This window comes from Oncorhynchus tshawytscha, linkage group LG09 (assembly GCF_018296145.1).
Source record: "Oncorhynchus tshawytscha isolate Ot180627B linkage group LG09, Otsh_v2.0, whole genome shotgun sequence".
Classification (NCBI taxonomy): domain Eukaryota; kingdom Metazoa; phylum Chordata; class Actinopteri; order Salmoniformes; family Salmonidae; genus Oncorhynchus; species Oncorhynchus tshawytscha.
Window position 1 is genome coordinate 75,120,732 of NC_056437.1, and position 71,511 is coordinate 75,192,242.

The following is a 71,511-nucleotide window of genomic DNA, read 5'->3' on the forward strand; positions in this document are numbered from 1 at the left end:
TCCATGATTGCACAATGTTTGTTCTTCTGGTGACAAAATCAGTATGAGAGAAACCCTATACCACATACTTCCCATAATTTATATTTCAGAATTATCTTTTTTTTTTTAGGTAATCTGACCCTAAAGTTACTGCCTCACTGGTTAATAGAAGAAACAGCGCCATCTGTCTTTACCAATGTCCTGTCCTTCCAACATTTATTTTGAGTTATGGATTTATTACAGGCTGCATAATGTTGAAGGCTCTGAGGCCAACTATAAGCTTGCTTATTCCACCTTCTTACTAACCACTTACGCTACTGCCCCAATACCATTCTCATGCAAGACAATATATAGTCTGAGAAGTGTGACAGACATTCTCTTAGGTGAAATGCTTTAGAAAAAAAACATCTCCAAAAATAAACTAGTAGTATCCCCCCAACTAAGGACTCCCACAACGTGCTTCTCAGTTGTTCTTGTTGTAAGTTTACAAGAACAAGTCCGGTCATACGCTGCATTAATGTTTTTAAACAGACAAATCAAATATTCTTCTAAAAATGATTTACAAATTTGAATACTGCATGTTTCAAATGTGTATGTATGTGATATACATTAACAGCCTAACTCTAGGGCTCATCTCATTGAACATCCTCAAACTGAGCACAGAGTTGATAAGCAGTGCTGACATGCCTTAAGGCTGTGGTCTAATTGGCTTCAACAGTATTCACTTGCGTAAGGTTACCACATATATTTAGATACACCAACAGACGTATTGAAACAATAAACACGCATTGCCTGCATTTACACAGGCATTCCAATTCTGGTCTTTTGCCCAATTATGGGCAAAAGATCCAATCTGATTAGTCAAAAGACCAGTTAGTGGCAAAAGATCAAAATTGGGCTGGCTGTGTAAATGCAACCATAGACTGCGCTGCAGAGGCTTGAGAATGGAAAAGGTCCAATTTAAATGGAAGTGGATATTCATATAATAATCAACTTGCTCCTTACAATATGCATACAATATGCATTCATACATTGGTTCAAATCAGGATGTCTTTAGTGAGGACCTGTCCATTACACTGTAAACAATAAGAAAAAAGATTCCCACTAATTTCCTAGCAAAGGAACTGACTAACTCCCATAGAGCTCACCCACTGTGGCTGGGCCTAAAGCCAGGAGGTTGGTGTATGGTTGTATTTCTGTGGAAGACCATTGCCAGGGGTGATTCAACACATGAGTGTTTTCCTCAGGAGAGGCATATGGACTAAATTGTACATTGATGTGCTGGGATCTCTCATGCAGAGTACAATAAAGTTGAAAGCAAATGCAGCTTTTGAGATGAGTAATTACTCAAGTTTGTGTTATGGGTGGTTCTCATTCTAAAGCAATGCCCAAACCTGCTTTATTAGAGCACATCTTGTCAACAGAATTAACATCAGGTTATGTTCACAATAGTTTATATGCCTCTGTAATCCCCCGCTGAGCATTCTTGTAATTAAAAATGTAATTGAATGTGCACTGTGGCATGGGATTGTTTGGCTTGGTGTATAGTTGGGCTGTCTGCAATTCATTATTTTATTGATCATGTGGCGATTTATTAGAAAAATGTGTCCCCCAGATGTTCCACTCCAGCAGTGTCGAAGCCTTTACCTGAGGCAGGACTTGTCTGTTCATGTCTTTGTTTTGACTAAATCAATATTACACAGTAGTGTACTGGGAAATGAAACAATAAAGATCAGAGGAGGTGTTAGCTTTTATGCCCACGATATCCCACCGATGATGTATGATGCCGAGCTCGGATAAAATGATCTAGAACGAAGAGCCCCCCGACTGTTTACAGAAGGTTGGAAAATGAACCTCCAGTACCCCAACAGACTGTTGATGATTAACATATAAATGATGACTTCACTAACTTCTTAAGTCTAGTTATTAGCAGGGTTTGGGAGTAACTGTTTACTTGTAAACTGATTACAAAAAAATAACTCATCAGTTAGGATACCAGCTATTTTTGGGGGGGAAAAACTAGCTGATTACTTCTAATTTCCGAAAGCACGTTTTCTCAATGACGTTCAATTCCTTTTTGTCATCTTCTAATGCCTCTTAAGGAGAAACTAATCCAAACATAACTGAAAGTCATCAGATTTGGTGACTGAGTTTGGGTAATACAAAAGTTAAGTTACTGATTACAATGTTGGACAGATAACTTTAAATTAAGTCCATGGAGAACAAGAGCACCTCCTCCCAGCTGCCCACTGCACTGAGGCTAGGTAACACGGTCACCACCGATAAATCCATAATAATCGAAAACTTCAACAAGCATTTCTCTTCTGAAAGAGCTGCAAAACCTGGACCCGTACAAATCAGCTGGGCTTGACAATCTGGACCCTCTATTTCTGAAACTATCCGCTGCCATTGTCGCAACCCCTATTGCCAACCTGTTCAACCTCTCTTTCATATCGTCTGAGATCCCCAAGGACTGGAATGCTGCCGCGGTCATCCCCCTCTTCAAAGGGGGAGACACCCTGGACCCAAACTGTTACAGACCTATATCCATCCTGCCCTGGCTATCTAAGGTCTTCGAAAGCCAAGTCAACAAACAGATCACTGACCATCTCGAATCCCACCGTACCTTCTCCACTGTGCAATCTGGTTTCCGAGCCGGTCACGGGTGCACCTCAGCCACGCTAAAGGTACTAAACGATATCATAACCGCCATCGATAAAAGACAGTACTGTGCAGCCTTCTTCATCGACCTGGCCAAGGCTTTCGACTCTGTCAATCACCATATTCTTATCGGCAGATTCAGTAGCCTCGGTTTTTCTAATGACTGCCTTGCCTGGTTCTCCAACTACTTTGCAGACAGAGTTCAGTGTGTCAAATCGGAGGGCATGTTGTCCGGTCCTCTGGCAGTCTCTATGGGGGTGCCACAGGGTTCAATTTTCGGCCGACTCTTTTCTCTGTATATATCAATGATGTTGCTCTTGCTGTGGGTGATTCCCTGATCCACCTCTACGCGGACGACACCATTCTGTATACTTCTGGCCCTTCCTTGGACACTGTGCTATCTAACCTCCAAACGATCTTCAATGCCATACAACACTCCTTCCGTGGCCTCCAACTGCTCTTAAATGCTAGTAAAACCAAATGCATGCTTTTCAACCGTTCGCTGCCTGCACCCGCACGCCCGACTAGCATCACCACCCTGGATGGTTCCGACCTAGAATGTGTGGAAATCTATAAGTACCTAGGTGTCTGGCTAGACTGTAAACTCTCTTTCCAGACTCATATCAAATATCTCCAATCCAAAATCAAATCTAGAATCGGCTTTCTATTTCGCAAACAAAGCCTCCTTCACTCACGTCGCCAAACTTACCCTAGTAAAACTGACTATCCTACCGATCCTCGACTTCGGCGTTGTCATCTACAAAATGGCTTCTAATACTCTACTCAGCAAACTGGATGCAGTTTATCACAGTGCCATCCGCTTTGTTACTAAAGCACCTTATACCACCCACTACTGCGACCTGTATGCTCTAGTCGGCTGGCCCTCGCTACATATTCGTCGCCAGACCCACTGGCTCCAGGTCATCTACAAGTCCGTGCTAGGTAAAGCTCCGCCTTATCTCAGTTCACTGGTCACGATGGCAACACCCACCCGTAGCACGCGCTCCAGCAGGTGTATCTCACTGATCATCCCGAAAGCCAACAACTCATTCGGCCGCCTTTCCTTCCAGTTCTCTGCTGCCTGTGACTGGAACGAGTTGGAGACTTTTATCTCCCTCACCAACTTTAAACATCTGCTATCTGAGCAGCTAACCGATCGCTGCAGCTGTACATAGTCCATCGGTAAATAGCCCACCCAATTGACCTACCTTATCCCCATACTGTTTTTATTTATTTACTTTTCTGCTCTTTTGCACACCAGTATCTCTATCTGCACATGACCATCTGATCATTTATCTCTCCAGTGTTAATCTGCTAAATTGTAATTATTCACCTACCTCCTCATGCCTTTTGCACACAATGTATATAGACTCTTTTTTAAATTATTTTTAAAAAATCTACTGTGTTATTGACTTGTTTATTGTTTACTCCATGTGTCACTCTGTGTTGCTGTCTGTTCACACTGCTATGCTTTATCTTGGCCAGGTCGCAGTTGTAAATGAGAACTTGTTCTCAACTAGCCTACCTGGTTAAATAAAGGTGAAATAAAAATTAAAAAAATAAATAAAACAAAGATATTACATTATACATATTACAAAGAAAGTAGCCTACTCAACCCTGGGTACTGAGTAAAATAAATGAAAAGGTTTGCAATTGTCATAGCAATATGACTACAACATTGACTTTAGATTCCTGAGGTGCAAACAAAATGGGAGGTGGATTTCTCCTTAAAAACATTGACTCATAGTCACCCATGAGTTGTTTCTGAAGAAACAGACTACTCACAAACTGTTTTTTCAGGTTTGTGGACTTCCCATGTGACACAGGATTTATATTTGGAACATGACTAAGCATTCCACTGATTTGTCCAAAATATGTGTAATATTAAAAACACTTTATGTAACACACTGTCAGGTTACAGGGCTATGGAAACATGTGGTGAAGCAGTTTCAGTTTGTGTTAGTAGTCTGCTATGAAAGACTGGTATTCAGCAATATAGTCTCTGAATAAGATGTAGGCTAATTTGTTGCTATTAGAGAAAGTGTCAAACATGTCTGATGTAATAGCATGGAGAATACTGTAACAGTGTGTAGGATAAAAGGCTCATCTTTTGGTTTGGGAATAGTAAGGCTTTGTTATGCACTATAATGGTGTCATCAGATAAATGGAATGTGTAACATGAAAGGAGAGCACAATTGCCATGCCGTTTTTCATAAGTAGTAACTTTAACCAGATACAAGAACTAAAGCATTTTCACTAACAAGGCTAGATTACAAGCACATGTTTTTTTTCTCCAATATGTGCTTTACAGTGTGTGCCTTTCTGGGTGACAGGTCTGTTTTCTTTGTCTGACACAAGCAGTAATGTATGTTTCCATGCCTGACATCATTGTGAGGATTCTTGGAAACCTTATTCCTTTTCCAAAGCTTTTAGGCAAAATAGTGCCACCCATAACAACACCCACTGCCAGACATTATTACACTTGGCCTAGGACTACTTGTGAAACTGGGGAAATTACATTATAGGATAAATACAATTACAATGGGAACATTAGTCATACATAATTTTAATGAAAAATATCTAAATACCTTTTGATTAATAACACAATGCAGATGTTTCTATCCTTATTAGCCTATAGCCTAATCTTCATTTAGTTTGTGATCTACACAGTACCAGCACATTTTTCAACCTCGGGAGGCTGAAGAAATTCGGCTTGTCACCAAAAGCACTCACAAACTTCTACAGATGCACAATCGAGAGCATCCTGTCAGGCTGTATCACCGCCTGGTACGGTAACTGCTCCGCCCACAACCGTAAGGCTCTCCAGAGGGTAGTGAGGTCTGCACAACGCATCACCGGGGGAAAACTACCTGCCCTCCAGGACACCTACACCACCCGATGTCACAGGAAGGCCATAAAGATCATCAAGGACAACAACCACCCGAGCCACTGCCTGTTCACCCCGCTATCATCCAGAAGGCGAGGTCAGTACAGGTGCATCAAAGCTGGGACCGAGAGACTGAAAAACAGCTTCTATCTCAAGGCCATCAGACTGTTAAACAGCCACCACTAACATTGAGTGGCTGCTGCCAACACACTGACTCAACTCCAGCCACTTTAATAATGGGAATGGATGGGAATTGATGTAAAATATATCACTAGCCACTTTAAACAATGCTACTTAATATAATGTTTACATACCCTACATTATTTATCTCATATGCATACGTATATACTGTATTCTATATCATCTACTGCATCTTTATGTAATACATGTATCACTAGCCACTTTAAACTATGCCACTTTGTTTACATACTCATCTCATATGTATATACTGTACTCGATACCATCTACTGCATCTTGCCTATGCCGCTCTGTACCATCACTCATTCATATATCTTTATGTACATATTCTTTATCCCTTTACACTTGTGTGTATAAGGTAGTAGTTTTGGAATTGTTAGCGAGATTACTCGTTGGTTATTACTGCATTGTCGGAACTAGAAGCACAAGCATTTCGCTACACTCGCATTAACATCTGCTAACCATGTGTATGTGACAAATAAAATTGGATTTGATTTGATGTTCTTCAACGCTTACCATTGCACGGGCGGGACTTCCGTTCGAGACGCGGGAACTTCCGTTCGGGAATACAACATGGAAGTGAGAACGGGTCTATTTCTTTTTGATATTCAATAGTTTGCAATTCCAACAGTCAGTCATAATTACCCATGCATATTGAAAACGAACTAACACGTAGTTGTTTATCCAACCAGCTTTTTCCGATGTAATTGCTTGTAGCTAGTTACTAGCTAACTCACATACCGGTAACCTTAGGTAGCCGCTGTCTATAATGCTTCACAATAACAGTAACGTTAGTTAGCGAGCTAATAGCTGCTGCTTAGCCCTTTCAGTTTGACAAATGCCAAAGGTTTTAGGCACTTGTTGGGGATAAATCCGCTATCGTGATGTAAAAATGCTTTACAAATCGGCAGCCTCGATGTTGAGATGAGATAATTATTTACCGACCAGTTTCCAGGTAGCTATGCTAACTAGCTATCTGTGTGTCTCACGTTGAAATCTCTGCACCCACACAGTACATGATTTGGCAGTGAGTGTACATGATGAATCGTCCCAAGCCTACAACGATCAGGCGGCCTAGTGCTGCAAAGCCCTCAGGTATGTACAGTATCTAGCTATGTGCACCCACTTTATCATACTTTTGTCAAACATACAATAATAATACAAGTGTTTCTCTTCAAAATGTTGCCAATAGGTCACCCTCCTCCTGGAGATTTCATAGCATTGGGGTCAAAGAGTGGCGGAGAGTCCAAAGCACCTGCAGTTCTCCTTAAGCCAGCATCCACCTTACCCACTGACCGTAAACGAGAGACTTCCTCGTCACTTCCATCCTCCTCTGGCCTATCCGGCCTCGTGAAGCGCCCCAAGATCTCCTCTACCCCTCCTGTCAGCGCCCTAGGACGACTGGCTGATGTGGCAGCAGTGGACAAAAGGGCTATATCGCCTTCGATCAAGGAGCCCTCAGTGGTGCCCATAGAAGGTAGGAAACAGTTTCAATTCAAATATGTTTTTCAGTGGAATAGGGTGTGGTGAATCCTGTGTCTGTGATGTGCTGTGACTGTCATATTATTAACACAATGGTTCTCTTACAGTCCCCCCAGCAGTGCTCCTGGATGAGATTGAGAATGCAGAGCAGGATGGAAATGATGATCGCATTGAAGGGGTGCTCTGTGGAGCTGTCAAACAGCTGAAGATGAACCGGGCCAAACCTGATATAACACTATACCTCAGCCTCATGTTCCTGGCCAAGATTAAGCCCAATCTCTTTGCCACTGAAGGCATTATTGAGGTGAGATTTGAAACCCAACATTTTACAATCAGTTCCATACTGTTGTTATACAGATTGGTTCATGACTTTCTCTATCTGTCCGCGGACAGGCCTTGTGCAGTCTCCTTCGCCGGGATGCCTCCATCAACTTCAAAGCAAAGGGCAACAGTCTGGTGTCTGTGCTAGCTTGCAACCTGCTGATGGCAGCCTATGAGGAGGATGAGAACTGGCCAGAGATCTTTGTCAAAGTGAGAATCACTCATCATTCCTATTGGATTTCTGTTTGTATTCTAGCTGCATTGTTACCACTGTTGTGCGCTCTTTAACATGTTCTTGTTCTTTTCAGGTGTACATTGAGGACTCTTTGGGGGAGCGAATTTGGGTAGACAGTTCCCATTGTAAGAATTTTGTGGACAATATCCAGACTGCCTTCAGTACCAAAATGCCCCCAAAGAGTATGCTGCTGCAGTTGCAGACTGACACTGGCCGCTCCGGTGGAGATATCAGTGCAGGTATAGTACTGTATGTACAGTTTAAGGCGGAAGTTTACATACATACACTTAAGTTGGAGTCATTAAAACTTGTTTTTCAACCACTCTACAAATTTCTTGTTCACAAACTATAGTTTTGGCAATTCAGCTAGGACATCTACTTTGTGTACAGCAAAGGACCATGTTGGAAAATGCTGGAAAAAACGGGTACAAAAATATCTATATCTACAGTAAAACAAGTCATATATCAACATAACTTGAAAGGCCGCTCAACAAAGAAGAAGCCACTGCTCCAAAACCGCCATAAAAAAGCCAGACTGCGGTGTGCAACAGCAAATGGGGACAAAGCTTGTACTTTTTGGAGAAATGTTCTCTGGTCTGATGAAACAAAAATAGAACTGTTTGGCCTTAATGACCATCGTTATATAGAACTGTTTGGCCTTAATGACCATCGTTATATTTGGAGGAAAAGGGGGAGGCTTGCAAGCCGAAGAACACATCCCAACCGTGAAGCACGGGGGTGGCAGCATCATGTTGTGGGTTTGCTTTGCTGCAGGAGGGACTGGTGCACTTCACAAAATAGATGACTCATGAGGGAGGAAAATTATGTGGATATATTGAAGCAACATGTCAAGACATCAGTTAAAGCTTGGTTGCAAATGGGTCTTCCAAATGGACAATGACCCCAAGTATACTTCCAAAGTTGTGGCAAAATGGCTTAAGGACAACAAAGTCAAGGTATAGGAGTGGCTATCACAAAGCCCTGACTTCAATCCTATATAAAATGTGTGGGCAGAACTGAAAAAGCATGTGCGAGCAAGGAGGCCTACAACCCTGTCTCAGTTACACCAGCTATGTCAGGAGGAATGGGCCAAAATTCACCCAACTTATTGTGGGAAGCTTGGCTACCTGAAACGCTTGACCCAGGTTAAACAATTTAAAGGCAGTGCTACCAAACACTAATTGAGTGTATGTAAACTTCTGACCCACTGAGAATGTGATGAAAGAAATAAAAGCTGGAATAAATCCTTCTCTCCACTATTATTCTGACATTTCACATTCTTAAAATAAAGTGGTGATTCTAACAGACCTAAAACAGGGACTTTTTACTAGGATTAAATGTCAGGAATTGTTAAACTGAGTTTAAATGTATTTGGCTAAGGTGTATGTAAACTTCCGACTTCAGGTGTGAATCCTGTGACATTGGATTTGACTCTTAATCATTACTACGTCATTTAACATTGGGCGGTAGCCTAGCGGTTAAGAGCGTTGGGACAGTAACCAAAATGTTGCTGGTTCGAATCCCCAAGCCGACTAGGTGAAAAGTCTGTCTTTGCCCTTGAGCAAGGCACTTAACCTTAATTGCTCTTCTGAGTCGCTCTGGATATGAGCGTCTGCTAAATGACTAGAATGTCAACCCTCCAGGGAGCAGTCCTCACCCCTCCACCCCAGATGAGGATGACAGCCAGACCGAATTGCTGATTGCTGAGGAGAAACTTAGTCCTGAAGATGATGGACAAGTTATGCCAAGGTATTTGGGCAAAGGCTACTACATATACAGTAGCAGTAACATATTGATTGCCTGTCTGTATTGTCTTTCTACTTAGACTGATCCGTTTATTGGACAGTTTGTGTTCATTTACTCTTCATCTCATTGTAGGTACGAGGAGCTGTCTGAGAGTGTGGAAGACTATGTTCTAGATGTCCTGAAGGACCAGTTGAACCGCAGGCAGCCCATGGACAATGTGTCCCGTAACCTGCTGCGTCTGCTCACTGCCACCTGTGGCTACAAGGAGGTGCGGCTTATGGCTGTGCAGAGGCTAGAGATGTGGCTGCAGAATCCAAAGGTGAGAGGAGGAGTAACACTCGGCTACCCACATCACCATCGCTAGTTAACAGGACATTAGAGCCATCTCCTTCCAAACTCAAATCTAACATGTAAATGCATCTGTTTGCATGAAATTAAATCTGACAGTGAACTAGTGTTCTGTTATGTATAATGAGGCCTTTTGTCTGCAGCTGACCCGTCCAGCTCAGGATCTTCTCATGTCTCTCTGTATGAACTGCAACTCCCATGGAGCGGACGACATGGAGGTGATCTCCAACCTCATCAAGATCCGCCTGAAACCTAAAGTCATCCTCAATCACTACATGCTCTGTGTCAGGTCTGCAGGTCTTCTCTTATGGCCATATGATTTAGTTTGGATAGTCCCCTACACATGGTTTATAAATGTTCAACCAAGTACGCAGGGGCCTCAACCACAAACCCTTACCCTAACCCTAGCTTCATGCCCTCATCCTGGTTCAATCCAAACCTCAACCCTAACAAGTTGTTGCATATCAACATACTTGAATGTGTTCAATGTTGTTAGTTTGAACATCCTATAGGGGACCACATATATTTCAAAAGCCTTCGTGCAGAACGCTTTATTCATACACTTAACTGTGCTGTCTGGCCTTTGATTACCAGGGAGCTACTGAATGCACACAAAGACAACCTGGGAACTATGGTGAAGCTGGTGATCTTCAACGAGCTGTCCAATGCCAGGAACCCCAACAACATGCAAGTCCTTCACACACTGCTCCAGCACAGCCCAGAGCAGGCCCCTAAGGTGAGGGAGTATTCCATGCTGACAAGACAGCTAGGGAAAATAAAAAAATGTGTTACTGTGGGGAAAGTACATTTATGTGGTTCACAGTGCTCGAAATTAAGGCTTGTCTGGGGCAAATTAAAAGAAAATGTATAAAAAATGAATGTTGGTCAACCAGAATATAGATTTTAGTTGTCCGAATGGACAAGTAAAAAAAATCACAATATCAAACAATTGACATTCTGAGTAAATTGCCTATATTCCTATTTGCTAAAGCCTATTTCAATCAATATGTTTTATTTACACAAAGCAAGAGAACAGTGTAGACAGAGCTAATGCCTCGATCACACCAACAGTGTCGTTGCGCAAAATGGTACATCATCTGGATATGTGTGCAACAAAAGTTCAACATTCACCTTCTGCTACCATTTCTGTCAAGCCATTGACACATACAATGTTTTGCATACGTTTGATCCAATGTATGCACCACACAGAACGCACTGCAACTGCCTCTACAATGCAATGCTGCAAGGCAAACGCAGTGGTCCAGGAATGTACTTCTGTTGTACTAAAACGCAATGATACTGTTGGTGTGATCGAGGTGTAAGAGTCTGACCAAAGCAGCACAAAATATCCAGTCAGAATATATATATTCTTCTCTCTCTCGAATGTCAGATGATCTGGGCCAATAGCCAAAGTCTATTTATATAGAGGACACTCCAGTGTCTTATTGTTATAGAAGCCCACATTTTCATTTGATATTAATAACTCCAAAACAAGGGAGGCCTAAGGTAATAATGAGAGATGTCACGAACTGGCTCAAAGCCTGTGACAAAAGGGAGACAACGTGGAGATAAGGAGTAACAAAACATATATTTATTAAGTAAACTAAGTACAATATGTAATGGTGTGTGTAATCAGTAGTGGAAGTGAGTGTTTTGCTTGCATGAATGTGATAATGCAGGGTGTTGAAAGGTGCCAAATCAAACAACCAAAAACCACCAAGATACACAACAAAAGCTTTAAAGGTGTCTGCATGGAGAGCGTCTCTTCCATGAATGGGGAAGTGGTGTATTCATCCTTGGACACACCGGGCCTAGGTGTTTCCCATGTAGCTGACGACCTCTCAACTAAGAACAAAGAGAGAATACGGCAGACAGAGTGGGAGGGTCGTCACAGAGAGATAAAAAATAATAGCAAGATATAAAGATCAAATTAGTATTTTGAACAAACCTTACAGTTGAGCAAAGAATTAAAAGACAGAAATGATCCATGCATGTGAGGTTGGCGGAAAAAAGTTGCGAACCAACTAATTAAAGTATCATAAAGCATTAAGTCCAATTAAAGTTATGAAGACTGTTTTCCAAACGATTCTAATAAAGTATTTAAATGTCCTAAAGTTGCGGCTTTTAAATGGGAATAATTCTGAAAGTTGGGAGTCTATGTATTCTCAATCACAGATTTATTTTAGGCCACAGAGTGAAATTGAGCGAACAATACCGAGATCGAAAAGTCCAAAAAACGTATGCTACAGTGGAGGAAAGCTTATGAAAGAAATGATGCGGTGTGTGCAACCTACCTACAACGTATAAAGTATCCACGGCCTAATAAGAGAGGAAGATGAGGGAATATATGCGAATCAGTTTGTAATTATTCAGTTCTGAGGAAAGCAGAGTTGCTCTGGAGCCCATGATGAGTTACATCCCATCACATGATGCAACAAGAGCACAGCCAGCATGGCTCATTGACTGTCACTCGCTCCATCTGCCCGCTCACAGACACACAGATGGCCAGAAAGGCCTAGGCTACTACACATTTATTTTGTGCCACAGCTCCACCTGAGTGGAATAGGCTATTCGACAAAGATTTGTCTCCCTAAATATCTTTTGTCTATGTCACGATTTTGCTCGTCCCTCCTGTAGCATGCGATCCAAATGCTTAGCAGTCTTCAAACCAGTATTAACCGGGCTACACACGGCTGTACCTTTCCTCTAATACAGGACTAGAGCAGGCAAAGTACACTACATTACGATTTTTCAGGGGGTGCTGCAGCATCCTCAGCACCCCTACTTCCCGTTGTTATGCCCTTTTGGCCGATGGTGTTAGACTTTTGTTGGGGGGGGGCATGTTGACATGTGACTTCAGCTTTCAGACAATTAAAAGATTTAATGTCAAGCCCGGGTTAAGAAATGGACCTGTATAAGCTTTATTGGCTTTGGATTGAAGTGCACTTTTTTTTTTCTCGGATTGATCACACTTTTACTTTATTTTTAATAACTGAAACACAAGAGGGAGATGTTGTTTGGAAACCGCTTAAAGCTGTCCTCTCCCCTCTGAACCTCTTCTTAGTTCCTGGCCATGGTGTTCCAGGACCTGCTGACCAATAAGGATGATTACCTGCGTGCCTCTCGAGCGTTGCTGAGAGAGATCATCAAACAGACCAAGCACGAGATCAACTTCCAGTCCTTCTGCCTGGGTCTGATGCAGGAAAGGAAGGAGGCCACCTACGTCGACATGGAGTTCAAAGTGAGCTCATGATCTTTATATTACTCCCACCTTGTCTCGGTCTCCTGTACCATTAAATAACTCACCCCCTACCTAGTTACATGTTCTTCTGTGCCTCTTCACCAATGAATAACTTCTGTGTTCTCTTTGGATCTGAGGTCATGCTCTCTGTCTGTTTTCCACAGGAACGCTTTGTGATCCAGGTGACAGACCTGCTCACGTGCTCCATGATGCTGGGCATCACAGCTCAGGTCAAGGAGGCTGGCGTTGCGTGGGACAAAGGAGAGAAGAAGAGTAAGTGTTTGTAGTTCTCTGGTTGTCGTCGATGTGGGCATTTTGAACATCCCTTTTGTCTGTTTCAGATCTGGATGGTCTGAGATCCTTTCAGAATAATATCGCTGCCATTCAGAGGGATGCTGTGTGGTGGCTTCACACTGTTGTTCCCACTATTGCCAAAGTGCCATCCAAGGACTATATACACTGGTATGTGTTTGGAAGTTTTCGTGCCACTTTGATTGTTCAAAAAGATAAACATAGGAGGAGTTAATAAACATCCTACAATAGTTACTTAAGATAATATTCTACCCATGTAATGAAAATATACTTGTTTCTTTTCCCCAGTCTTCACAAGGTGCTTTTCACAGAGCAACCAGAGACCTACTACAAGTGGGATAACTGGCCCCCTGAGAGCGACAGAAAGTGAGCATCTCTACCCAACCTTTGTTTTAGATTAGTTTTATTTATGTCTGTCTGTCTGTCCCTGCTGTCTGTCCCTGCTGTCTGTCCCTGCTGTCTGTCCCTGCTGTCTGTCCCTGCTGTCTGTCCCTGCTGTCTGTCCCTGCTGTCTGTCCCTGCTGTCTGTCCCTGCTCCGTTGACATCACTTAAATGTTTTACCTCCGCCAGCTTCTTCCTGCGGCTGTGCTCTGAAGTGCCTCTGCTGGAGGACACTCTGATGCGTATCCTGGTCATCGGACTGTCCCGTGACCTGCCCCTGGGCCCGGCCGACGCCATGGAGCTGGCGGACCACCTGGTGAAGAGGGCGGCCGGGGTCCAGTCTGATGGTACAACATCTGCAACAGCAATGGGTAAGCAGAGATAACTTACAGTAGTTAACATTTTCATGAAAAGAGATGACATTGAGGGAACTTTGTTTATTTGGCTTTACATCAAGATGGATATTTCGCTTGTTTCCTGGTTTTGCTTTTGTAGATCTGGATGTGTTGAGAGTAGAGCGGATCCAGCTGATTGACGCAGTGCTGAACCTGTGCACCTACCACCACCCAGAGAACATTCAGCTTCCTGCGGGGTATGCTGCTCTCTTTTAGTGTAATTAATCAACTTGCCAGCCAGCTGGGAGTTGATGTTTGTTTTCTGTAAATAACACGTTTGATATTTTTCAAGCTATACTCCTCCGAACCTGGCGATAGCCACACTCTACTGGAAAGCGTGGCTCCTGCTACTTGTGGTGGCCGCTTTCAATCCACAGCAAATAGGTATGAGTCTCAATCAGGTTTCCCTACAAATCATCAGTGTATATATATTAGAACCTTAGACACAAGTTTGACCTTTTGTTACAATCAACCGTGTATTTCTCTCCAGGCTTGGCTGCCTGGGACGGCTATCCCACACTGAAAATGCTCATGGAGATGGTCATGACAAAGTAAGTCACATGTATGAAACGTTTATCTGTTTAAACCAAACGCATACCAGACTAACTACTCAACGAAGCTCATCTTTCTCCTCCCCCTTTTCCCTGCTTGGCAGTAACTACTCCTATCCTCCATGCACGGTGGCCGATGAGGAGACCAAGACCGAGATGATCAACAGGGAGCTGCAGGTGTCCCAGAGAGAGAAGCAGGAGATCCTGGCCTTCGAAAGCCACCTGGCGGCTGCCTCCACCAAGCAGACCATCACAGAGAGCAACAGCCTGCTGCTGTCCCAGCTCACCAGTCTGGACCCACAGTAATACTCCTTTATACCTGCACCTTGTAGACTACTTTTAGGGACTGTTCCTAGACACAGATTAAGTCTAGTCCTAGACTAAAAAAAGCATACTACATGTAGAATCTCCATTGAATGGTCTTCTAAGGCCACAACTAGGCTTAAGCTGGGTCTGGGAAACTGACCCATTTTCATTCATTTGATAATAAGTGGTAATCTTACTTGTTTCTTTTTTCTAGGGGCCCCCCTCGCAAACCCCCACCCGCAGTCCAGGAGCAGGTGAAGAGCCTTAACCAGTCCCTTCGCCTGGGTCACCTCCTCTGTCGCTCTCGCAACCCTGACTTCCTGCTCAACATCATCCAGAGACAGGTAAACAAGAGCACATCCTCTCTTGCCAATAGAAAGTATTCTCTCTGGAAGTAACTCTACAACTGTGTTCTATGTTTTCCCCAGGCCTCCTCTCAGTCAATGCCCTGGCTGGCTGACCTGGTGCAGTCCAGTGAGGGGTCCTTAGACGTGCTGCCTGTGCAGTGCCTGTGTGAATTCCTGCTTCATGATGCTGCAGATGACAACTTGCCCATCGAGGATGACGAGGAAGGAGAGAGCAAAGAGCAGAGAGCCAAGAAAAGACAAGTATGCTGCCGTTTCTTAACAGCTATCATATTTTTTGTTTGTTCTGAATAGCTTTTGTGGTCAGAGAAATCACTGACTCCAGCATCTCAACGGATATACTTGTCATGTTTTATTTAATCCACACAAAACAACAAATGCTATTTTTTTCTCTTGTCTCTCTCGCTACACCAGAGGCAACAAAAGCAGCGGCAGCTCCTTGGACGGCTGCAGGATCTGCTGTTGGGTCCTAAAGCTGACGAACAGACCACGTGTGAGGTGTTGGACTACTTCCTGCGCCGCCTCAGCTCTTCTCAAGTGGCGTCAAGAGTCCTGGCTATGAAGGTGCATTATAAGAGAGGACACACGCTAATATGAGTGTTTCATTGATTTGCTGAGGAGATGTATTCATCTACTTTTGTTGATCTGCTGTTGTTCAGGGTCTGTCTCTGGTGCTGACTGAGGGTGGTCTGAAGGATGGAGAGGAGAGGGACCAGCCCATGGAGGAGGACTCTAGAGATGCTGAGCTCCTGCCAGGATACCAGTGGCTCCTGCAGGACCTCCCCAAGCTGCCCCTGTTTGACAGCGTCCGGGGCATGACCTCCACCGCTCTGCAGCAGGTCAGTAGGGAACTGGTCTAGATCGTTCGTACCAATGTGAACCGTATTTAGCCTCATTGTCAGGTTGTAGCTGACAGAGTTTTTTTCGCTGAAGGGATGTGGTAAGAATGTGTGTTGTGTTTCTGTTCTTCCCCAGGCCATCCACATGGAGACAGACCCACAGACCATCAGCGCTTACCTCATCTACCTGTCCCAGCATGCACCAGTGGAGGAGCAGGCGTCTCACAATGACCTCGCTCTGGTAGCCCTGACACCTCTTATCCTCAGTCATACCTCCAATTATTTACCTGGGTTATGTGTTCAGTCGAGCACCCCGTAGCAAAACGTTTTGCACGGACAACTAAAGTCTGTGTTCTTATTGAACAAGTTCAGGTAGTTTCAAAACGTTGTCTTCCCTACTGAACACGACCCTGTATTGCCTTCATAGTTAGATACTGAGGTGGGTTTGATTTGGGATCCTCTAGGATGTGGCCCGTCTGATTGTCGAGCGCTCCACCATCATGAACAGCCTGTTCTCCAAGTACTCCTGCCGGCCCGAGTCAGACGCTGTGCTCTCAGCCCTCATCTCCATCTTCTCGAGCTACATCAGGAGGATGAGGAAGACCAAGGAGGGAGAGGACCTCTACAGCTGGGTGAGGATTGGACCATTACTGGGAGGGGGTGGGGGGTAACCTCACATTTTCTACATCTAAATGGAAGATGGTTTCAGACTGATGGTTTCATATTGGTAGACCCTTAGTGATCATTTCAACTAGAGGTGCTTGCTGTCAATACAGTTGTCAGTGAAATTACATTACTCCTTTGACTATTGAACTCTATAGTCAGAATCTCAGGACCAGGTGTTTCTGCGTTGGACCACAGGGGAGACAGCCACCATGCATATTCTGGTGGTCCATGCCATGGTCATTCTCCTGACGCTCGGGCCACCCAAAGGTATGTATCTCTGAATACCACACTTGTTGTTACAAACATGGCCTGTCTACTGTACCTCAGTCTCGGTTTTCAGTGTATAGTATAATTCATGTGTCTCTGTTCTCAGAGGAGAGTGACTTCTTCAACCTCCTGGACATCTGGTTCCCCGACAAGAAACCCCTCCCCACCGCCTTCCTGGTGGACACGTCCGAGGAGGCCCTGCTGCTACCTGATTGGTTGAAGCTGAGGATGATCCGGTCAGAGGTTTCACGATTGGTGGATGCAGGTACAAGTCCAAACACATTAAATACATGCAGGTAGAAGGGTATATGGTGTAGGTCTAACAGTAAAATATGACCGTGTATAAAAAATATAATTCTGTCATTTATGATACAATGTCTGTCCTCTGCAGCGCTGCAGGATCTGGAGCCCCAGCAGCTGCTGCTGTTTGTCCAGTCATTTGGCATCCCTGTGTCCAGTATGAGTAAACTGCTGCAGTACCTGGACCAGGCTGTATCCCACGACTCACAGACACTCGAACAGAACATCATGGACAAGAGTGAGAGAACTTGACCACAAACTATCCTACTACACTATATCTATGCCACGTGGATAATGTTTGCCTCAGTTATGTAGCTAGTGCTCATAGGATTTATTCCTGAAGATTCTGTGCATAAATCTGACTATTTAGCGCTGACGGTATGTTCTCTATTCCTGATGTTTCTGCATGTCCTGTGCTACAGACTACATGGCTCATCTGGTGGAGGTGCAGCATGAGCGAGGCGCCACAGGGGGGCACACTTTCCACGGGTTGCTCAGCTCCTCTCTCCCTCCTCGCAGAGGTCAGTTAGGGAAAGGGGAATACTTAGTCAGTGGTACTACTGAATGCATTCAACTAAAATGTGTCTTCCGCATTTAACCCAACTCCTCTGAATCAGAGTGGTGCGGGGGGCTGCCTTAATCGACATCCACGTCTTCGGCACCCGGGGAACAGTGGGTTAACTGCCTTGCTCAGGGGCAGAACGATAGATTTGTACCTTGTCAGCTCGGGATTCAATCCAGCAACCTTTCGGTTACTGTCCCAACACTCCTACCCGCCAGGCTACCTGCCACCCCATACAGTCTCTTACTGCTACTACGTGATTACATTTCTTTATGGCTCTCTGTGTTACCTTTCTTATAAAAGTTTTGGAACAGCCCAGTGTAAACACAGTTTTGGTATTTTGGGTCCATACCTGTCAATAACCGAAGACCCAGTTTAACCTTTAACGTTTAACCTTACAGATAGTACTGAGGTGAACAGAGCCAAAGTTACTGTGGAAACTCCTAGCTCCTTGAAGATGAGAGCCAATCAGATCCCAGTGATTGGGCCTGAGGATGACCTCACCGGCATGTTGCTTCAGGTAGGAATATATCTCTGCCTGGAGATTGATGACACATTAATACCTGTCTGAAGTCTTTTTGAAGTTTATGGAGCAAATATTTTTTTCTCTCCGATTTCATCAACCATTTTCTTGTAGTTTGATAGACACACAAGGCTTTTTTAATCATAACTGCACAAGTAGCCTACAGTGAAGTGATTGATTATCCTAGCTGACAGAGTTGTTTGGTTAGTACTATAGTCAGATCTACCACCTGTTTTTCAGAGTGCTGACTGAGGGTCTAATACCTGCCTCTGCCTTTGTCTCCACAGATGTTCCCTCTGAAGGTGGACCACCGCAGGCCCAGCCCCCCTACCCGGCCCCTCTCCCTGGCCCTGCAGCAGGCTCTGGCCAAAGAGCTGGTGCGTGCCAGACAGGGGGGGCACTCCCAGCAGGATGGGGTGTCAGTGCGTCTCCTACAGGCTCTGGCTGCCCTGCTCAGCTCTGCCCACGCCGGGGCCCTCGTCATGGCCATGAACCGCAGCCACGCCCTGTCCTGCCCCATGCTGCGCCAGCTGCACCTCTACCAGGTATGATTGATTTACTCTGCTGTCCTTCTAGACAGTGCTGAATCTCTGTCTCTCTCTGTAGCCTATATATGTATGTGTTTCATCAGTCACCACTATGACAGAATACATGCATGTCTGTCATTACACCAAACAGATGTGAATGTATTGGGTTGTATTTTTCTCCTTCTCTCGGTCTTCCTCCATCTCTTCTACTCAGCGGCTGGTGTTGCAGGACGTGGCCTTCTCCTCTCTCTTCTTCAAGGCTGTCATGGAGATGATGACATGGTTGGAGAACCCGGCCGTGGAGGCGGGGCCGCTGCGGGCCTTGCTCAAGTCCTTCGCTGGACAGTATTCCCAGAAGCACCGGCTCACTGATGGTGGGTGCTCCTTATCATGTCCTTGGCTGCGTACAAAATTATACCCCATTGCACATATACAGTTGAAGTCGGAAGTTTACATACACCTTAGCTAAATACATTTAAACTAATTTTTTCACAATTCCTGACATTTAATCATAGTAGACATTCCCTGCCTTAGGTCAGTTAGGATCACCACTTTATTTTAAGAATGTGAAATAGTAGAGAGAATGAATTAATTCAGCTTTCATTTCTTTCATCACATTCCCAGTGGGTCAGAAGTTTACATACACTCAATTAGTGTTTGGTAGCATTGCCTTTAAATTGTTTAACTTGGGTCAAACGTTTCAAGTAGCCTTCCACAAGCTTCCCACAATAAGTTGGGTGAATTTTGACCCATTCCCCCTGACAGAGCTTGTGTAACTGAGTCAGGTTTGTAGGTCTCCTTGCTCGCACACGCTTTTTCAGTTCTGCCCACAAATTGTCTATAGGATTGATGTCAGGGCTTTGTGATGGCCACTCCAATACCTTGACTTTGTTGTCCTTAAGCCATTTTTCCACAACTTTGGAAGTATGCTTGGGGTCATTGTCCATTTGGAAGACCCATTTGTGACCAAGCTTTAACTTCCTGACTGATGTCTTGAGATGTTGCTTCAATATATCCACATACGTTTCATACCTTATGATGCCATCTATTTTGTGAAGTGCACCAGTCCCTCCTTCAGCAAAACACCCCCACAACATGATGCTGCCACCCCCGTGCTTCACGGTTGGGATGGTGTTCTTCCGCTTGCAAGCCTCCCCCTTTTTCCTCCAAACATAACTATGGTCATTATGGCCAAACAGTTGTATTTTTGTTTCCAAGGACCAGAGGACATTTCTCCAAAAAGTGTGATCTTTGTCCCCATGTGCAGTTGCAAACCGTAGTCTGGGTTTTTTATGGCGGTTTTGGAGCAGTGGCTTCTTCCTTGCTGAGCGCCCTTTCAGGTTATGTCGATATAGGACTCGTTTTACTGTGGATATAGATACTTTTGTACCTGTTTCCTCCAGCATCTTCACATGGTCCTTTGCTGTTGGTCTGAGATTGATTTGCACTTGTCGCACTAAAGTAGGTTCATCTCTAGGAGACCGAATGCATCTCCTTCCTGAGCGGTATGACTGCTGCGTGGTCCCATAGTGTTTATACTTGCATACTATTGTTTGTACAGATGAACGTAGTACCTTCAGGTGTTTGGAAATTGCTCCCAAGGATGAGCCAGACTTGCGGAGGTCTACAATATTTTTTTATGAGGTCTTGGCTGATTTCTTTTGATTTTCCCATGATGTCACGCAAAGAGGTACTGAGTTTGAAGGTAGGCCTTGAAATACATCCACAGGTACACCTCCAATTGACTCAAATGATGTCAATTAGCCTATCAGAAGCTTCTAAAGCCATGACATAATTTTCTGGAATTTTCCAAGCTGTTTAAAGGCACAGTCAATTTAATGTATGTCAACTTCTGACCCACTGGAATTGTGATACAGTGAAATAATCTGTCTGTAAACAATTGTTGGAAAAATGACTTGTGTCATGCACAAAGTAGATGTCCTAACCAACTTGCCAAAACTATAGTTGGTTAACAAGAATTTTGTGGAGTGGTTGAAAAACGAGTTTTAATGACTCCAACCTAAGTGTATGTAAACTTCTGACTTCAACTGTATATATTTATGATACAGACACACATACTTGGGCCTAGTCACAGATGGTCAGGTAATCGACTGTTAACAGTGTGATGATAACTGATTTATGCCTATCCTCTGCAGTTCGTACAGGCTTCCTCCACCTGGCTGAGGCCCTGGCTTATCAGAGGGACTCCGAGGTGGCCGTGAGGGCTATAATCGCCACACTGAAGGCAGGGGAGAGATGTAACGCAGAACCGGAACTGATAGGCAAAGGTATGGTACTTCTTTGCATCGTTCACTCTCTCTCTCAGGCTAGAACATCAACTATCCTCACTATTTCTGCTCCAGTTTGGATGTGGTGGCTGATGTTACTCAATTTCCCCAGATCTGTTTGTTTCATTGCCGCCTCTGAGTCTCTGTTTTTCCTTTGTTGACCTGTTCCTTTATGAGTTTATAAGCTCTTCTCTGAAAACAAACCAGACCAGCGGCTTACAGTTTGTTGATGTCCAATATGGGCTCAGCTCTCCATCAAGCCCAGATGAAGGACGTTTTGACTTTAAACTGGTTGCGGCCAAGCTGGTGATCTAGGTTACGTCGAAATGCGATAATGGTAGTTGGTAGTTCATAGTTTTGGTGTGTGGTTTTTGACTTGCCCCTACAATGTTTTATTTTTCCTCTGAATCACAAGATTTTTCCTGAGCTCAGCATCATGGCCAGGTTGTTTTAAAAAAAAAAAAATTACTTCTGAATGTTCCACCGTAGCTGAGGGAATGGCACAACCATCACATCACAGCTCGTAACACTCAGTACTGTTTGTTTGTTGTTCCCAGTGTTACAGGGGCTAGTGGAGGGGAAGTCTCCATATTTGGAGGAACTGCTGGCCTTGCTAATGACTATTGGAACAGAGACGGGGACCGGCTCTACCACCGCAGGCCCTGTTGCCATGGTGATAGCGCTGCTTCTCCAGGAGACTGAAGAGCAAGCTGTGAAAATGGAGGTGGATACAATCAAGTAAGCATGTAAATTCTATCACGCCTAAATCATTCAAGACCTGTCTTTTTGCCCTTAGTCAAACAACAACATACAAATCTGGTTAACTGTGGCATTGGCATCTTATGTGTTTTGTAATGCCTTAGAAATATTACTATTGTATGTTTAATAATCAGTACTTTGTTTGACTGAGGGATTAGCCTGACCTTGAGCCTGTCGATCTATTCAATTCCCTTTCAGCAGCAGCTCCGAGGTGACAAAGACTGGGTCCAGCTCAGGGCTGCTTGTTGATTGGCTGGGACTTCTTGACCCTGAGGTCACATCTGTGTGTCCAGACCTTCAGCGGAAGCTGCTCTTTGCTCTCAACAAGGTAATCTCAGCGTGTGTGTGTGTGTGTGTGTGTGTGTGTGTACTTCACCACCTTACTTCATGTGATTTATTCCAGGGTAAAGGAACTCCCTCCTACAGACCATACCTTCTGGCATTGCTGACCCATCAGTCCAACTGGACAACTCTTCATCAGTGCATCAGTGCTCTTCTCAGCAAGCAGCAAGACCAGCGGTCAGACAATATATCAATCCCAAATCATGACCTTCAGCAGTAGTAGTCACACTGACAGTGTTTCCCAAATAGTGAAAGTTGTATTGTAATATTCTGTAATGGTGTTGTGTATGCTGTTCTCTAGACTGGACCCATCTTCTGCTCTGGACTTCCTGTGGGCCTGCAGTCACATCCCTCGTATCTGGCAGGGCCGGGACCAGAAGACCCCACAGGTAGCACGGTACACCAGTCTAGCCCTCAAATAATGACTTCAATTAATCCAGTCACATGACACAAACCAGAGAACACTATTCCCCCTCAGCCTGACTGCTTCCAACACCTCTCTCTTGTGCTCTCTCCCTCTCTCTCCAGAAACAGACAGATACGTTTGTCCTGCGTTTGAACCCGGAGGAGCTTATCAGTCTGGTGGACCTCATCATGTCAGAGTCTGAGCTCAACAGCCGCGGCGACTCCTCGCCCCCTGCCAACGCCCCCGGCAAAGCCAAGAGCACCCTGGACCACACCTTCTGCTCCCTCATCCAGTCACGGCTGCCCCTGCTCCACAGCTGTTGCCATGGTGACCTGGTGAGAGTGAAGAAAGTCTCGGAATACCTCATCAACTGCACAAAGAAATGGGGAGACAGGTATGGGTGGGTTGTTGGCTCTTGGACTGACATACTTAGTCAGGCTTGTCCAATGGGAATTTAATACTATTTACAGGGTGATCTGTTTGCTATGTGATCTACTTTAGACAGAGATGCCCTCTCTCTCTCAATACCCCATCTGTTCCTTCAGCAACAGCAGACATGACACTCCATAATATTTTGGTCTCATAAGGTTCACTAAAGTGCCCACAGTTCATTTAGTTAGACATATTTTTCACCCTCCCTAATTAGCCCCAGTATTGAACTTGGTCTTTGGCCTCTTTTAAACTGAGCTGATAAACTTGGGGCCATATCACTAGATTACCCCCAGACGGAACAGATGAAATTCACAGACTGAATGTTCTGTCAGACACAACGCTGTGTAGACCAGGGGAAAGGCGATAATTAGGTCTATTGGTGTGAAATTAAAACGACCAGAAGTTGTGTGTTCTGTGATCTCTTTAAAAGCTCAGTGTATTATAATAAAGCCAAGAGGATTAGGACTGCAGCTCTAAACGTGCTGCCTGTGTTGTGGATTCCTGCTCCGACTTAGCTGCCTGTCAGAGATCAGGGTGCAACTTCTCTTTGTGGAAGCCAAACCTTCTTTCATGAGTCTGCCTCTGGTTATTAAACCAATTTTAATGGGGAAACTCTGGCCAAGGTCAAGCAGCAAAATTATCTATCCAATTACAATATTTTTATGCACAGCTAAGCTGTCTTGTACAAATAGTTGTGACTGAAAACATGGATTGCTTAAAACCCATCTTACAAAGCAGACTGTGTTTGGCCTTGTGTGGGATAAACATTTCCCTGTGTGATAGGCATTCTCTTCAAAGCCTCTTCTTTTAAGGCTCATCGCTAGATTAGCTGGTGTTTATTCCAATTTACATGATGGTTGTTGAAGAGACAGTGGAATCTGACTATTGGTCAAGGTTGTTGCTGTTTATGGAAAACACTGCCAGTGATGACCAGTGAATACAAATCCTGTTGATTCGTAGACGGTCGGACATGTATGAGCGAACTAACTAGGTCCTACATCAGACGAGAGCATTGTAGTAGGAGACCATTGGTACTGTCTGCTGTGTGGAAACTGTTGTCTGATGTTTGCTAGCTGACTCCATTGTGTGTTCCTTAGTGTGATGAGTAAGCGGTGCCAGAACCTCCTGCTCCAGCTCTACCTGCACTTCCCAGAGGTCATCCAGCACGTGACCTTACCTGACGCCACCCTGAGCAGCGAGGGGGCTGCCGACGGCACCACATGCAAGGTAGAGTAGACCTTCAGGTGGCTCAGTCGCTTAACTGTTTCTCAAAGCCGTTGGCTGGCACAGAAGCCGTCAGAGGTCTTAAGGACTGATGTGTGATCCCTCCCTCTCAGCACGACGTCCTGGTTCACCGTCTGGTCACGTTGCTAGGCGATACGGGAGACACAAAGTCGGCTGAGAACCGGATGTCAGACGCTAACCTGGCCTGCAGGAAGCTGGCTGTGTCCCACCCTGTCCTTCTCCTCAGGTGAACACCATGTTCAGTACAAACATAGGACATATGAATTCATGCACCTCTTATGGTAGATTGTAGCTCCATAGCTACGATCACAGACGCTATTTAAAACCACCCTGTGAATGTTTTTGTTCTCACCTTTGCTGTAGTAAGGTGGAACGTCTGGAGAATGATCACAGCTTACCTTTCTTAACTTTCCAGACACTTGCCAATGATCGGAGCGCTTCTCCACGGACGCATCCACCTCAACTTCCAGGAGTTCCGGAGCCAGAACCACCTGACATTCTTCAGCAACGTGCTGGCCATCCTGGACCTGTTGCAGCCATTAGTGTTCCACGGTGAACACCAGAGGGCGCTGCAGGACTGCCTGCTCTCCTTCATGAAGATCCTGCAGGTGAGGGAATGAACACGGAATGCACTCACAGATCAGCCTCAGGGTTTTCCAGTTGGTTTGGTGGCATTTGCTTGTGTTTTTCTTTTTAGCGTTTCAGAGTTATTTGACTTCTCATAGGTGGAGAAAGAATAGATTGTTGCCACTGCTACAGCTGTGGTTGGCTGGATATCTTGACTAGATCTAATGTGTTTTTGCAGAACAGTAGTATTTCTACAAGGTCAACTGCTTTGTGCATTAAAATAACTATCTTATTGATCATGGAGTTAATAATGTTGTGGTCCATATTCCCTGCAGAACCTTAGGAGACCTCGTATGCATCCGTTGGCCGTCTTCAGTAAATATGTGCAGTTCATTCAGAAGTACATTACCCACGATGCAGCATCAGCCATTCCCTATCTACAGAAGCATTCCGATATCCTACAGTAAGTCATTGAACTGGGTTTTAAAAAAATGATTATTGAGACATTCGGATTGGCAACACCATTGCATTAATGTTAGTTGTTATTTCACATTGTGTGGAGCAGCGAGGGAGTGACTTGTTTTTCTCTGTTTGTCCCACTAGGGGGCTCTCGTCAGAGCACCCTGACCTGCTGCTTAAGTCCCTGCTGGCTGGCCTCACCCTGCCTGTGAAGACTGGCTCCTCTGACAGTTCTGCAGAGGACAGAGATGGTAAGCTTATCCACTCGTGAAAACTTTGCCTTGAATTAAAAAACATAAGTGAACACATCAGCAATTTGGCAAATGAAAAAATGTATAATATATTAATGACACATTTTGACTGCATACAGATGCATATAAATCAACCATCTCGCTAAATGCAGTGTTTTTGACATGTCTCTGGGTTTACTCTTATCAGATGAGTCGTCCTCTGGTTCCCTGCCCATGGTCAGTATCTCGGCCTCCGTTCCACTGACTGCAGCTGACATGACCAAGTACCTGAAGAAGATCTCCAGGGGAGAAGCCATCGAAGGTCATTAACGTATAATACACACTCAGGTCAGTTTAACACGTAACTTCAGGGATTTTGCTGAACTTTACCAACATTTTGCTCCCCACTGTGTTTCAGACGTGCTGGAAGTTCTGACCGAGGTGGAGGACAAGTCCAAGAGGAATCCTGAGATCATCCAGTACTTCACTGTAAGTTCGCCTTCTAATAACACACCTTTATTATGAACAAATAATCCCCCAACACACACTCTGCTGCACCACTCTGCTGCACCACTCTGTACAGGATAAGTAAACAGTTTTTCATTGCCTTCCCTGCCCTCAGAATGACCTGCAGAGACTGATGACTTCTACTGAGGAGTTGTGTCGTAACATGGCCTTCAGCCTGGCCCTGCGCTGCATCCAGAACAACCCGTGGTAAGATCAGAATGCTGACACTAGGATTTCTCTGCTTATTTTTATAGGAATCGAGAGAGAGCGAGCGCGCCAGTCGTCTGGCTGGATATTAATTTATCGATGCGTTGTCTAGGAATGTTTAGCTGCAAATGTTGCTGTAGTGATACCTGTAAGGTGTTGTCTTTCATGTAAAATAATGTTTCCTTAACGTTGTGTGTCCTAATGTAAGAATTGTTTTTTTTCGGTGGTGCTGCAGCACTGCAGCAGACTTCCTGCCCACCTTCATGTACTGTATGGGCAGCGGGAACTTTGACGTGGTGCAGACGGCGCTTAGGAACCTGCCAGAATACGTGCTGCTCTGTCAAGGTATGATTGTCCTATCTTCTCAGCACTACACAGCTTCTGTGCTTGGTCCTTATTGTGGATCTAAACTCGCAAGTTGGAAAGTAAACTGTTCTGTGTTTTCAAGATGTATAAGGATTCACACTCAAAGCAAACATGTTCTTTTGTTTTGCTTCATTGTGCTTTTCTCCTCAGAGCATGCAGACATCTTACTCCACAAGGCCTTCTTGGTGGGGATCTATGGGCAGATTGACACCAGCTCTATGATCTCTGAGTCCATGAAGGTCCTGCACATGGAGGCAACAACATGAGGACCCGGAGATAAAAGTCCTCCTCATCTGACGGGAGGCAGTGTCACCGTAACGTTTTTGTACTGTAGATTTAGACTCGTGTCATATGCAACTGCTCTTTTCTTTTTATCCATTTGGTCATTTCATCAGGATTTATGGATTGATACGAACTGATTATTTGATTCAAAGGTAATATCGAAGTATTCAAAAGATGGTGATAATGACCATTGTAAAAAAAAAAATTATGTCACTCATGCTTGTTTTGCAGTGGTAGCCCGTATTCATTATTTTTTAAATAATAGAAGCACTATCTATCAACCACTGTCAGAAATGGAAACTTTTGAAATTATGGATTTTTGTCTCTCGTATAATAGGAATAACATAATATAAAACAACGGTGCCATATGACATGTCTTTTCTGTTGCTTCTAACCTCAGAGTTCAGACTAAAATGGTGTCTGTGCTGCATGTTTAAACATTTAAAAGAGAAGTCAGTTACCAGCTGAAATTGTGGAGCATAATCTTTGGAATTTCAGCAGAACTAATTATTGCTTTTGGGCATCAACGTTTCACCACCTCAAACAAGAGAACCGGAGCAACAGTTAATGGAGCAAGACCCTGGTGCCTTCATATTTCATTCCATGCATTCTCTGAGCCAGATCATGTTTGAAATGGCTGTCATAGTTATGCACTCTTTTCACTGGGGTGTAGAAGACAAATTAAAGGCATGCGATGGAAACCAATTTGCCATGAAAGTGTGAGTTGTTTTGCCCAGTGTCACTGACTTCATCAGAAACCCTCTCGATGGAGTCAAAGGGGTAGACGAGACAACGTGCAGGCATGCAGGTAACCCAGCTAAGTGTTCCTTCCTCACCCATTTATGGGAAATTAACCAAGGCAGTAATTATTCAATCACACAGACCAAAGCGCTGTTTTGAAGGCTGCATGTGGGCAGGCTGTTTTGGCCAGCACTGAAATGTACTCTACTGGTGTTGGATTACATGGTGAGACATGGAGAGGAAGCAGTTGGTTAGTGATGGGAGAATCCTATGTGAAGGTGGAACATGCCCACACTGGTGGGTCAGGGGACGCTGTTGTCCGTTGGGACTGACAGCCACTCTACATACTGCACACATGGGGCTGATGAAAGCAGCCTCCTTCAATGAGGTCCACACATGTCCAATGATCTGCTCGCTGCTACCCTTTTAACATGTCATAATTGATCGGAAGCTTGGGGTGGATATGTCTTCAAATGTGCAAGTGATTCTGTCACTGTTATATGTGCTGCTGTGCATAGTCAATTGGATACAAATTGGAATGAAAAAGACTCTTGGATGGGTTGACTAATTGTCCAAATATGTTTCCTATTGCTTGTAGTGCAAACAATTGTGCTACAATTTCTTCACAAAAAAAGCCTCTTGTATTATTTAATTTGTATTTGAAAACATGTTGCCTCGCATTTGTTTTGAGTGTATTTTTATATCTATACTTTTCCAAACTTGTTAGAAATCTATTGCTTTTAAACTATCTACTGCAATTGTTCTACTTGTCTGTGCTCTCCTCCCACTGTTTGTTTTTTGGTTAATGAGTTAATTGCACCTGTAAGGTGTTCTCTAGTTCACACAGTCTGGAGTTGAAAGTTGTGTTTGTGGTTATCCATCAGCTAGCAACAGATGCCGTAGCTGCCTGGGCTCTTGGTGAGGCGCCAGCATCCTATGGGCTTGGTGGCAGTGAGGCGGAACAGAGATGAGTGACAGCCAGTGAGGAGGAGGAGATGGAAAGAGAGGGCTGTCATTAACTAGCCTGATGGGCCACTGACATGCTAATAACCTCTGCCTTGATTCATCATCACATCAGACTAGCGTTTGATGCCCTCAGAAGCACCTGGTGCTGTGGTCTGTACTAAAGCCGTCTCAATGTGCCATGCTCCGAGTTAATCATTTTTACTGCTGCACATGAGCTATTTTGTAACAGCCCTATCATGGCTTTATGAAAAGTCACAGATTGCAAACCCATAAAGATGAGTTTAAAGAGTTGTTTTAATGTTGATTTGCTAGTTCATGTGAAAGTGGACAGTGCAGGAAGGTAGGGGTGAGTCCTTGTCTCTCACTCACCCCTGGGAGGGGCTGCGATGTGCCTCTACCTGCCCAGCACACCTGTCTTCCTTTCCTTAGATCATCTCGTCTTCCTCCACGCATGAGTTGCACTTGGCCGGCGTGGAAGAAATGTGGACCGGCTCTCGCCTCTCTTTTCCCCTGGCACTTTGAAGCCTAAAGTGTGATTGCTCTTGGGTCGTGGCCGCTTTCCCTTGAACATTTTGTCATGAAAAGCAGGTTGGGCTCTCAGCTTCATCCCATAGCCAGTGATCCAGGACTAAACCAATCAGGCTGCTCTCTGCAGGATACTCTTAGCAACCAGAGAGAGTGAGGCATCGAGCAGATAGGGGCTTCCTCTGCTCTAAAACACATGTCCCTTTGTCTTCCCTGGATGTGACAAACACATCCATCACAATCATTTAATAACAGACAGAATTCAATTGTACTGCCATGCTTTGATTTAAAGTTCAAGTTGGTCAATGAGAGTAAGTGCAACCACAAGCAACCGATGATGAGAGAACCTTGCTGTGATTTCATATGGCATTTTTTTTGACAATTTGAAATGAATTGGAAATAAAAATGTGGAGTTTAGGTCGACCCTGTCTGAAAAATCTGCCGGGCAATCTGAAAAGTCATTAGCAGCAGACAGTTAAGTGACAACCCTTAAGCTTCACTTATGCTCTCATTAAAAGTTGATCTTATCAGTGTTCTTTGCTGCTTACTACAGACTGCAAATGACACCAGCCATATGCACAGTCCCATGACACCAATGAACATCATCCATCTTCACAAGGCATTTGGCAGAACTTTAGTCGAATGTTTTGAAGTGTCATTCTAATGACTGTGCGTTGTTCCCAATCTCTGTCATCTAAGGTCCTGTACTAACACATCCACAGTTAAATCTGATAGTTGAGCCAGTTTCAAAGGTCCTTTAAAAAGAACATTGAAGGCTTTTGTTATGTATGGTAAATGTATTGCCGAACACTGCACTAACCTAAAGAGCTGCTCTTTGTGTTGGTCTTATACTGCAGAGTATTGGCATTTCTCATTCCAACATTCCTTGTGTTGCTTCTCTTATCCTCTATCCCTTTACATTTACATTTGTAAACCATATATACGATCTCAAACAAGCCCATTTCAAACTAAAGTCAGTCATGGAAAATGAGGCACAACAACATTGGTGGGTTTTTTAAATCCATGGAGAATGTGCATTTTGCCCCCAATGTTGAAGGCCCACTAATGATGCTGTGATATTTATTTAAGCCTACTGTGGATTGCACAGGCTGCCATGTGATCCAGGGACCTGGGAATACCTGAGAGCCCAGTGAAGACTGGTGTGAGCCACTGCCATTGTTGTCCTAATACCTCCTTCAATTATCCACAAGCAGCTCATTTGTACACGAGCCCCTTACTGATGGCTAAACCACCCTGCTGGTTTTTCACCAATTTCTCCCCTGATTAGCTGGATCAATGGGCATTCGAGGAACCCGGGACAGACCAAACACAGCACTTTCAGACATCCCAGAAATCCCTCTGTTTACCTGTGTGCCAAGTACAAATGGAACAGAGATGGCCATTCAGTATTCAGTGCTAACCCACAAACAATGTTTATTTACCCACCCTTCAAACTAGACACTTTTAATATAGTTTCCTTTTTTCTTTAGAAATGGCAAAGCCAAGAAATGACTGGAGAAATGGCAAAGCCAAGAAATGACTGGGGGCTGCTGGAGCAGAGTGAATGTTGATGCCTCATTGTCACACGCACCAATAAACATGCTCACAGATTCATCTTAACATAGAGATTGTCCAGGCATTTCTGATGTTTGTCTATTGACCTCTATACCTGTGCGTCGGCTTTATTAAGTGTTTGAACAGGTGTGGATGAAAGCCCCACTGGAGAGGAGAGAGAGGTGCTGTCCTCTGATTAGACAGTGATTCACCTTCCCCTGGTGTTGGGAGCATGGCTTTGGCCAGATGTCTCCTGCTGATGTTCTGGAACTGATCAAAGGTATGCAGTTCAAACCGCCAGTCTGTGGTGACAACCATGACAGTGCCGTGTTCTAGCCGCCGTCTGATCCGATAAGCATTTAGCGGGGTGTGTTAGGTGATGCGTATCTCCGGATTAATTGACACACCTGTGTTTCATTCACATCATAGACAGTCAGTCCCCATCATGATCAACTCATTAGAGATCCTTCAACACTGGGGCCACAGCTGGGCTGCTTGGGAAAGGGTGTGGATGATCTTTAAGAGTATGCACTGCAACGTGAGTTGACTATGTGAGAGAAAGAGTGTGTGTGTGTGTGTCTCTCTGTCTGTGTGCGTGCGTGCATGTGTGTGTGAGAGAGAGTGTGCGTGTGAACGTATGAGACCTAATTATTGTGTATACGTTTTGTAGTGGATACGTGTAGCTCTTATGTGAGAGAATGCTCTCTCTCTGTCACGGTCTGTTGGAGTACAGTGCTGTATTACCTTCCTTCCAGCATGTGTGGAGATTTACTTTGAGGCCCCGTACTAAGCTGTGAGGAGATTTACTTTGAGGCCCCGTACTAAGCTGTGAGGAGATTTACTTTGAGGCCCCGTACTAAGCTGTGAGGAGATTTACTTTGAGGCCCCGTACTAAGCTGTGTGGAGATTTACTTTGAGGCCCCGTACTAAGCTGTGTGGAGATTTACTTTGAGGCCCCGTACTAAAGCTGTGATTTGGGACAGTTTACCTGATGACATGAAAGAGGGATTGAGTAACTCTAACTTATTACACAGTAACAAAACCTGCTTGCATCTGTGTATAACACTGGTAATACCTTTTTATAAGTTTATTCGATTTTATTTAAATGTATTTCAACTTGGAAAATCCCATTGAACCCAAGGGAGCCCTGCAAACAATCATACAAATTCACAATATTTACAATTCCAACGCTTGCGGTGATCATTATTCCCATTAATTCCCTATTGATTGGAATCTCTATGTCAATGTATTTGTTATAGTCTTTATGTTAGGATTGTGTATATTACTTGGAGAGAAAGAGGAGACGTTTTAATAAAAAATAAAAATCTGGGTGACATGAAATAGGTGCAAATTCCAAAAGCTCAATCTGTTTTCAAAGGCCAAGGAGCCCTGACCCACAGCCATTGTCAGTGAACTCTGTCTTCAGCCCGAAGACCAAACAATACCTTCTATTTGAACAGGTGATCCTATTTTAGATGGAAGACCAGTAGAGACTAGATGGGACCACTTTAGTCATTTAATGACAGCATTTCCATTGTTTTTGTTGAACGTTCCATTTGAAAGATTAGACCTAGCTATTAGGAAAGCAATTATTTTTAATTGCATACATTTCTGGGGTGTATAATGACTGCATTTAGTGTATCTAACATCCAAAATGAACATCGGATCAGGAAATAAGTGTTAGGTAAACATTTTCGATCCAGCTAATTGTCATCATTCAACTTCATGTCAATTAGGTGGTGTAATTAGCGTGAACTTGTTTACCTTGGCAACAGTGGCTCTGTGTGGCACCTTTGAGCCTGTTTTGATCCTCTCCGAAGGGCTGTACCAGTTTGTCATCGGAATCGTTTCTTCTTCTTCTGCTTGACAACTATTAATTGAAAGACGAGCGATATTCTCAAATATTTGTGGTGTACGTGTTCAACTGAACGTTCAAGCGTTGTTTTTTTATGTCATTTCCACACTTTGATGTCTGATCCATCACTTTGATTGAAATTTACGAAGCTAAAAGATGTCTTAACTTGTTCAAAGTAAACCTCAGACACCAAATCCATGCAGAGTGCAACATTAAATGGAGAGTGGAAGGTGCTGCTATAATGTAAGTTGAATGCAAAACATTGTATGGGATTGGTGTGTTGAAGAAGATAAAGTGTACATTGTGTTTCTAAATGGACTTTGATTGAATGATACCGTGGTGTGAAAATCTACCTGGAGATGGATCATGGGTCAGATTCACATTCCTGTCTCCATTTCTCTGAAGCCCAGCCCTCTCTCTCACACCCAGGAGTCAGTCTGGGCCCACTGTGAGTCATGTGACTGCTAAGGAAGGAGGGGGGAACAGCAGGATAGGAGAGAGAACCTCACCAGACTAAGGTGAGACCCCCTTACCTGCTGAGTGCAGTCCTCTCTCGCCTCCCCACCCATCACCTGCATCTCACCTGAACTCCTCCTGAGTCTCCATTTCAACCTTCATCTTAGGTAGCCTTCTGGATCGAGAGTCAGTGTGTGGCTGATGACTGCAATTCATCCCTCAGAATTGATGGTGGAAGATTGTGTGATTTCTTTCATTCTGGATCTGGTGATGTACTTCATTAACAGCCCTATCTGATTTCACTGTGGTAAAGAAGCCTCAAGACTTGGCTCTGCTCCATCTTGTGCCAACCTCAACAAGAATGTTTAGTCTGATGTTGTGAAGTGCTCCTGAGATACGTCCCATTGTTTTGGTATCAGACTGTTCCCTTTATACCAGTGGATTGACACTTAAGACTCTGGACTCCTCTAAGAGCTTTTGGATAATGTTTGGCCCTGGGCAGCTGGTCTCCACTCTTCTACCTGCAGTCTTCCACTCCTCCGCAGCTCACTTGTTCCCTGCGTTCCCCACCAGACTGGGCTCCCCTCCACAGATCCTGATCCCTGGGCCCCTGATCAGCTATGAGTCCCTGCGGAGTTACTTGCAACCAGAGCCCTGCAAAGAGGCTCTGTTCCTGGCCACACAGGCAGCTGGGATGGGTCAGTTCACGGCCAGCATGGGTGAGTTCCAACCAACAGTCTGCCTTAGAATGTCAGAATTACTGTAACTTTGGAGAGCACATGGATATTTACATTCATGTGTGACAATTTATTACAGATACGTGTTGGCTTATTAGTTGGTGGAATTTATTTTCTCATAGAGACTCATTGAGCACTGTCTAATGGCAGTGTAAATGTTTACAAAAGATTTTCCTAACAGCTCCTAACAAACAATCAATTATCAAGCACGGTTAAAGAGGGCCTAATGAACGGCGGCGCTAATTATCCAATCTAGAGCCATTAGTTCCTTGTCAACCGTTGGCGATTGTGTAATTGGCGGTTGTGCTGTGCTTTCCAGATGAACAGAGGCCAGTGAAGCAGCGTCGTGCGCGGGCCAACTACAGCAGCTGGCAGCTGGAGGAGCTAGAGAAGACCTTTGAGAACACCCACTACCCTGACGTCTTCATGAGGGAAGCTCTGGCCCTCAGACTGGACCTCATCGAGGCCAGAGTGCAGGTACGGTCCCAACACCCTCTTCATTCCAACCCATTGTCACTAATGCATGAACTCTGATTTCTAGAAGCCATCTTTGTTTCAATCAGCTTTCATGCCACAATGTTACTGTATTTTAAATCTAGTGGATACTGAAACATTTTTCGAAACTAATGTTTTGCATTGTAAGAGATTTCACTCTCTCATATACTACATATTACATTGGTTCCATTTTCACCAGGTGTGGTTTCAGAACCGCCGGGCTAAGATGCGGAGGCAGCTGAAGTTGCAGGGCCAGCTAGGAGAGCCCTTTCCCAGGAAGGACAATGCCGAGGACACAACAACAGACAAACCCAACAAGAGCTTACCGGAGCTAGAGAGCTCTGACGGCGAGCACTGGGAGAGGAGGCAGGAGAAAGGAAGCTATCCCTGGACTAAAGTACCTCGTTCTGCTGTGATGACCACCCCCATACAGGGTATGATTCAGGGGCCAGCAGGGGAATGGCAGGGGATGGAGGGGCCCAGTCCAGAAGAGTTCCGCTGCTGTAGCATTGCCAAGCTGAGGGCCAAGGCCAGGGAGCACGAGGCTGAGATCCATAGCACTGTGGCCAGGTCAGGAGGAGAAGAGACATCAGCACTGCAGACACAAACACAGAACACTGACGACAGAGAGAACAACTGATATGGCTCTTTCTCTCTGCATGGCTTTTGCAAACAGGTCCCTAAGACCTCATCATGGTTGAGGCAACTTGCCTAAATACCCCATCCTTGGTTTTATTCATTCTGTTATTCAATGAGGATATGAACTAACATTTACAAAAGGTGCTGATTTTTTGTTTAGTATTATATAAATGTATTGTGTTTTGAAATTCCAGTATTTTTCTGTACTGGACATCTTTTTCTATCAACAATCACATACCTAAACCTATTTTACATAATTTTAAATGCTTACATCAAAATATATAGTACATACATAGTAACATCAACAAATACATATAGTATATCCACAGCAACATCTTATAAATATGTAGAATATCCACAGTAACAATAAATTATAGTATATCCATAGTAACATCTTATAAATTAATAGTATATCCATAGTAACATCTTATAAATATATATACATACATCCATAGTAACATCTTATAAATATGTAGTATATCCATACAGTAACATCTTATAAATGTACATATACATATAACATCTTATAATATTAGTATATCATGAAGTAACATCAGCAACATCTGATCCAAAAAATATATGAATATATAGTAGTATATCCAGTAACATCTTATAAATTAATAGTAACATCTTATAAATATGTATAGTAAATCTTATAAATATATAGCAAATATCCATAGTAACATCTTATAAATATATAGGTCATCCTTGATGGGAAGATGGATAGTATAGTAGTAACATCTTATAAATATATAGTATATCCATATAACATCTTATAAATATATAGTATATACAGCTGTTTTAGGAATAACATCTTATAAATATATATCCATAGTAACTTGTTGTTATTCTTAAATATCTTATAAATATATAGGTTATCCATAGCAACATCTTATAAATATATAGGTTATCCATAGTAACATCTTATAAATATATAGGTTATCCATAGTAACATCTTATAAATATATAGGTTATCCATAGTAACATCTTATAAATATATAGTATATCCATAACATCTTATAAATATATAGTATTTCCATAACAACATCTTATAAATATATAGTATATCCATAACAACATCTTATAAATATATAGTATATCCATAGTAACATCTTATAAATATATAGTATATCCATAGGAACATCTTAACATTTTATTCTTAATGTTTCTTTATACTTTGGCTGAAGAATTTCAGTTTCTATCATTCACTATCTTGAACTCTTGAACACATGAGACAAAGATAACATTGTTATCGTTTCACATTCCCCACTGAGTTGGTTCATTTTATTGAACCTTTATTTACCCGGGTGAGTCAATTCAGAATAAATTCTTAATTTAATACATTCATGGTTTTTCACGCCTAAATAAATCTGTACATAATGCATGTAAAACTCAGATATGCAGTCCTGATCTTCATCCATCACCCCAGGGTCTTTCGATATTCTGCTGTATTACTGGTGACTAAATGCTCTTACATTAGCCATCAGATTAGGGTCAAATTAAAACAGGAAACGCTCTGATGACTTCTCAATGATCTCATCGATGACAAGCCCAACCCTGGCCAGGGCTATCCTATTACCTTCACTGCAGACCGAGAGGCAGGATGTCTGCGTGCTGCCACAGGCCCTCGTAGGAAACAATGGAAGTGGCTGAAAAATGACTGGCCCCAATGACAGGAACGCTTTCTGAAGATTAAGAGGCAAACACATGTTTTTTGCTGAGAAAGGTGAACTTTTTACAACAGTGCTGTCATTTAAATACATCAGAGAGGCTATCACTGTTTGTATTTTTTATAGGTATTGTTGAAATGTATATTAAGACGACTCACATATTGTATCGTCTTGAGCTATACCGTATATCGATGTTAAAAAAGTACAGACGGCTAAAACATATTTACAGGATGGGACTATAAGAATAGCCTGTATCATCATTATCACTACTTTTCCAGAGGTGGCACTATTTGTCCTACTAAACTGTATTATGTTGATTTTCAGAGCATGGAAAGAGCAGCTGTTCCAAGTCTAATGGATTTTCAGCCTCACAGTCAGCACTTCCTTCGGGCTTAGACGTTGGCCTTTTTTGTATGGCCAATCTCCTGTATGACATGAACAGCCTTTAGTTCTGTGGAAGAAACATGGGATATGACACCACTTTGCCAAGGTCACTGCAAATTCCAATGCAGAATCTGGGGATATGAATAGGGAGTTGGAAGGATTTTAAATGAATGGAGAATGTAAATCTTGAGTGCAGGGCCGGCCTTAGCCTTTTGGGGGCCCTCTTGACAGCAGAGAGAAACATTTAAAGTTTTAAATTTAATTTCCTGCAATTCTACACATTTTGCCATGGCGCGGAGAGAAAAATGTGCAATTGTACAGAATATTTACTGAAATTCTACATATTTTGCCATGACTTATAGCATGTTAATATGATATCTGATTGAGAGTGACTAACCAAATCAAAGGGGGCTCATGCACACATGCCCTTCGTGCCCGGTAGGTAATTACTACAAGTTTAGATAGCTAGGTAGACTAATTTACCAATCTAAAAAATGCTACCTGACGAGCTAATTGAGTGACTGACATAGCAAGAGGAAAACTGCTAATGCAAAATGCACAACATTGCACCTTGTGTATTATCCTATTCTAAAGCTCAACATTAAGTTGAGTCCCTGACTCATTTTTTTTAGTTGAGGGCACCATAAAGGCCGTGGGTCAAGCGCCTATGTCACTTATGCCCAGGGCTGGCTCTGCTTGAGTGTTAGTTTGGGTCTTCTGTATGTTTTCAAAAGTCTCTCTGTAGTCTAACAGTGCCCCCCTCTGGTAATGAAATCTCTTCTCCATTCATGGGCCTTTTGTCAATTAGATTTGCTCACCTCCTCCGTCCTCTCTTGCCTCCTTTGAAAAAGGAAAAAGTTAATCGAGGACAGTCGGCGAGGAGTGAACTTGGAGAAATGCGCTTAATTGAAATGATTACGGTCCTTCTCCACTCACTCGTCATTAGGAAAATTACGTTTACTGGGGTGGATCCCAAAATAAGTGTAAAGTCATCAAAACAAATGAAGTTAATTGTGCAAGAGATTTTGTAGATAAAACAAACAATAAGTAGCATATTGTTTTTAAACGTGTGCATGTTTTTCTCCTCTGACAAAACAAAAGCTGATTCCAAGGGGGTGTGGAAGATTTAAAAACTTCCGCGGTAGGATACACATGAATATCCTTGATGAAGATTGGCTATCGAGAAGGGGAGGACACTTTCGTTTGCCTACTAATGACTTGACACACTCTTGACCACCTATCGGTTTCCTGGTCATGGAGGAGAGAGGACGGAGGACGTTATTTTGCCCAAACGAGAAAACCCCATAGGTATTATCATAACTGTCCTTCCTTTATTCAATCATTATTGTATCTTTATTGTCAGCAGCATATTTATTGCCAGTGTGCATTTGCTTCAGTAATAATTCAACTATCCATATCTTTATATTCTGTAGATTTCAAGGTCTGGTAACACATATTTTGCTATTATGTTAAAACAATTAATATATATAAAAACATGTTAATAAAACGTTTTAGTGTAATTGCAGTGTTACTACACAAGTTTTTCCCAGTGTATTTTGATTTCTTTTATTGGTATGTTGTTCCTACTTTGTATTAGGCTACTTGTATTATTTACACCAAGTAAATGTTGTTGTTTTTTTTGCTGTGTGTAAATATATCAATGTCCATCTAATCTCTTTGTAGGTTATGCATCTAGTTGAGGTTGTCGAGTTCTTGGTGGGTCAGTTTCTCCTATGTTACTCAAATTTCAGACACACTCAAGTTGTTCTGGATTCATTTGGGCCCATCTCATTTGGGTCAAATTTGAAACCACCATTGGTGACCCAAAATGGGTCAGTGGGTCTGGATTAATTCGTTTAATGGAGACCTTAAGCCTCTTCTGAGTTTGCAACTTGTAACTTAAAATATGTATCATTGGTTTTTCGAATGAAAATGCCCCATATGCAAATAACCCATATGCAAATGAGCAAACAAGGGCTCAGCCGAATCCTTTGTATTCATAGCCTAATTGAGTTGCTCATTAAGGCTTCAACACTAACGTCTGCTCATTAGTGCGTTAATGTAGGCCTATAGCCTATTTTGTCCATGAAAACTATTGATATTAAAACCACCAAGACTTCAACAATAGTGTAAACATTGATTATATATATATATATATATATACTTTTATGCCAAGTATTACCTCTCTGAAATAGACTATTCAGGACATAATGCAAATGAATATTTAATAACCGGACAGACACTAAAAATGACCGATTAATTGCCACACTATGATTATTATAAAGTGCAATTATGTCACGGTGTAAAATGGTAATTAACAGCGTTAACTAGGCTACTGAACCAGAGCCTCGCCCCCTTGCGTCACGCCAATATACTTTTTCATGAGGTATGCAATGGTAGCGTATCAGTCGCGAGCATCAGCTGATGATTGAACACTGAACAATTTGAACTGGCTTTTCTTTCTTGGTAATCGGTATCTTGCTTTCTACTACCTGCACATCACCTGAAATAAGACATAACACCCACTGGTTGTATACTTCTCTTTGGTATATATTTTTTTCGGAAGTCATTTATTTGACAGGACGCGCTCCGGGAAGGATGGCTGCCATCAAGGCGCTTCAACAGTGGTGCAAACTTCAGTGCAATGGGTACCGAGATGTGGCTATCATCAACATGACAACTTCTTTTAGGGACGGGTTGGCGTTCTGTGCGCTTATCCATAAATACAGACCGGACCTAATGTAAGCATTATAATGACTTAAAATATAGATTTGGGTGAAGAATTTATGTTCAACGGAATGGTTAATCAGGTGCAACAAATCATTACCAGCTGGAAACAATCAATAGGTCCAAACACTTCCATGGGCATTTGCTGTTAGCTTTAACGTTACAGTTAAAACTTGTAATATTTTGAATCATATTATGAATAACCGACCTCGGCGTTTCCCAAACTCGGTGCACTTTTTTTGTTTGTTGCCATAACAGTACACAGCTGATTCCGATCAAAGCTTGATTACCTGATTTGAATCAGCTGTGTAATGTTAGGGCGAAACCGAGTTTGGGAAACCTTGGCCTACTGTCGACGTACCTTATCATAACCAAACAGTTAATGGTTTTTTGTCATTTTGTCTTCTACTTTGCAAACACATTTTGTAGCTTAGGCTATAGCTTCAAATAATATTTTTTTTTTAAGTAATGTTGTCATGTAACGTTAGGCTTAATGTAATCCCTCGAACACTACATACAATAGAAATAAAGTGATATTTGTGATCATGTTCTATTTATTTTGAAGTGTTCCCAGTGGCTTCCTGTCTAACAATGGTGGCGGGAATCCCCCCTCTCCAGCGTCCTTTTAGCCAAAGGATTGACAAAATTTGGTTGATCATTTTTTACTTTTATTTAACCTATATTTATCTAGGCAAACAGAAAGAAACCTCACAGCATAACCATTCCCACAAGATTTCTTGCTGTACTGGTGGACTAGAGTATTAGAAACCTGGTTATTTCCTTGAACAGGGCAGTTAGTCACCCAAATTCAAATGAGAATAACCATTGATCAACCTCCACAATGTGAATTATTAATTTCCCTGTGTTCTATATTCAGAGACTACGACTCCTTGAATAAAGAGGATATTTTTGACAACAACAACTTGGTAAGATTTACTGTCTATTTATGCATGTAACATCATCACAGTTAAAGGTTGTACATTGACATGACCATACTGAACTGTTTGACCATCTTATCAGTAAGTCAGTTGGTTTGTGTTTGAGGGGATTGCATTGTTAGAAATGCATCAATTCCTTTGTAACATTCAGGCCTATTTTTATTAGCGAAGTCTCCAAAGGACTGGAATTGTGCACAAGTCAATTCATGGTTATTTTGATATATACCTCAGAGGTCTGTCTCTTGAACTGGGGCAAACAAGTTTTGCTCTGAAGGGTGATGTTAAATGCAACTCGTGAAAAGAATGATGGCTCACCATAAATGTGACTTATTGCTTGTAGCATGCATAGCTTGTAGCATGCATAGTATGTAAACGCAGTGGCCAAATGCAGAACGTCTTTCCCAGTTGATAACTGGACAAAATGTATTCCTAGGATTTCATGTCCCAGGCAAGGTTATTCAAATACCAACTGTAGTTTGGGAAACCATCTCTGCTGGGGGTGCTATGCAAGGTCTGTCCCATGTTGCTGTTTTATTGTGAGAATGTCATCTGTGAGTTGTATGGAGTGTGTCAAGTCAGTCTTACACTGTGTAAACAATTCACTTGGTAGTGACTTTGGCTAGTTACACTCATTTATATTGATACTTTGACAGATGCCAGCTTACTCTTTGTGGAATTATTTGACCAACTCTTTTGTTGTCCCCCCCCCCTTATTTCCTTCACACCAGGAAGTGTGTTGGGATAAGAATGAGTCAAGCAGCTGCGACTTGTCCATAATTTAGTCATTCTCTCTGTGCTGGTTTCCTCAGTTTTTGAGGATTACAGACCTCATAGTGTTCTATGCACTCCAGGATCTGTTGCAAAACACTAGCTGCTAGTCGTGCCGATCCCCCACAGCGTCTGTTAAGAACCTGAGTACCAGAAGAGACTCCCTGGGTTATTCATTATGAATGAGGCTTACTGTTATCCGTGGGCTACTCGATCCGCATGAAAAAGGTCCATTTACAAATGTTAGACAGTTTGTGCGACAGCAGTGCTTGGGATGTTGCATAAGAAGAACGTGTTTTAAACCAGTGTATTTAAAACATTCTCAGTTTTAGTAACGCTAGTCTATTTTACCAACCAGCTAGGAAGGAATTCCCCCATGGTGGAGTTCAAACACCCATTTTGTGTAGCTATTTATTTTTAGGTAGTCCTATACACATTGATAGTAATCCTCTGTATTTCATGACAAGGAGGTCCCAGTCCTTCATGTGTGTCTCAGGTTTCTCTCTGTGGTGGGTATATCTGTCACTGCAGACTACAAATATGCATTTGTCTTGACCAGATTCTGTTTCGTTACGGTACAGCAACAATTCCGTTACTATTATACAGAGAATCTCAAACGTAGAAGTTGTTTGGCCGTTCTCCTCCAACATAAACGGATATGCCGTTCTGCAAGGCTGTACTTTAACATTTTAATGAGCACGTCCAGGTTGATCCTGAACAATGCCCCGTTCTCCCTCCTTCTTCCCAGGGCTGAGTGTGCACAGGAAATGTGCTATTCATTATTCACCCCCTGTCCAGACCTCCCTAGCATGGGGCCACAAACAGCTGCTGGCTGGACTTTACGATTTTCTATTTCTGAAGAGACCATTTTGTCTGGCTTGTTTACAGTTAAATTAAGTAGCTGCTTTGTATATTAAGAAACCCTCCAGAACATTGGGAAAGTGTTATTCAAATTCTGTATGATTTCTCCTTACTACCTCAGCTTTTTTTAAACATTTACAAAGCAAATGTTGTACATTTTTACAAACCGTTATGTGTTCTGCTTACTAGGGGGTACTCCAATACACCTGACCCCTCTAATTTTTGGCTCTCTATGGCTTTATGGTTGGTTATTAAAACAAGTGTTTTATTTTAAATTCAGGCTTTCCGGGTTGCAGAGGACAAGCTGGGGATCGCTGCTCTGCTGGATGCAGAGGACATGGTGGCCCTGAGGATCCCAGACCGACTGAGCGTCCTCACCTACGTCTCCCAGTACTACAACTACTTCCACGGACGCAACCCTAGTAAGACTGTCTGACTTGAGGCAGCTTTGTTACATTGGAGCACTAGCCTATATGTTGCACTATAAGTATTTCCTTTCCTGGTGAGGTGTTACTTAAGGTGATTGTGTAAAGTACACAGGTGTCATGTCGTGTTAATTCGGGTGAAAACGTTGCTTCAAACCTGTTTAGTGTAATGTACTTATCCTTACAATCAGTAGTAAACTTGGCAAATGTTTTTTTTCAAATTGTTTATGGTTATTGGTTTATAAGATGTTGTATATCCAAACTATTTCAGTTTCACATGCACAAAGCATCTCTACTGAGCTATTGGTTCATGTATCGTAGACTAGAGTATTGTGGCTCAACCCTCTGATATCTGATGGCCAATGTTGTTTTTTCCAGTTGGAGGGGTGGGTGCTGTGAAAAGACCAGCAGAGGGCTCTAAGGAGGAGCCATGTGGAAAGAAGAATTTCCCGGTGGTGGCCAAAACCACGGTGTATAAAATGGCCATAGAGAATCGTCCACCTCCTTCCTCTCTCATGGTGAAAACCTCCCCCAAAGCAACCAGAGCTGCTGTTCAGGTTAGAGGAGTACACATGTCTCTAATGTCTTTAAAAATAAACTTTTTTATCAGATGTTTGACAGGTATACATTTTGATGAACTACTGAATGTACACTATATATACAAAAGTATGTGGACACCCATTCAAATTAGTGGATTCGGCTATTTCAGCCACACCCGTTGCTGACAAGTGTATCAATTCAAGCACACAGCCATGCAATCTCTGTAGACAAACATTGGCAGTGGAATGGCCTTACTGCAGAGCTCAGTGACTTTCAATGTGGCACATCATAGGATGCCACCTTTCCAACACGTCAAGTCATAAATTGTCTGCCCTGCTAGAGCTGCCCCAGTCAACTGTAAGTGCTGTTATTATGAAGTGGAAACGTCAACTGTAAGTGCTGTTATTATGAAGTGGAAACGTCAAGGAGCAACAATGGCTCAGCTGCGATGTGGTCAGCCACACAAGCTCACAGAACGGGACTGCCGAGTGCTGTAGTGTGTAAAACAAATCATCTGTCCTCTGTTGCAACGCTCACGACTGAGTTCCAAACTGCCTCTGGAAGCAACATCAGCACAATAACCGTTTGTCAGGAGCTTCATGAAATGGGTTTACATGGCCGAGCGGCCACAAGCTTAAGATCGCAATGCCAAGCGTTGGCTCGAGTGGTATAATGCTCGCCGCCATTGGCCTCTGGAGCAGTGGAAATGCTTTCTCTGGAGTGACGAATCAAAATCAAATCAACATTTTATTGCTCACATACACATGGTTAGCAGATGTTAATGCGAGTGTAGTGAAATGCTTGTGCTTCTAGTTCTGACCATGCAGTAATCTCTAACAAGTAATCTAACAATTTCACAACCACTACCTTATATACACACAAGTGTAAGGGAATGAATAAGAATATGTACATATAAATACATGGATGGCCGAACTGCATAGGTAAGATGCAGTAGATGGTACAGTATATACATATGAGATGAGTAATGTAGGGTATGTAAACATAATATAAAGTGGCATTGTTTAAAGTGACTAGTGATACATTTATTACATCCAATTTTTAGTAAATCAAATTTTTATTTGTCACATACACATGGTTAGCAGATGTTAATGCGAGTGTAGCGAAATGCTTGTGCTTCTAGTTCCGACAATGCAATAATAACCAACAAGTAATCTAACTAACAATTTCAAAACTACTGTCTTATACACAGTGTAAGGGGATAAAGAATATGTACATAAAGATATATGAATGAGTGATGGTACAGAGCAGCATAGGCAAGATACAGTGGATGGTATCGAGTACAGTATATACATATGAGATGAGTATGTAAACAAAGTGGCATAGTTAAAGTGGCTAGTGATACATGTATTACATAAGGATGCAGTAGATGATATAGAGTACAGTATATACGTATGCATATGAGATGAATAATGTAGGGTATGTAACATTATATTAGGTAGCATTGTTTAAAGTGGCTAGTGATATATTTTACATTTCCCATCAATTCCCATTATTAAAGTGGCTGGAGTTGAGTCAGTGTGTTGGCAGCAGCCACTCAATGTTAGTGGTGGCTGTTTAACAGTCTGGTGGCCTTGAGATAGAAGCTGTTTTTCAGTCTCTCGGTCCCCTCTGATGCACCTGTACTGACCTCGCCTTCTGGATGATAGCGGGGTGAGAACAGACAGTGGCTCGGGTGGTGTAGGTGTCCTGGAGGGCAGGTAGTTTGCCCCCGGTGATGCGCTGTGCAGACCTCACTACCCTCTGGAGAGCCTTACGGTTGTGGGTGGAGCAGTTGCTGTTCCAGGCGGTGATGCGGCCCGACAGGATTCTCTCGATTGTGCATCTGTAAAAGTTTGAATAACAATCCAAATTTCTTCAGCCTCTTGAGGTTGAAGAGGCGCTGTTGTGCCTTCTTCACCACGCTGTCTGTGTGGGTGGACCATTTAAGTTTGTCCGTGATGTGTACGCCGAGGAACTTAAAGCTTTCCACCTTCTCCACTGCTGTCCTGTCGATGTGGATAGGGGGGTGCTCCGTCTGCTGTTTTCTGAAGTCCCATGATCATCTCCTTTGTTTTGTTGACACAGACCCCTGACCTTAACTCCATCTAAAACCTTTGGGATGAATTGGCCTGCCAACTGCGAGCCAGGCCTCATTGCCCAACATCAGTGCCCGAACTCACTAATGCTGTTGTGGCTGAATGGAAGCAAGTTCCTGCAGCAGTGTTCCAACATGTAGTGGAAAGCCTTCCCAGAAGAGTGGAGGCTGTTATAGCAGTAAAGGGGGGACCAACTCCAAATGAATGCCCATGATTTTGGAATGAGATGTTTGATGAGCAGGTGTCCACATACCTTTGGTCATGTAATGTATCTAAACTCAGCAAAAAAAGAAACATCCCTTTTTCAGGACCCTGTCTTTCAAAAAGAACTTCACAGATCTTCATTGTAAACAGTTTAAACACTGTTTCCCATGCTCGTTCAATGAATCATAAACAATTCATCAACATGCACCTGTGGAACGGTCATATATACACTAACAGCTTACAGACGGTATGCAATTAAGGTCACAGTTATGAAAACTTAGGACACTAAAGAGGCCTTTCTATTGACTCTGAATAACACCAAAAGAAAGATGCCCAGGGTCCCTGCTCATCTGCGTGAACGTGCCTTAGGCATGCTGCAAGGACACATGAGGACTGCAGATGTGGCCAGGGCAATAAGTTGCGTTGTCCGTACTGTGAGACGTCTAATACAGCGCTACAGGGAGACAGGACGGACAGCTGATTGTCCTCGCAGTGGCAGACCACGTGTAACAATATCGGTACATCCGAACATTACACCACTTGACCCAACCCCCCTTTGTTCAGGGACACATTTAATTAATCACATGTCTGTGGAACTTGTTCAGTATGTCTCAGTTGTTGAATCTTGTGTAAATATTTATATGAACATGACATATTTTTGCTGAAAATAAACGCAGTTGACAGACTTTTTTTTTTTTTTTTTTTTTTTTTGACAAACACTTAATTGTTCTCTCTCCCCTCCACAGAAGACAGATGTATTGGTGGAGAGCTCCAATAAGACGGGCACTCTCAGCAGTAAATGTGTTGTGTGCAATTGCCACGTTCATCTGGTCCAACGGCACTTCATCGATGGGAAGCTTTACCACAGGAGCTGCTTCAAGTAAATGTCCGCTTTAAACAGACAGCAGCTCCATCATTATGGTTAAAACATGTTGATACCTTTGTTGCACCTTTCACCAGGTGCAGTGAATGCTCCAACGTCCTCCTGGCTGGGGCCTATAAACCAGGGAAGGAGCCAGGTTGCTTCATCTGTAATGACCACCAGAACACCAAGAATGACTACAACAAGCCTCCCTCTGGGGTTGTCATCCAGACCGGATGCCCAAGTGCCAACGTTGAATCCAAAAGTGACACCAGCGGAGTCCAGTCTGTGTCCTGCCCCACCTCTGTGCCTTTGACTCCCATCAAGGGTGTCTTGAAGCCCGTGGAGACCACCACCCCAGCTCCCCAACCATGGACCAGCTCGGCCCAGAGAACCCAGGCAGCACGGCAGAGGTTCTTCCAGTCATCTTCCTCCACCCCAGAGGTGCCCTCCAGCAGCCAGAAGCCCTCAGTACTGCCGAGGGTGCCCCTGAGTCCCGAGGAAGAGAAGAACCGAGCCAGGGCCGTCATTACCAAGAAACTAGTTGAGGCGAACTGCAACAACAATAACACCAGATACTTTGTTATCCGACCAGCAGAAAGGAGGTGAGAAAAGGCTTATGTGTTTACCTACAGGCTTTTAGTCTTCAAGTGTGCACAGTTCATCTCATTTTGTGGATGTCAGCTAATATTGAATGTACATTTCCAAACCTAATGGTGATAGTATTGCTTCCCAGGTTTGAAGATATGGTAAGCTCAGATGACCTCCCCAGCTGGAAGCAGGCTGAATGTGGGCCAGGCACAGCAGGACAACTCTTCACCAGCAATAAGGAATTGCTTAACACCGTCAACAAAGCCAGCGCCAGACCAACAACTGTATCCTCCACCATCAAAGGCACGCTTTTTCAATTCCACTTCATATTCAGAACTTTTATCACGATCATGTTTTTACAATGGGTCATAAGGGAAACTTCAAAAGCTGGAACGCTTTCGATTACCTTGTTAAAACAAGGGTGTAGCCGCGAACAGCATTTCCATACAGTTTAACTAAAGTCTATTTTAAGAGCATGAAAATAAGATGAGCTGCTAGTGCATTAGCAGTCTTCACTAACAGCCTTTTTTAATTTGGACATCCCAGCTTGTTTAGCCCTCTTTTTTTAATGTTTTTTAACACTAAATTGAGTTGTAGAATTTGACGATGAGCTTGAATAAGTCTCCTTTCAAAATGTATTTCTTTGGCAGTACATGCAGACCGTGCAGAGGCTCCTGTTAACTGGCGATCAAAGCTCAAGCCTGTTAAAAATGGACCAGGACTGAAGTAAGTTTGGACTGCTCATCAGTTATCTATTTATTAACCACTTTCTTTCTAATCCTGTACATCCACACAAAGGGAAGGCAGGTATTTTCACCCGGGTGAGAGATTCAATTATATATCTGATCTGGAGAGCTAACCAGTTGGGCGTCTCATGTATCCACACCTCCAGCCTGCGGATTCATCCTGCCTCGCCCTGCTCTGTTATGGCTGACTGGCTCAAATTGCAGCCACTCTCCTCCCCCATCCTCACAAGTCCCAAGGAGTGCTATGGCTGAAATGAACCCTAGAGTGCACCACTAACTAGTTTCCCAGAATTCCCCCTGATGACCCCCTCCACTGTTTTCTCACCTCCATTATTTCTAAATATAAGGTGAGGCTGAATGTTCTTTTTGTACTTACTGCATGTTCAATCCAAAATGGTTGATTTCAGGGGAAAGTCCAATATTTTCCTGTTCCTTACATGCACCCTCTTTCTCCAGGACCTCTGACTCTGAGAACCAAGCGATCATTGTTGAGCAACCCAAATCTGAAGCCATCTTGAAGTCTTTTGCTACTAGTATCGTCGTCAACATCCGCTCTACCTCTCCTCCGATTCCCCCACCTGCCTTCAACCCTCCTCCACCTGGCCCGGTGTCTCACAGAGCTCCGTCTCCCAAGCAGCCCCATTGCGGCTCTGGAGGCTTGGGTACATGCTTTTTATTATACTCTATACTTGGCAGAGTAGTGATTACTCAATCATTTGAGACCCTAAACATTTTCAAAGACTTGTTGGGATTTTAAATTATATCGCGCTTCACCTTCTAGGTAGTAAAAATGGGAATTATTCTACTCCTCTGTCCACTCCTCCCCTGGTTCCTGTCTGGCACAGGGTTCCCACTCCAAATAAGCCTTACCACAGCTTTGCAGGATCGGGTAAAGAAAAGAACTCCATTTAGTGATTGTATTGCCACAATATATTTGTAATCTATATATTGCAGTTTATTAATCTGTTACATTTGTTTTTTTTAGGCTCAACGGAAGGCAATTCTCCCCCTATATCTCCTAAACAGCTTCGCCAGAGCTCCACAGGTTAGACTGGGCCTTCACTTTCTATTACCAGACATTGTCTCAACCATTGATGTTTTAATCTTTTTTTTTTATATGTCCTAGCTTGTTTATTTTCCGAAGTTAAGTCTTGTCAGCCATTAAATATGTAATAATCCTCTTTTATCTACCTCTTAGGCTCCAAAAATGGAAAGTATTTGTCACCCACAAACACCTCCCAGTCTGAAATGAGGTCACCCTCGGTAAGTTATCAGTTATGTCTCATACCTAAAGAGTGGCATGTTACTAGAGCTTATCAGAGGAAATAACTATCCTATGTGATAATGTCATTCTTATGACATTTTCATGTCAGTTAAATAATTCCACAGGATTAGCAATTGACACCATGGGGGTTTTTCTTTGTTTTGTTCAATGTAAGTCCCATCATATCCCCGTGGACCAGATAGTGAAGGAGCTGCGTGATATTGAAGACATCCTGGGTGACTTGGAGAGGAAGGGAGTGGAGATGGAGAAGAGGCTTCGCAGCTGTGAGGAAGGTACTTTCCATTGAACTTCCCTTTACTCCCAGTGTCCCGCCCTCTGTTGATGTTGACTAATTGCGATTGCCAGTGGGAGGGAGGTCTTCTGCATACACTTTCTCGCTTTGCCATTTTAGTTAAGTTATTGGTTTTGTGACTGGTCTGGCTTTTGAAGGGCATAACTGTGTGCAGAATCACTTGTCCTTTATGTTAAAGAAGACTGACCATGTTTCAACCTTAACTGGGTCTTTTGTCAGGACAGGATTTTGAAGGGCACCATGGGAGAATCTCAATTGCCTGCTCCTCCTCAACCTGTTGGATGAGAAAGCCAGAAGCCCCTCCCCTCTGACCTTCTCCAATGGGTTTTGAGAAGGGGAGAGTGTGCAATTGAGATTCTCCCCTTCTATCAAAGTTTATTTCCAAGTAAACTTCCAAATAGACCAGCCTTTATGATTAGATATTTATTAATGTACTTCAATTCAAATGGCCCAGTCCCTCCACTATTCTCAGTTTTGAGTTGTGCTCTGATGGTGAGCATTTTATCCCTGCAGCCCACCTGGGACTTTACACAGGAATCCAAACCCACACAGCCTGGAGGGGAGAGGTGTGACTGGCGAACAGGTTCCATTTCCCTCCTCTACGGCCCAATGAGGCGAGAGGCAGGCACTGCCCACATGAGGGCACCTTCTCCCTCTGATACTATCCATCTCCCTTGAGTGATAGCGAGGTGGTGGTGGTGGTGAAGAGCTGACCAGCCCCAGAGACTGGCTGTGGCTGCAAACAAAGCAGGAGCAGTAGGGAGGCCTGATTGCTCTGCTCAAGGTCACCATCTGGGCACAGTTATATTAATATTATTATCCGGTTCACTGCTTTACTCCTTACATGCACCTGTCTGTCCTGCTGATAGGAGGCAGGGGGAGTTAATGGGACACTTCTCTCTCAGCCCAGTTTGTACTATTGGTTGTGGCTGGTGTGTTTGTATACCCACAGCCCTTAGGCACTGACAAAGGCTCAATGTGCATGTTGGACTGGAACACTGACTCATTTTGTTCATAAGTCCTGCACAAATAGATGTTATTTTATGTATTGCCAATGAACTTCACTGGCCTTTTGCAGAGGGCAAGGGAGACATTTTGATGGACCCTCTGATGGTTGACTGGTTCAACCTGATCCAAAAGAAGCAGACATGCATTAGGAGGGAGTCGGAGCTTGTGTACATGTGAGTACTTGTCAAGTTTAAATGTTACCCAAATCTATCTGCACTATTTCGGGTTTACAATGGCTTAAAAATCACTTATTGCATTTGTCAGAGCTAAGACTCAAGACCTGGAGGAGCAGCAGCCTGGGGTGGAGGGTGAGCTGCGCAGACTGTTGGAGAAACCAGGTAGGAGGCACAATGTTCACACAGCACCTCAACTGTTCACTTTACCTCTCCCTAACAGATCAGCAGCTACAATCTTGTAGTGTAGTGCTACCATAGTGTAGTGCTCCTATGTCTAACATAGGTCTTCTTATCTATGGTGTCACAGATCATCTGAAGTCGACAGAGGAGCTTCGGCGAGAGAGCAGTCTGATGGAGAGGCTGATGGAGATTGTGAACGGTAGAAACGCCATTGTAGAAGGACTGGATGAAGACAGGCTCAGGTAGGGAAATAGCGCAACTTTATTGCTTGCACAATTTGATGCGAGTTGTGACTGGAGGTCGACCGATTAATCGGAATGGCCGATTAATTAGGGCCGATTTCAAGTTTTCAGAACAATCGGAAATCGGTATTTTTGGGTGCTGATTATTTTTTTTGTATACCTTTATTTTACTAGGCAAGTCAGTTCAGAACACATTCTTATTTTCAATGATGGCCAAGGAACGGTGGGTTAACTGCCTCGTTCAGGGGCAGAACGACAGATTTTCACCTTGTCAGCTCAGGATCCAATCTTGCAACCTTAGTTAACTAGTCCAACGCAATAACGACCTGCCTCTCTCGTTGCACTCCACAAGGAGACTGCCTGTTACGCGAATGCAGTAAGCCAAGGTAAGTTGCTAGCTAGCATTAAACTTATCTTATAATAAACAATCAATCATAATCACTAGTTAACTACACATGGTTGATGATATTACTAGATATTATCTAGCGTGTCCTGTGTTGCATATAATCTGACTGAGCATACAAGTATCTGACTGAGTGGTGGTAGGCAGAAGCAGGCGCGTAAACATCAATTCAAACAACACATTCGTACGTTTTGCCAGCAGTTCTTCGTTGTGTCAAGCATTGCGCTGTTTGACTTCAAGCCTATCAACTCCCAAGATGAGGCTGGTGTAACCGAAGTGAAATGGCTAACTAGTTAGCGCGTGCTAATTGAGTTTCAAACATCACTCGCTCTGAGCCTTCTAGTGGTTGTTCCCCTTGCTCTGCATAGGTAACGCTGCTTCGATGGAGGCTGTTGTCGTTGTGTTGCTGGTTTGAGCCCAGGGAGGAGCGAGGAGAGGGACGGAAGCTATACTGTTACACTGGCAATACTAAAGTGCCTATAAGAACATCCAATAGTCAAAGGTTAATGAAATACAAATGGTATAGAGGGAAGTAGTCCTATAACTACAACCTAAAACTTCTTACCTGGGAATAGTGAAGACTCGTGTTAAAAGGAACCACCAGCTTTCATACGTTTCAGTTCCTTGCGCAGAACATAAGCTTTCTTACATAGCACGTATTGCACTTTTACTTCTCCAACACTGTTTTTGCATTATTTAAACCAAATTGAACATATTTCATTATTTACTTGAGGCTAAATTGATTTTATTTATGTATTATATTAAGTTAAAATAAGTGTTCATTCAGTATTGTTGTAATTGTTATTATAAATACAAAATCGGACGATTAATCCGTATCGGCTTTTTTGGTCCTCCAAATAATCGGTATCGGCATTGAAAAATCAGTCGGTTGACCTCTAGTTGTGAACCATTTTCTTTTTTTTAATGTGAAGAGCATTTCAATATCTGCAATGGTCTCAAGCATTCACTGAGGTCAAGCTGGATGTGTAACTTGAAAAACCTAAACATTTTCTCTATTTTAGGGAAGATGAAGAGGATCAGCAGTTGAATGAAATGATGCAGACTCTTGGTGAGTATTTTAAAATGCCACTGTCTTTAAACCCTGGGATGTTCCTTAATGTCATTTTCTCTCTTTGTTCTGGTGGACAGGACTTAAAAAATCCAAAATCAAGAGGAAGTCCTTCAAAATGCTGTTCAGACGAAAAAGTAGTAAAAAGGTTGCCGTGTTTTGATTGTTCTACCCTGCTCTGGGGGGTGTATGCGTTTTCCAATGTGTCTGGATTGTATTTAAAAAGGGTTTATATTTTCAAGTGTGTGTGTACACCAACTTGTGTTCATGCTGGTATTGGAGTTGCGCTAATAAGTAACAAGATTGTCTGTTGCTCATCCTGAAAGATCTGAACGTCAAAGACCAACTTTTTTTCAGCTACTTATCAGATCAAGTTGGGGTTTCGTCGCAAAGGTTTATTTACAAATGCTTTTTGTTTGAGAAGACTCCAGGCTTTCACTCTTCATTTGGTGTTCAGTTGTTCTTGAGATGGGTCTCATGACACTTGACTGATCATAATGTGCTGTTTTTGTCCCTTGTAAGGTGTGGTGTATATCTAAGATCACAATTTAGCTCATGGTTTGCTTAACTTTAACTTTTTCCCCCCACACATCTAGTTTGGGATTGTTGTGAAGAGGTGTTCAAGAGTCACTATTAGAATGAGTCAAATGCAAAATGATGTAACTGGTATTGTTGCACCAGATAATGGTGAAGGAGAATCCATATCACTGTGATTTAAGAAGTTAGTATCAAAAGAAGAGTGCCTTTATGAGTGATGTTTTTAGCTCCAGTGTGTCTATTTTAATACCAATGTATTTTATTATGCTTCCAAAAAGTATGTTATTACAAACAGTAACATTTTGAGTGGAATCTGTCTAGACCAGTGAAGTGGTGAGCAGCGTGTTCTACACTGCCACATTTTTAAAGGCTGTATTTCTCCTGTCGTGCTGTAGGTGGCACCATGGTTTTACCTTACAGGAACCAGGCAGGAACCTGAATCCAATTCGCCACAGTACAGACAGTTAATTTCTTTGCTAATTTTATAAATGCTGCAAAAAGTTCCAACTCTGCTGATGCAATAACATTGTGAAAGCTTATGCACTGGAAAAGGCTTATAGACTAGTGGTTGTATTGAGCTTTTAATCTTAAACCTGGTTTAATTAAACATACATTAGTATAGAATGATCTACTGAAGCATTGTTTTAAGTAAACATTGTTGACATTTGGCGTCATCTGTGAAACTGCTGTTTGAGGTATGCACAGGTCCCAGTGTCTCGTGACTTTAAAAAATTGGAAGGAATGTTAAATGAATCTGTACATAATGTGTATTTATATTTTTAATTGAAATGAGTTTGTTGTCCAATAAATAATTTGAACATCCTTTCTTTTGAAAGCACTCGTATCTAAGTTGGCCTTTAAGCAATTATCAGCCATGATATTTTATAGTTTCAATTAACATGTTCCTTCAACTGTAGAGGATGTATGTTGAATTGATTTCTTTACATGTGAGCGACTGTTCAGTTCCTAATGAGAAATCTTAACCAATCCTTGAGTTCTATCTCATAGAAGCACAAAGTTACAGCCTGATTTTTACTGTACAGATCACAGTCCTCATCCAACGTGTTTTGGTTCGGGACCAGCTATGCCGGAACACTACTTAAGTATCAAAACTCAGAAGTTATTGTTCAGAGCTACATACTTTTCTGCATTTAATGTGGGTTTTAGGGAAGGCATCAAGATAATTTGTTCATGTCACCATATTTGCAGCTACTTATAAACAACATATCCCCAAATGAAGATGCATGAAATTGTGATCATGAACTTGGAACGGCATCTTTCTAGCTGAGAGAAACTGGGGATGATATTGGTGCAGTACACCATGCGTGATGTGGGTGACAGTCAAGACAGAATACGTGTGATAGAGTTAATTAAAGCTTTGCGCCCCATCTACTGCAAATGCTTGCGCTTCTGCAATTAAGAATCAAAGGCGAGGGCTTAGTGTCAGGGGGGTGTCTAATACATGGTTTTAACAGGAATGGGACCTGATTTGCCAGGCTCCTAGCGACAAGCATTAACAACGGCCTCAAATTAGAGGGACATTAATATTCATAAGTAAAACAATTCGTCCTGTGAATGTGCTGAAACAAAATCCTCTGAGGTGAGCTCTTGTGTCCACGCTGTCCATCAAAATACGCATTTACTGATGGAGTGGTTCATCTGTATGAAAGGGTGGCAATAATGTGTTGTACTGGCTCTAACAAAATACACATGTTATACTGACTTATTCAGGGTTTTACATTCAATTAATTGAAATGTATTTTTTTATATGGATTTGTGCCATACTCTACAGACAGGTATTCTTACCAGTAAATCTCAATGTGGAGGATCGTGAGATATTATGGCATGGAAGAACATTGTATTGCATGTTTTATAATCAAGTACACTACCCATCTATAGTGTCATTTATATTTTATCATTTTAGCCAAAATTGCTATAGTTACATTGCACCAGTAAGTATTTGAGGGCCTGTGTGTTAAAAACCCCTCTGTGTAAAATGTGTTTCTGTGTGTGTGTTTGTGTGTGCGCGTTGTACTCATTCAGAGTGCCAGAGTCTCTGCCACTAGCTTGTAATTATGATCCTCGAGGTAATTTTATCAGGCTCATTAGCTCTGATGAGTAAACGAGAAGCGTGCCTCTAATTTATTGGCCATCCAGGCTGGAGACTTAATTCTCATCAGAGAGATCATAATATTTGTACAGAGACAGAAATGTTCTATGAGTTGCTAGGCTGTAAGACCAACACTAAGTGAAAAGGAAAGACTTTATGACTTATCATACAGTAGTTGCAACCCTTTTAGTGGACTGACAGACACTAGACACAGTTGAGCATGTGCTAAAAGTTGTCATTAGATGTGCTATAACCAGGGTCTAAACCGCATCACATTAATTTCATCTTAAAGCATACTTTCAAATGAAAGTTTGTAGTCATTAAGTTGTAAATGTATGTGTAAAATTAGTTTCTCAATATAGCAATCCGAATATCATTGTTTTGTTCACTGTTTGACTTCAATGGAGAATTCTTTTTTTTAGAGACAATACTTTTTTTGTGCCAGAACGTTTTGAGCGAGCCGAGGTAAATATGCTCACAATTTCAGTGTAGAAATTTGCATTGAGGAGAATTTATGCGTGCTGGCTAGTGGAAATTAAATATATAAAGTACATGACTGGTAGACTTGACAAGTGCAGCTTTCATCCATCTCAAATGAATAATTTTCACTTCCCTTAAACATCCCTAATCCAACCATGTTATCAGTGGGCATGCAGGATTCTGCCTGACTTTCTGCTCAACGCCAGAGCAACTTTTAACTTAACAGAGATTCTGCAATGCAGTTGCTTTACCACAGGGTCTTATAAAACTCTCACACTTATCCTTTTCCTGCTGGTTTTATGGATCAGTAAAATTCCCCTCCCAACACAATATACATAACGTAAGTCTTAATAGATGCCAGAATGTCTCACACTCCTCAGCCTATGTGCTGGCTCCGTGGGTGACGGACTTCACTGTATTTTACCTGCGATTCACATTTGGCTGAAAACCCAGAGAGGATGGTCTCCAAAGAAACCTAGGAACAGAATTTGGCCTTTGGTCCTTTTGATATCAGAAAGTGTGCTAATCATAAGTGAGCTGCATCTGTGGACATATTTGGCATTTCAGATGTTCCATAAAGGGATGTTTTAAGTTGAGTTTATTGTTGAATTCCAGTCTGCTATGCAAGAACAGTTTGGTTGGTGTAATATAATAGTAATACCCCCATATGAAGATAGTGATGTCTTCATGTTATTTAATTTCTTTGAATTATGCTGTTGTATTCCAGTATCTAAAGACTATGATAAACAATTCAATGAGTAATTGCTGTTTACACTGCATAAGTCCTGTTTGATACCCTCTAATATGAAGGGTTATGGTGCCGTCTACCTTTTTTCAATATCCACTTTCACAGAACCCCTCAGTTTGCGATAAGAATATTAACCTCATCAATTTCAGGTAACTTTCAACGCTTTAACATGTCTTAAAGACCTACATGTTAGCAGGAGTCTCAGCCCTGGCATTTAGTGACATTTTAAGCCTTTTAACAGAATCCAGACAGGGATTTGCAGTTTCCTTCAAAGAAAATCATTTTCTACCCTTTATTTTTTTTCAGAAATTGTGGGCAGAGGGATTAAGTAAAACAAACGTGTAGTAGAAATAGAAGTCTTAAATTATTTTAGTAAATATTTGTAATATGTTGCTACAGTAATTATTGCTGTCAGAGCCAATTACTTTATTTTGGTAATAGTTATTTTCCACCAAGCATTCCTTTCATGTCCATGCCTCTAAGGTCAGAGGTCAATGCAACATCGACAGTGTTTCTGTGTAACTGAGTACTCTACAGTATTGTACAATATGTTCCCTTCAGACTCCTGGATGTGTTCTGGACAGTGCATTGTGGGAAGCTAACCTTGCTTTCAAAAAACACACTTCTCACTCAATACTGTTTAAAACATAACGGATATATGGTAGTTAGTTTCTCAGACAGCCTCTGAGTGACAGACAGTTTAGAACACAAGCTCGTGAGTTTCGCATGAGTCTGTGTAGTGTCTGCTTGGGCGTGTGAAGGCTGCTGTGTAGTGGAGAGACTGGGCTCTGTTCTCTCTGCGGGCAGACTGCTTTGATGCAATGCCTGTCTTATCTCTCGCCTGGCAAGGTTAATGAAGTGGTGGCGTTTTCGGAAGGAAGTCGGAATGGGATGAGTAGCAAAGACCAGAGGAAGCTCCGAGATGAAACGTACGACTCTGAGCGGCTGTAAGTGGCAATTTTGGTGAATTACTTAGACAATAAGAGGGAGGTTGTCATCCTCTTAAACAAAACGGAAGTGGGTATCAGCGAATGGTCGATTTGGATCTCTTTAAGCCCAGTTCATGTGAAATTACATTAGCATTTAGGCTCTGGTTGTAATATGATCTGTCACATCTCCCATATAAGCCCATGTTGGTGTTGCCATGTGTCGTTTTAGTAAAGGTAGTTGTATTCAACTTGCACAGTAGTTCTAAGCACATGTAACAGAGTTGCTTTGAGACACTAAGTTTGACTGCCCCCCTGAAAAGAAACCTTAGCTACATATTCAGACAGGCTTTGGTCCCGTTTCCATAAGACATTGTCTCGGCTTAGGTACATCTGAAACCTCATTATGGTTTGTCAGGTGCACCAGGTCCCACTTAACTAAAGGGATGGCTCATTTTATTTACGAAACCTCACTTGGAGCCTGGCTCTTGGGCGCAGCTTAAACAAAGGCCAACAGTGGCACCCTAATACGACTATAATAACAGGTGATGTACTGCTAATGCTTTGTAGCCCTCAGCTTTTTGGTTTTTAATATTCCAATTTCCTTTTGCATCTATAACAGCTAATAGGTAAACAGGAATGAATCAGAGAAATGAAGCAGGTCTACATGCCAATGAATTAGCATATAGATGAGTTCATCTTATACAAATAGTGCTCTTTTACCCAAACCTTCCTGCGCTGTGCAAGAGATCATACAGTATATGTAAAGTATGCGAGGAGAAAATGTAAATTAATCCATTTCAACCTAATAAGAAAATTATTTTAATGTTTAACCCTCATGCTCCATTGTCCAGAATTATTGCGAGTGCAGTGAAATCATTCCCAGATTCAACTTAATTGTTTCAACAGGGACACACCGACACTGACGCATAGCGGACGTAAAGTAGCTGCGCATATCAAGTAGTCTGAGCATTCTAATCATGAGTATGTGATGGACTGGAAATGTTTTACATGATCACAAATGTAATTTTACAGAACTTTCATGAAAGGAGCATTATTGACCATAACATTTTCTATTTCACCCTCATAATTGTAACCCCGTAAATAAACCCAGTCGTCATGAATCACAGCTATGTGTTACGTAGGTCTTGTAAATATGCTAAAAGAAGCTTATCGAATTGGGTCAGCTAATTAAGTAATTAGCTTATTGCAGATCTGTGGTGACGCTGTACTAATCTATGGTATTGTGAGCACAGATATGCCCAAAACTGAGAGGCAGACATGGCTCTCTCTCTCTGTCGGGCTTGGCTCTCTTCTCCTTTCCTCTCACTCACATGAGAATGTTTGAAGTCAGTCTTCTTCTGAAAGTAGATGTTGAGGATGTCTGTGTTCACTAATACTCCCATTTCTCATGCAAATCCCTGGAATTGAATAGGTTATTTATTGTCTGGTTGTTTAATATATCGAGACATTTATGCACTGTTGTCGAAGTGTTTGCTCTCTGCGTTTGTAGCTGTGTTAACACACATGAAATCCCCAACAGATTAGACTTTGATAGGGTAAAAGCCATGATGAACGTCTGTGGCTTTAGTTGAGCCTCTTCACATGGCTTTTTACCAGCCGTCTGATGCTGGTACACTTTAGCATGACTTTGGAGCATTAAACCCAAACTATGTTGTATGGTTCATTTAAATGCCTTTATTAGTATGGCATGTTCAATAGAAACCAAGTTTTTTTTTTTTTTTTTTTTTTTTTTTTTTACCGACGCGTTTCGGCAGCATGGCCTTCCTCAGGGAGTACAAAGAAAGGAATACAATGTCCTCTTTTGAACAGCTTTTCAATTGGACCTAATTGGAAGAGGGAGTGGTTACACAATCGATTGGACACACCTAGTAAGCAATACTATACACATTAAAATGTTATCATAAAAATACAACTCCAAGCTAGAAGTATCAGAAGACTAAAAGGTAGTTCTAACCTTAAATATGACTGGGAGAAGTGTCAAGAATAAGAAAGCAATATATTCCATAGTACACTAGAACACAGCAAAACATGAACAACAGTCTAACCATAGCGGAGGGCAAATTAAGCAAAACGTCCACTGGATGACAGCCGATGGACCCATCATAACCCTACAGGAAGGGTGAAAAATCCATATCTTCATTTAAACCAGGGTAAGACGGTCCCCTTTTCTAATAGAGGCCGGAATATGATCAATACCCATAGCTTGTAGGGAGGCAGGGTTGCCATGGTGTTAGGGACTTGTAGTGCCTTGCCATGGGGTAGTCTTCATTGCCTACCCGTATGGCATACTTGTGTTCCGCTAAGTGGTCTTAGAAAAGGGGACCGTCTTAAACAGTTTTGGGATTTACAAACACAGGCCACTAAATACCCACAGGCCACTAAATACCCTGGTTTAAATGAAGATATGGATTTACAGACTACAGGCCACTAAATACCCTGGTTTAAATGAAGATATGGATTTACAAACTACAGGCCACTAAATACCCTGGTTTAAATGAAGATATGGATTTACAAACTACAGGCCACTAAATACCCTGGTTTAAAAGAAGATATGGATTTACAGACTACAGGCCACTAAATACCCTGGTTTAAATGAAGATATGGATTTACAGACTACAGGCCACTAAATACCCTGGTTTAAATGAAGATATGGATTTTACAGACTACAGGCCACTAAATACCCTGGTTTAAATGAAGATATGGATTTACAAACTACAGGCCACTAAATACCCTGGTTTAAATGAAGATATGGATTTACAGACTACAGGCCACTAAATACCCTGATTTAAATGAAGATATGGATTTACAAACTACAGGCCACTAAATACCCTGGTTTAAATGAAGATATGGATTTACAAACTACAGGCCACTAAATACCCTGGTTTAAAAGAAGATATGAATTTCTCACCCTTCCTGTAGGGTTGTGATGGGTCCATTGGCTGTCATCCAGTGTGGACACTTAATTTGCCCTCCGCTATGGTTAGACTGTTGTTCATGTTTTGCTGTGTACTATGGAATATATTGCTTTCTTATTCTTGACACTTCTCCCAGTCATATTTAAGGTTAGAACTACCTTTTAGCCTTCTGATACTTCTAGCTTGGAGTTGTATTTTTATGATAACTTAGCTACAGTATTTCACCCTTTAATGTGTATAGTATTGCTTACTAGGTGTGTCCAGTCAATTGTGTAACCGCTCCCTCTTCTAATTAGGGCTAATTGAAAAGCTGTTCAAAAGAGGACATTGTAGTCCTTTCTTTGTACTCCCTGACGAAGGCCATGCTGCCGAAACGCGTCGGTTTAAAAAAAAGTTTCTATTGAACATGCCATACTAATAAAGGCATTTAAATTAATTATATGAAGAGTGTCTTGGTCCTCCTTTCTTTTGATGACCAATTTACCCCTTTTACCAAAGAGCACCTATCTACCAAAATGTACTATTGTGTACCTTAGTAGCGCATCCCTTCCTCCTCTTTCTACTATGTTGTATGGTTATTGTACGCTTTCATTTATCTAACATGTTGAGGATATGCATGAAAGAATCTGCTTTGGGCCCATTAGAAAAAGCTGTTGACTCTCCCTCACACTACAACACTGCATTATGCGCTGTAAGGTTGAGTGCAGTGCAGTGCAGTCTTAGCCCCGGGCTATACTTAACCTAGGGCAGTAATTAGCCGGGGGCTAACATGTTTCATGTCAGCTCTTATTAAAGGAACTTGCGACAGCAGTTCCACTTTAAATAATGTACAACTTAATTCTGACTTAGTTATTTGGAACACTGCTCCTCTTACACTGGTTTAAGCTAGAAACTCCATTCAAACTTTAAAACATGCAGACGGGTCTGGAATAGGTTTCTCGTAAAATAAGATTTGTGTCCTCCTAAAAATACTACTTCCACTTTAATTGGACTACTTCAACATTCTAAAGCTCCCATTGTTAACTCCCATGACCTCCAACCTTTGTTAACAGTAAATAAATGTCACTTTTGACACATCAGCTTTGACCACTTTCCCAACAACTCAGTCAAAAACATAATTTACTTCTCTGCAAGTCAAATCTGAAATCAGAACCGCTATCTTCTACCTATCAAATTATACAGCTGATTTAGTAACCAAATCAACTACATTTTCTCTAAACTTAGACAAACTTAGAGGGTATGACATCTTGGTCTGTTTCCATGCTATTAAAATGTGAAATCAGAACAGAAATAACCAATCATCTACCAATCAAGAGGTACAGCTGTTTTAATAACTGCATCAGCTACTTTCATTAAGCTAACTTCCCACTGTTAAATTAACTACAATGGGCCTTTCATTTTTTAAAATAATTATAGCACTGGGGGAACACATTCCAAGACAGATTATGCCCCACAGCTCACTCCAACCCACTAAATTAACCCACTCTAACAACCTAACACATGAAGGCGGTGTCAGAGGATGGCCTAAAAATTGCCAGAGACTCCAGCCACCCCAGTCATGGACTTTTCTCTCTGCCACCCTCCGGCAGGCGATACCCTAGCATCGGGTCCCAAACCAACACTCCCCGAGACAGCTTCTATCCCAAGCAATAAGACTCTTGAAATGCTGACAATGACTGCCCACCCTCATCCACAGACTATCTGCACTGACTCTATGCACACACTCTGGTCTCTATCCCACACATCACATCACACTCGCCTACACTGACACTCTTGCGAGCACACTTTCACCATGCACACACACTCACATCACCATTCACACACCCATCAACCACTAACACTGCTGCTATGTTAATGACTGAGCTTCTGCAACCCTATTATATTTGTTGCTGTTTATTATTATTCTGGGGTCCCCCCTCCAAGGAAAATAACATGCCAATTCCTGTGAGATGGTAAGGCCTAGGACAGCCCAACTTGACATGATGGTAAAGGCCCATGGGCCACACCCTCTCATGCCATGCCAATTGGCAAAATGGTGGCACTATAACAAGCGATTGAAAATGCTAACTTTTAAAGGCCACACCACTCACCCAGTCCTGAAATTTGGTATGCTTGTCCCTCTCCTCACAAGAAACAAATTTGCCTCAAGGACCCATAAATTCTGCCCTGATGGATTTTCCGGCATTTAGGATTTTATTGAAAAACGACGCTACTCTTCTGGCAGGGAATGACCGATCTGCACTAAACTTGATATCTGGCCTCTATGGACCGAGGTATGTCAAACAGTATGGCCGCTACTGACCAATAAACATTATTTTGGGCGTGGTCTGGCACATAAGTCAATTCTGTGATATTTGTATTTTAACACATCTTGGTACACGCGTTGCAAGCACTGTCAAGACTCAACATATGCAAGTACCTTCATATCGACTACACAGTGACGCTCTTGATCTGCTTGACTCAGTTATGAAATTTGGCGCACATGCTCAAGGATATGAGTCTAGCTAACCTGTACAGTATGGTTGACTTTGGCCACATTGTGGTGCTGTTGAACAGGAAAAGCCATTCATGCAAGCCATCGGCTCATAGCGCCATATTGTTTTAGCTAGAGTCTTAGAATATATTTGAGGATGTGCATTCATAGATGCTGCATACCAAATTAGGTGCCGATCGGTCCAGCGGTTCTGGAGAAGAAGTTTAAAGTAGTCAACATCATTACAAATCGTCAAATACTGTACATAAAGCATATTATATTGCATGAGCGGTTTGATTTTGAGATTGATTTGGCAAGCATGGTAAACATTACAAAAGTAGCTCATCCTAGGGCAATGTGCCCAATGGTGGCACAGTGGGCACACAGCTGAACCCCGGCAATGATGCTTCCTGATGGGCAGCCCCAGGTGGTGAGGGTAGGCAAATACACATCCGCCATGCTGACCCTCAACACGGGGCCCATCAGGGGTGCTTGCTTAACTCCCCCTGTACTACCTGCGCACGACTCCAACACTTTCATAAAGTTTGCTGACCACACAACGGTGTTAGGCCTGATCACAGAGGACGATGAGACTGCCTAGAGGGAGGAAATCCGAGACCTGGCAGTGTGGTGCCAGGGCAACAACCTCTCCCTCAACATCAGCAAGACAAAGGAGCTGATTGTGAACTACAGGAACCGGAGGGCTGAGCACACCCCCATCCACATCGATGGGGCTGTAGTGGAGCGTGTTGAGAGCTTCAAGTTCCACGGTGTCCACATCATTAAGGAACTATCATGGTCCACACACACCAACACAGTCGTGAAGAGGGCACGACAACTCCTCTTCCCTTTCAGGAGGCTGAAAAGATTCGGCATATTCCCTCAGATCATCGAAGTTCTACAGTTGCACCATTGAGAGCATCTGGCTGCATCACCGTTTGGTATGGCAACTGCTTGGCATCCGACCGCAAGGCGCTACAGAGGGTGTACGCACGGCCCAGTACATTTCTGAGGCCGAGCTCCCTGTCATCCATGACCTCTATACCAGTCAGTGTCAGATGAAGGCCATAAAAATGGTCAAAGACTTCAGCCACCCAAGTCATAGACTGTTCTCTCTGATACCTCATGGCAAGTCTGGAACCAACAGGACCCTGAACAGCTTCTAGCTCCAAGCTGTAAAAATGAAAAATAGTTAGTCAGGGCAGGTTTTGGTTAACTATTTAACTATCTGCATTCGCCCTCTTGACTCATCACATACGCTGTTACTGTTTGTCTGTCCTGTTGACATATAGGTATCCCTATCTATATGTACATACTGCATCTACCTCAATTACATCGCTCCCCTGCACATCGACGCGGTACTACCCCATGTATATAGCCAAGCTATCATTGCTCATTGTGTATTTATTCCTCGTGTTATCTTTTTCTATAATTATTCTATATTTTTTTTATTATATTCTTTATTGTTGGGAAAGAACTTGCAAGTATTCATTTCACTGTGTTATTTTACACCTGCTGTATCCTGTGCATGTGACAAACTTTGAAACTAGAAACTCACTAAACACGACAATAGCTACCCTACTTGGCATAGCTAAACCTACCAATCTACATCTAATGCTATTAGTCCACTTTCACACAGTCAATGTACTACTACTACAACTACCAAAAAGGTTATTATCAATTTTATGTTTTTATGATAGAACTGAAAACTATTAGTTTAAATAATTGTATTTGAAATATTCAGTTTAGCTTCAGCTTGATTTCAGATCATATTTAGTTTTAGTGTTATGGACATAAAGTAGCCTATGTGTGGAAGGTTAGGAGCCATTTATGTGTTGTGTAGTTTTAGTATTTTTAGGGGATGTCACTTCTTGCCACTGTGGGGCACTAATCTATAAGGAGATGGGTCAGTTCATACAGTGTGTTTATGTTAGTTTTGGTCACGTTTTAAAGGTAGACTCAGCAAGATGACTTAGAAGCACCAAGTTAACAGTAGCAGTGGGTACATTTCCTCAACAACTCAGGAGCGTTGAAGCGCGAGGCTAAACTTCTCTACTGTTTTGGTCCTGTAGCTACCACTTTGTACTCTGTGTGCCTGTGTGAGAGCAAAGTCTTGCATCGCTCTCATCTCAATGGGCACGTTCCTCTGCTCAAACATTGCAGACACCGCCCAGATCAGATCACCTGGATAGGTATTTTATCTGTCAGCTAACCACATCATGGTCGCATTCCCCTGCTCAGACGTTGCATGGCACAACCAATGGTTTTATGTCACGTCCTCGACTATGCAGTCAGGCATACTACTGCTATACCCTATGTGGTTAGCTGATACGTATAGTACCTATCTACTCAAGTGTTTCCTTTTATTTAGGCAGTTACCTGTATGTTTATGCTGACATTCAAGGTGCTGTAATTCACTCCAGATTTCATTGGTAAGGCCTTTTGTGCCCATCAGTTTGCATTATTAAAGACTCATGTAAAACATGCAATCATGGACTTGACTTGTATGGGACGTGGCTCTGAACTCTGTTTCAGAATGCTTGTGGGTCATCTTTATTGACAGCGCGCAAGTAACAGTCTGCTGACAAATGAACATCTGCATCGCATTTCTTCACATCACATGTTGGGAACGTCAAATGTTGGGAATGTGAGTGTTGAGAAAATGCCAAAAGATTTCTATGGGAAGTTTCCTTTTGGAGTGTCTATACATCTCAGTGAAGCCCCGTTATCAAATATACTTATCTAGATATCTATTAGGTGAGATTATTAGTTTACACAACACAAAAAAAGGCTTGATGCTCCACGTTTACTATATTACCCGACGCTAACGTGTCTTCTGTGCGTTGTTCATGTAAGCTGGAGCCCATATTTGGCTCAGGGGCCTGGTCTCCGACCCGGAGATGGTGACCAGCGTCGAGTGGTGGTGGCAGAGTAAAGCCACTGGCTCCTGAAGGAAAGCGATACATAATGTAGGTCATTGCTCTTAGGTGACATTGCTCACTCGCTGCGCCATCATCTCCTACTTGACTATGAAAACGCCTTTGTCACACAAGCATGGCGATGCCTAAAGTATGATCGACTTGCTCCTAAATGCAGAACCGAGTGAAATGTGACTGACTTCTCCACCACTCGAAAGCATTGATTTGACATGGCCAAGCACCCCAGGCTCTGGTGGATACAGCACACTTAAACACATGACTTAAAAGACTTCTGGCTTGGGTGGAAAATGGGGCTATATAGCATTTCAGACATAGGAGTCAGAGGTATGGTTGTTACAAGCATGATAATAGGCCTGGAGCTTTTCCTGTCGTCTTTTTTATGCATTCTGTGGGATTTCTTTTTTATTAAGAAGAAGAATCCCAGTCTGTCTGGCAGCACATTGCCATCATTTGAAAAAAAAATGTGATCCAGAGTTGAACCATTTTAAATGTAATATTTATTGTTTATTGTGTAGGAGATAGCTACAATTGTTCGATATCCATGCTTTCCTTCCATGTTCAGCTGAATGGTCCAAATTGCTGAAATAAGGAAATTATACTTTGCAATTTATGAAGGGAATCAGGATATCATTTCTGGAAATTGACTTCCTGAAAGTATGCCAGATTATTTCCCTGCAGGGGACCATTGGTACTTGTGGGACGGTGCTCTACAAGTCTCAAATAATGTCACTAGAGGAATATTGAAAAAGATTACTACTTTGCTACACTTAACCCCTACACGAAGCTAGTGCACAGATGGTCACGGGACTTCCCAAAATAGCCTACATGTTGAAGTTGGTCTATTTAATAATCCATTTGCCAAGTAAGATGTGTGGAGGTGCTCAGGTCTATTAAAGGTTAATAAGCCTCAGCTGCAGTGTGGTTATCCTGGGTAAATGTCACTTAGATGCGGGCCACCATGGGTCAAGATCTCCCCCCAGATCTAAATGTAATCACATGGCCGTCGTCTGGCCCCAGCCTCACCCTCATTAGTGCTTGGCTTGTGCTGGAGTGTGATCTGCTTCCGCCCTGGCACTCCCCTTTACCCCTGCCTCTCCCCTGCCCCAGGCACGTGACCAGCCAGCAACTAAATAACTGGAAATTCATTCTCAAAGCTGCCCAGAAATGAGGCCTTGGTTGAACTAAGGTTTTTTACTGTAACTGTAGGGGGTTGTACCAGGGGGAACCACAGTGAGCTGACTGCTATCATGTGATCTGATCTGCTGCGCAGGCTGTGAGCTGTCACCTGACAGAGTGCTGTGCCACCTGCCAGGCCCGTCCCCCAAATAATGGCAGACTGACCAGTGATCCACACAGTCGTCTCATCTTAATTATCTCCTCTGTGTTTAATTAACTAACCGCTTCTAGCAGCCAACAATGCTGCTTTAGATTAGTCCAAATCATAAGCAACTCAAGCAGACTGTGTCATTGTCAGACTACTTAATCTCATATCGTGGGTTGGCTCCTCTGACATTTAAGTAGAGTGAATGGATTGTTGGCCCAATAGAATTATTGTTTAGTAGTCTAAGGCAATTAAAATGTATGACCTATATCATAATCACTCCAGGCTGTGCCGTTGCATGTGATTCCAGTTTTTGCATGGCCATATTGTTTGTGAGAACACTTAAGGGAGAATGTTTGACACTTGCATTATGTCTGTGTGTTTCCACTTCTTCTACTCTGCTGAAGAGATGCTATGGTGCACAGGGTCCATATGGACCCAGAATACAGAACTATTTCATTCTGAATATTAATATGAATTATACACAAAATGAGTAATAATTTTCCTGCCCTACAGAAATGATTAACATAATTCTGATAAATAACCAGATGGCAGAATGTGTGAATTGAGTTAGATTTATCTTAATTAATATCTTGAACCTACTTGGAGAAAGGTAAATGGCTCCACCGGGGCCAGGGATGTGTGTGTTTGTGTGTGTGTGTGTGTGTGTGTGTGTGTGTGTATCTTTCTCCTGGCCTGCCATGTAGTGGCAGCCCGAGGATATTAAGCTGCTCTCCAGGTATGCATCAAACCTAGGCAGCCTGCTGATAACACACAGACAGGCACACAGAAGCACTCACACTAACATTCATACGCTCAAGCACACTTTTCCCATATCCAATCCAACATAGAGTTTGTACTGCTGCATATGCAGCAGGATCACATGTGTATTTGTAGTAGGTATGCATGGTGTTTATAACAGATGACAATCAATTGACTGAGTTTCTTTCTTTTTCACATTTTACCTCAAACTGAGGAGATCTATTTGTGGCCATGACAACTTTCTCCTTCATTTTACAGTGAACACATCTCAGCTCTAATTTCCCAGCTTTATTGCTAATTAAAAATAAAGTATGCATTTATTTTACGCTGTCACAAATGAAGCCAATTAAAATGTTAATCATGACAAGTAGAAAGGGGACAAAGGAATTCAAATAAATTGATGTATTGACGTTTCTTTAATTAATTCATCCGGGGTCCTACTGTGTTGCATAATTATGCTTAAGTGTTTAATTACATATTTTGATGGGATCCTCAATTACTCTGACTTAATAAAATATCATTAGCCTGTCTCCCAGGTTCTAAGCTGTAGAGACATTTATTAGCCTATCTATTTAAATAAAATATTAGATTACCGACTGGCTAGGATATTTGGCAGGTATCCAGGCCTCAATCTACAGTAAATCTCAACCTGGAAGCCCCTCCTCACATCAAAGTTTGACATAGCAGCTAACAAACAATGTGAAATTTACATATTAATTAGTGTCAGGGAATCAGAAGCAGTGATGAATTCAAATGACTACTGGCCCCTCTCTCCGGTGTCTCCCCAGCCCGTCCCTACCAGTCTGCAGTCACACTGCCGCCATGCGGAGAATAGAGTCCTCATAACAATGGAAAATGCCAAGACCCAAAGGGCACCTAGACTGCCATCACAGACTGGATCTCTTTTATTACCCGGTGAGTGCAAATATTCTCTACCCTTTCACCATCTTGTATCTGTACAAAGCGCTTTGCAGTGTTCTGACGCCTACAATATGCAAAAGACCGAAACTAGTCTGCACAGATAGTCTGACCAAAATTAATTTAATTTGCCAATTTTGACTTATACCGGAAAACCATGAGTGAGCCACCATACTGTAGCCATTACACAATGCAATTATTAGCATGTGAGAAATCACTAAAGGTTATCATTCCTCTGAAGCTGAAGTGTCAGTCTCACAGCAGCGTTTCACACAGTGTGAGTCCATATACGCACACACTCACAATGTGTTTAAGCGCTGTCTTCTTCAGGCCGTTCGTTACCACGTCTCCGTGTATATGAACATGTTTCACATCTTCCACCACAGGAACGAGAATCCTTGGCAATGGCTCGGAGGCGTACGCCTATAATTAGAAGGCAGCTCAATTGGGTAGCAGGTAATTTACCTTTAGGGGGAGACGACTAATTATTGTCTTTGAAAACCTAATTTAGCGTCAAACACTTCAGGTGTCTTTTCCCCTCTCTTTAGCAAAGGGAAAGGTATCCTGGAGCAGTCTTGGGTTTGGGGCGGAGGATCCCATCCCCCGTGTGTCCTGTCTCTGGTGTTATAATGTTTACATGGGTGATTTCTAAAGAGAAACTAAGAGCCCGTGTCGCTGTGCAGAAACAGTGCAAAACAGAACAAAGCGTTTTTTGTTGTCCTCCTTTTGTCTCTGCAGGTTCTAGTGGAGGAAGGTGTCACTCTCTGCAGGTGTATGGGGTTCCTTCTAGAGTGGAAGGCACCACTCTTAGGCCCTCTGTTAAATGTTCCTAGCAGGTGAACCTGTTCCTGGCAGATGGTGTTTGTGTGACTGACGCCCGTTCCCAGCAGAGGCAGGCCCAGGAAACGATCACAGAGCACAGTCTCTGCAGAGAAGCCCCATCCAACCTGATGGCATATGCTCTGCTGTGGCCTACACCTGCTGAAGGATGGCGTTTACACCACCATCCCTGGGCTCCACCGCCAAGTGGGGTGTTAATCACAGCTCACTGCTCACTCTGCTCACACACAGTTTTTAAAACCAGTAAATAACTGAATACACAACTACAGGGGCTCCGTCACTATGGACATAATGTTATCATTAGAACTGTAAGGCATTGGAACCTCTTTTGTTAAGCTATGTCTATCGTAGCACAGTGTAGACTAATGTGTGTAGTTTGAAACGGCAGAACATTAAAACTAATTGCACTCGATTATAATGTGTCCTTTCCCAGACATGATGTATCTATTGGATAGAGCAAACGTGACCAACTCATCACAAATGGACAGTTGAGAGTACATGCCTGCGTTCTATTTAAATCTATGACCTATACAACCTCTTAGCAAACAAAAACATGAAAATTATATCAGGTTACTCCAAGCTCAACAGTCAAGCGGAGCCATATTCAAGCAATTTTATGGCTCATCCATACCAACTATCACAGGTGTATGAAATGATTCACTGGCTGATGCTACTCATCACTAGAGCTATAGAAAATATCACTTTATGAGAGTGTTTTCCCAGGCCTTTTGACTAACCAGTGCTAACTGGAGTAGAGCGGTGTCCAGTGTCGTTGTTGGACTAGATTGGAGGTCAGTAACAGGTCCACTGTTGAAATATGTAGGCAGTTAATAGCCTGGAACTGCCCCGTCCAACTGGAAACCAGTGAGCTGCTTACACTAAAACTGGGGATTAGGACACAGTCGCCCAAGTCACTGCCAATTCAGATGGCACGGAGACCCTGGGCAAAGCAGTTTGATCTGGCGAGCTGTCATCGATTCACACAGCTTCCAGCTGGAGCACAGGAACCCCATTGAAGCACGGAATGGAACCCTCTCCATCTTGGCACATCTTGGCTGGCTCAATCCCCCCGCAGGCCATTAGGGACAAAATATGTTTTGTTTTTCTATTTTTTTTTTCTCCTCCCGAAGAAAAATACAGTCTGTCTTCATGCTATAACAGCCATTACTTAATTGTGCCGGATTTTCCGAGCAGAGTGTTGCTTTAATTAAGCAGCTAATTGCAATGTAGCTCTTGATTAGCTTTGGGGGGGATGGGAATGTTCAGACAGGCTGATATGTTGTGCACACTTCAGAATCATTTACAGAAATTGAAGCTAATTTCACTCTGTGTCTATTGCTGCATTAATTTAATTTGGGTTGCTTTTAGCTCATTAACACTTCTAATTAATACGTTGACATCACTATTAAGATGTCTCTTTGAAATGGGCGTCTCCTGATAGTCAGGATGGAAGAGGCTGATGGATCGAGTGAGAAGCGGACTGTAGGGAGACAGAGATGGAGAGAGAGAACTCCTCCAGACTGAAGGAGAGGAAGATAGTGGCCTCGTTTCATAAACCACAGCTAGTTTATCATAGTGGACACTAATAGGGTTTTGTGGGTAAATTGGAAATGAAAGGAATGTTGATTGTTTTAAATTGGATAGAGGTTACAGTTAATGTACGTGTGCATGTGTAGTACGTGTGCAGTACGTGTGCACGTGTGTGTGTTGCTCTTGAAGAGGGGCGGGGGGTGGGGGTGGTGGCGAGGGCTGGGACGTCAGGGCCAGATGCCGTACACAGCTGAAGATCACGCCTGACTAACTATGTGTTTGGGTTTGTCACTTTAATGAGGAGGATTTAGTGACTATGGGTTAGTAATCCTCAGTGTGAAGCCTCATCACACCACAGTCAGTTTAGCCA

The 71,511-nt window shown here is 42.7% G+C and overlaps 3 protein-coding genes across 6 annotated transcripts; all 3 read left to right on the top strand.

Annotated features, from left to right (window-relative positions):
- Positions 1-6,241: 6,241 nt before the first annotated feature.
- LOC112225736 (integrator complex subunit 1-like) lies at positions 6,242-27,551 on the top strand. 2 transcript variants are annotated; one of them, XM_042327436.1, is made up of 48 exons: positions 6,242-6,304; positions 6,739-6,820; positions 6,918-7,202; positions 7,315-7,511; positions 7,601-7,738; positions 7,837-8,002; positions 9,407-9,512; positions 9,642-9,828; positions 10,001-10,146; positions 10,452-10,593; positions 12,922-13,098; positions 13,263-13,371; positions 13,440-13,560; positions 13,699-13,776; positions 13,982-14,163; positions 14,288-14,384; positions 14,480-14,571; positions 14,678-14,738; positions 14,843-15,040; positions 15,259-15,388; positions 15,473-15,652; positions 15,824-15,973; positions 16,069-16,248; positions 16,385-16,489; positions 16,713-16,880; positions 17,070-17,181; positions 17,288-17,446; positions 17,573-17,719; positions 17,904-18,002; positions 18,445-18,563; positions 18,854-19,111; positions 19,308-19,467; positions 21,250-21,381; positions 21,939-22,119; positions 22,339-22,468; positions 22,544-22,659; positions 22,784-22,871; positions 23,011-23,282; positions 24,418-24,547; positions 24,658-24,791; positions 24,981-25,173; positions 25,468-25,595; positions 25,736-25,842; positions 26,030-26,143; positions 26,240-26,310; positions 26,444-26,535; positions 26,771-26,880; positions 27,052-27,551. In XM_042327436.1, the coding sequence occupies exons 2-48, from the start codon at positions 6,763-6,765 to the stop codon at positions 27,165-27,167; spliced, it is 6,621 nt and encodes a 2,206-aa protein (XP_042183370.1). In that variant the 5' UTR covers positions 6,242-6,304; positions 6,739-6,762; the 3' UTR covers positions 27,168-27,551. The 2 variants fall into 2 exon arrangements, with proteins under 2 accessions (XP_042183370.1, XP_042183371.1); XM_042327437.1 differs by having other exon boundaries at positions 22,342-22,468.
- Positions 27,552-27,693: 142 nt separating this feature from the next.
- On the top strand, positions 27,694-35,379 carry LOC121847217 (paired mesoderm homeobox protein 2-like). The gene is made up of 3 exons (XM_042327438.1): positions 27,694-33,999; positions 34,337-34,494; positions 34,712-35,379. The coding sequence occupies exons 1-3, from the start codon at positions 33,765-33,767 to the stop codon at positions 35,150-35,152; spliced, it is 834 nt and encodes a 277-aa protein (XP_042183372.1). The 5' UTR covers positions 27,694-33,764; the 3' UTR covers positions 35,153-35,379.
- A 1,567-nt stretch (positions 35,380-36,946) lies between these two features.
- Positions 36,947-53,977, top strand: micall2a (mical-like 2a). Of its 3 annotated transcripts, none has more exons than XM_024390223.2 (18): positions 36,947-38,513; positions 40,810-40,858; positions 42,780-42,921; positions 43,303-43,481; positions 46,511-46,644; positions 46,725-47,231; positions 47,363-47,520; positions 47,868-47,943; positions 48,420-48,625; positions 48,745-48,852; positions 48,949-49,008; positions 49,162-49,226; positions 49,403-49,520; positions 50,619-50,721; positions 50,813-50,886; positions 51,032-51,146; positions 52,572-52,618; positions 52,699-53,977. In XM_024390223.2, exons 3-18 carry the CDS (start codon positions 42,837-42,839, stop codon positions 52,779-52,781), a joined length of 2,118 nt encoding a protein of 705 aa, XP_024245991.1. In that variant the 5' UTR covers positions 36,947-38,513; positions 40,810-40,858; positions 42,780-42,836; the 3' UTR covers positions 52,782-53,977. The 3 variants fall into 3 exon arrangements, with proteins under 3 accessions (XP_024245991.1, XP_024245992.1, XP_024245990.1); XM_024390222.2 differs by lacking the exon at positions 36,947-38,513 and adding an exon at positions 39,534-39,946; XM_024390224.2 differs by lacking the exons at positions 36,947-38,513; positions 50,619-50,721; positions 50,813-50,886; ... (1 more) ...; positions 52,572-52,618; positions 52,699-53,977 and adding exons at positions 39,528-39,946; positions 50,054-50,316.
- The last annotated feature ends 17,534 nt before the right edge of the window (positions 53,978-71,511 follow it).

Coding starts and splice junctions, on each gene's coding strand:
- micall2a (XM_024390222.2), top strand. CDS start 39,804: ATGGCTGCCATCAAGGCGCTTCAACAGTGGTGCAAACTTCAGTGCAAT. Junction 47,232..47,362: donor ATCCGACCAGCAGAAAGGAG/GTGAGAAAAGGC, acceptor ATTGCTTCCCAG/GTTTGAAGATATGGTAAGCT. Junction 49,521..50,618: donor GCTTCGCAGCTGTGAGGAAG/GTACTTTCCATT, acceptor GGCCTTTTGCAG/AGGGCAAGGGAGACATTTTG.
- LOC112225736 (XM_042327436.1), top strand. CDS start 6,763: ATGATGAATCGTCCCAAGCCTACAACGATCAGGCGGCCTAGTGCTGCA. Junction 7,739..7,836: donor GGCCAGAGATCTTTGTCAAA/GTGAGAATCACT, acceptor TGTTCTTTTCAG/GTGTACATTGAGGACTCTTT. Junction 15,974..16,068: donor CAAGAGTCCTGGCTATGAAG/GTGCATTATAAG, acceptor GCTGTTGTTCAG/GGTCTGTCTCTGGTGCTGAC.
- LOC121847217 (XM_042327438.1), top strand. CDS start 33,765: ATGTTTGGCCCTGGGCAGCTGGTCTCCACTCTTCTACCTGCAGTCTTC. Junction 34,000..34,336: donor TCAGTTCACGGCCAGCATGG/GTGAGTTCCAAC, acceptor TGTGCTTTCCAG/ATGAACAGAGGCCAGTGAAG. Junction 34,495..34,711: donor TCATCGAGGCCAGAGTGCAG/GTACGGTCCCAA, acceptor CATTTTCACCAG/GTGTGGTTTCAGAACCGCCG.